General features: G+C 42.9%; 2 protein-coding genes across 2 annotated transcripts; one reads left to right on the top strand and one right to left on the bottom strand.

Moving 5' to 3' along the window:
- The first annotated feature begins 725 nt into the window (after window positions 1-725).
- On the top strand, window positions 726-4,824 carry gjd4 (gap junction protein delta 4). The gene is given in 2 exon segments (NM_203753.1): window positions 726-972; window positions 3,628-4,824. Coding segments are annotated over 2 exon segments (1,110 nt in total). The 5' UTR covers window positions 726-908; the 3' UTR covers window positions 4,674-4,824.
- Window positions 4,825-20,996: 16,172 nt separating this feature from the next.
- fzd8 (frizzled class receptor 8) lies at window positions 20,997-24,118 on the bottom strand. Its single transcript, NM_001097391.3, is given in 1 exon segment — window positions 20,997-24,118. A coding segment is annotated over 1 exon segment (1,743 nt). The 5' UTR covers window positions 23,757-24,118; the 3' UTR covers window positions 20,997-22,013.
- Window positions 24,119-60,948: the final 36,830 nt, after the last annotated feature.

Here is a 60,948-nt window from a genome sequence, read left to right as displayed (position 1 = left end):
TTTTTCTGCGTTTTTCTCAAATTTAAGTTAGGATTCAAAAATTCGAAATGTCTTGTATTTATTAAGTGAAAAAAACTGAAAACTCGCTTGTAAAAGCTTGTGAGTTTCTATAGAAGTCAATAGGCGATCCAGATTACTGAAAGATCCCTTATCACAAACACCCAAGGTCCAGGGTTGGACTGGGGGGTGGAGGGCCCACTGGGACTTCTGCCTCAGGGGCCCCTGCATCCCTAATGGCCCCCGCCGCCTTCAGCGCTCCCCCCGTAGGTGCCCCCAACACCTGTCCGACCCCCTCGAACCTGAAGTGCATTGGGGGAGGAAGACCGGCGGATCGGGGGAGTGCCCTGCGGGGATCGGGTCTGGGCTGCTGGGGCCCATCAGGTTTTTCCCTGGTGCCCCGTGGCCCAGTCCTACACTGCCAAGGTCTTAAGCATTCCGGATAACAGATCCTCAATCTGTTCAGGAATGGAACAGAAAGCATCAGTTTCCATACCTATTATAATATCTATTATAGATTTCCTATTCACTACATAGGAAATGTCGCTTCATCTTTGGTGGAATTTATAGATGTGTCACTCGCTTTTTCCAGCAAATATGCCAGCAATTTGGGGGCTGCTGGAATGCTCCTGGGTGGTAAGAATAGACCACAATGACTGGGATGAGACTTGTTGTCTTTTGTCTTGTAACAGTTGTCAGCCAGTAAAGTCAGAGAGGCGAGTGTAGGACGCAGCCAGAAGCCTCCGTGTATCTCCCCTGTCCCTTGCAGACATGTAATGTGTAGGGCAAATCTGTCCTGCCAGGAAACTGATGATTTACTCCATGGAACCTTCATTCATGGCTTGCGTTTCCTTTTATCTGTTGTAAAAAAAACCCCTCTTGTTATCGGGAGCGAGGCGACATTGGCCACCATGGAGTATTTAGACTCAGTGGGATATTTAATCATCACTTTTAACTACAATGTTACTGCAATTGGTAAGTGTCTAAAAGTCATTATTTGGCATGCCATTGTACAGTGCTGCTGGGCATCATGTAATAAAGATATAATCGGAGGGCTGTAAAGCAATGCGGGGTTTATATTCTTTACCTGATCAGTCATTTATTCTCTCATCTGAAATTTGTTTTTAGTAACTCTAAGAGGGCCATTTACTAACACTGGACTTTTTCATGATTTACTTTGTGTCTAAATGGCTAAAAATCTGACAATTCGCCAGCTAAAACTTGCCGAGATTGTGTAGAAATCAATGGCAGATGTCCCTTCCCTTTCCTGAAAGTTCCATCAATTTGAAAAATGTGAGTTTTTGGGCCGTTAATTCGTAAAAGTCGCAGTTTCTGAGACTTTTTCAGTTCAGATTTTTTTTATTAAATGTCAGACATTGGTGGAAATGAGTTTAGTTGAGTTTTTAAAAATACAAATATGAGAAGTTAGAGTTTTAGTAAAGCTGCCCCTAAGCATACGAATCCCGCATTATAGCACTGCTTCTATCCTCACATATATTTGTATGTATGGTTTCATTTATATAGTGCTGCTTGTGCAGGAATGTGCTACAGTAGAACAATCCACTAATAGAACAAACAGGGGTTAATACAATAATAAAATACAGGTATGGGACCTGTTATCCAGAATGCTTGGGACCTGAGGTTTTCCAATTAAGGTTTTTTTTCTGTCATTTTGATCTCTACACCTTAAAGGCGATTAGTAGCCACGACTTTTTAAAAAGTCACAGGGACTAATTCACACAGCGAAAATGCAGCACAAGTAGTCGCAGCAACTTTTATAACCTATGGCGGCAAAGTCGCTGCAATTTGTAAGCTCGACCAACTTTTTAAAGTCGTGCCGATTAATCACCGCGTGTGTCTTCGCCCTAAGTCTACTGAAAAATAATTTAAACAATTAATAAACCCAATGGGATTGTTCTGCCTCCAATAAGGATTAATTATATCTTAGTTGGGATCAAGTACAGGTACTGTTTTATTATTACAGAGAAAAGGGAATCATTTAACCATTAAATAAACCCAATAGGGCTGTTCTGCCCCCAATAAGGGGTAATTATATCTTAGTTGGGATCAAGTACAGGTACTGTTTTATTATTACAGAGAAAAGGGAATCATTTAACCATTAAATAAACCCAATAGGGCTGTTCTGCCCCCAATAAGGGGTAATTATATCTTAGTTGGGATCAAGTACAGGTACTGTTTTATTAAAAGAGAAAAGGGAATCATTTAACCATTAAATAAACCCAATAGGGCTGTTCTGCCCCAATAAGGGGTAATTATATCTTAGTTGGGATCAAGTACAGGTACTGTTTTATTATTACAGAGAAAAAGGGAATTCATCTTTAAAACCGCAAATTGTTTTGTTAAAATGAAGCCTTTCCATAATTATCTAGAATGCTCAGGACATGGGGTTTTCTGGAAAACTGATCTTTCTGTAATTTAGATCATCAGACCTTAAGTCTGCTCAAATTGATTTAAACATTAAATAAACCCAACAGGATTGTTTTGCATTTAATATGGATTCATGCAGCTTAGTTACCATCAAGTACAGGTACTGTTTTATTATTACAGAGAAAAGGGAATCATTTAACCATTAAATAAACCCAATAGGGCTGTTCTGCCCCCAATAAGGGGTAATTATATCTTAGTTGGGATCAAGTACAGGTACTGTTTTATTATTACAGAGAAAAAGGAAATCATTTTGAAAATAAGAATTATTTGATTAAAATTGAGTCTATGGGAGATGGGCTTCCTGTAGTGCGGAGGTTTCCAGATAATGACTTTCTAGATAACAGATCCTATGTCTATATATATATAATGTAGTCATGATACAGAGTGTAATACAGAACAGATAAGCAGAAAACAATGAAGTATTTATATAATCATGCCTATTTTTGTTAGGTACGTATTATTTTATTTTTCTTAAATAGAGAAATTTTGATTCAAAAAAAGACAACTAACGTTATTTAATATCATAGGAACATATACAAGTAGTAATAAAAACAACTAGGAAAACAGAAAATATGATACATTGGTTTTATAATTTTATCACTATTTTAACCAATTTTTAAATATGTTTTAGCACTTGTACGATTTAATAATATGATGATTGTAGCTATTTCTGCTCATGTCAGAAATTTAAATGCCAGAAATATCTGCTAGTCGGTAAGAGTCACAAGCTGGGAATCGCTGAATAACGAATTCCTGCCGGATTTCCTTACTGAATGCCACAGATTTGAGCTAGAACTTTTTGTTTACATTTTACAAAACACTTACTTTGGTTAATTCTACTATATTTATAATGTAATATATGTATAAAATATATTACATTCATCTTTCAATCAATTTTTTTACTCTTTAGAATTGTGCCACAAAAATTGTGCACAATTCATTTTTCGGTTGTATGCAGCCAGCAAAATAATATATTGGTTCTTAAGTGGAACACTTTGGCCTGTCCATAGAGCAGCAAGGTAGTGAGCTTGGTTACTACAATGCACTTTTTGGGTTTATAAGTTGGAGGAACGTTGCGGCGGCTGACCATACCATACCATAATGAAAATGGCCATAGAAGATATAAACTGGTTGATTCTGTAGGAATAAAATGAAAAAATAATTGCTTCTTCTGTGTTTCAGGGAAGGTCTGGCTCACATTAATGCTTTTGCTGAGGATGGCTATGGTGTTATTTGCCGGATACCCTCTTTATCAAGACGAGCAGGAGCGTTTTATCTGCAACACCTTACAGCCCGGCTGCTCCAATGTCTGCTACGACATCTTCTCCCCTGTGTCCCACATGAGATTTTGGCTTTTCCAGACCATGATAGTCTTTCTACCCTACGCTATGTTCGCTGTTCACATTTTGCACCGAGTGGTTGGCTACATGGCACCAACAAATGATCACTTCCGGAAAAGCAACACCCCGACTTATCATGGCGTGGGCTTACAGATGGAGATACCTGATTTTTCCTTGGCGTATATAGTCCAATTACTTCTGAGAACTCTTCTAGAGGCTGGTTTCTGCACGGGGCAGTATTTTCTCTTTGGGATATTAGTTCCAAAGAGATTCAGCTGTTCTCAGGCCCCCTGCACCAGCAGTGTTGATTGTTACATCTCTAGACCCACTGAAAAGTCTCTCATGATGATCTTTATCTGGGGGACAGGAGTGATATCTCTCATACTTGGGCTGGTGGACCTCATTTACGTAATCCATCGGCGAAGGCGCTCCGAGCGCCTAAAGAGAGAACTGCTTCTGCTGGAAAACGACTCCCTAAAAGGTGGCTGCTGTTCTGATTCACCTCCAAATTCAAACTTGCACGGCGCTCCGGAGCCAATGGCCTTGTACGCTGATTCTGCTTCCAATGATCTTGAAAAAATAGAGGAGAAAATTAAGGGCGACTCCCATTCTCTGCCATCGTATGAAGGGGAAACGGCTTCTTTTCAGACAGAAAGTTCTCACCATGATGTGGGAAAGTCCAACATGAACACCAACAGCAATAAATCATGTTCTTGGCAAGTCAGCCTGACTTCTGCCGACGGCAAACCCACCAAGAGTGATCACCACTTGGTCACCCCAAGGCAGCTCAAACCAAAGCAGGAGAATTGCAGCAGCTCTAATCTGGGAATACTCAGCCCCCCTGAAAAATCCCCAGTGTCCAAATCCAAGAAATCTGAGTGGGTTTAATGAGTGGGTAAATGTTGGCATTGTTTTGTGATTGATGTTTCAGAGTCTAAACGCTCAGTGTTTATAGTTAGAGTTTTGTCCTGTTTTAGCAATGTGTTTTGGTTATAGAACATTTTCATAAACATTATTAATATTATAACATTTAGAAAAATAAAGTCTAAAATCCTGTTTTTTTCCCAGATTTTAAACTATAATTTCTGAGTATAATCACTGTCACAGCTGTAGGCAAGTATTTGTGCCAAAAGGAGCACCACCACTACAGATAGCCCCGGCTAGACTGACTTGGCATTAGCCAACAATTCACTTCTTAGATTTAATGGCAAATGAAGACACTCACAAATTCTGCACAGTTTGTTTCAACTGTAATTTAATAGCCCATTAGAGGGTCTTAGGAGTAATGCTCTCTTCCTATAGATGAGGGCAAGCACCCCCCCCCCCCCCACACTTGGGTTTCTAGTGCTATGATAAAGCATAGTACCACCTGGTTCAGTGGCTGGGGTAGCTGTAGGGTCCCCTGGCATCAATTGGGGCAGCACCACCTGATTTGAAATAAAAGGCAGGAAGGATTTAGTGGTTTGACCACATTTAGACACAAATACCTTTACTATAAGTGGTTTCAGGCGCAAATCACATGTACTTTGGCTCTAGTTTGCCTACAAGGTACCAGGTTTTTAGGTACCAGCCCACAAATACAGTGATCTCTGCCCATTTTCAGGAATTCCATGGTATTTAATATGTTTTTGCATTCTTGCTGAAGAGGCATATAAGGTTTCGCTCACTTGGACTTCTAATAATATATATTGGTTTTGTTTAACAAGTGAAGCTCTGCAGGGCACAAAGCTGAACTCCCATCTCTCTGCACTTGAGAACAAGAGGTGCTGACGGGCCGGCATTCTGTGGTTTAACCTGTGCCGGCTCCCGTGCCAGCTGCCTCCCATAAATCTGTGTGAACAGACGATATCTGAACTGCATTAGCTGAGGATAAAACAAAACATGGAATTCCGTGACCTTTATAATAGCTTTCTGCCTGCAGCCTTGAGCTGTTATATGGTCTTGTAACCGCTTAGCGACTTCTGGTATCCTTATAAATTACAGTAGGGTGTATATTATCCTTTATATATTCATCATACACTTTCTGCTTTTAATACATGAAGAAAGCCAACAATAATGCCTTGCAATGTAATGTTTTTTAGCGGTTCCCAAGCTCCCTAGGGGCTTGAAGCAGTGGCAGGGAGGACTCAGCCTACAGGCCATATAGGGTGAAGTCTGTGGATAATCCTTATTTGCTCTTTTAGATGCACTGGAAAGCCCAGATATCCCAGAATTGTGTGAGATTTTGGGACAATTGTGTGAGATTTGGGGTGAAAACATAAAGTAGCCATACAAAAGCCAAAAGTATGGTGAGAGTGCAATGGAACTGCACTGAAATCCTAACAATTTATCTAATTTTACACTCAATTCTGTAGTGAAAAACCTAAAGTCCGCCCCAACCCCAGCTGATGACAGTTACACTTAAAATAATAGGGAGATGCTGTATTATTCAGCCACATTCAATATCATTATTTTGTTTGGCTTTGCTGCCCTCTGCTGGCCCTGACTGATACTGCATTGTGGATGAAAAATTATCCAATCTGCAGCTCTCCAGTTAAACTACATCTCCCAGCATCCCCTGACAGCCTTCAGCTCAGTGTCTGATATCACTATATCATCAGAGGGATGACCTGAAAGCCCAGATAGCCCAAAAGGATAACTGGGGTGAGATTTGGGGTAAAAACTTAAGGTAGCCATACATGGACCAATAAAAGCTGCAGTCACGGTCCAGAACTGCAGCTTATTGGCCCATGCATGGGGGCAGCTGACAGACCTGGCCAAGCATTGGGCACATATCGTTGGGGCATATTTGATATTCCCATTGATACACCAATGTGTTCCTATATATGAACCGTGTTATGGGCTAAGGGCACCCTGAGTTTGCTCTCCAACTGGGATTTGAACTGTGGGTGGTGCTGATTTACTAATATATGGGCCAATTGGACCTTTGCAGTTGCTTACAGCAGCCAATCAGAACTTTGATTTCATTTTATAACCCACTCCATTTAACTCACTCCCTTAATGTCGTTCCTTTATATGTGATAGGGGCAACATTGTGTATTAAATATTTTATTACATAGGTTCCCCTGCTAGGGGTAGGTAGTGCACATTTATGCTTCAGGCTTCCCAGTCTCTTCCCACTTCTACCAAGGAATGTTCCTGGGTTTGCAGGACTGCTAGCAGGTTAAATATGATTTTAAAGAATTGAAAGTATATTCCTGTATGAAACAACTGTGGCAGAGAAGCGCAACCTCTTTTGTGCTTTTGAAATACTTTGCTGCCCTCTGCTGGCCATTTAGGTAGTGACAGTAACAGACAATGATACGCAGCGCTAAGTTTGCGCATTTCTCTTCACTGAAACACATTCCGGGAGCTTACAAGTTAATATACAGACTATTTCAGCTGCGCCATAGAAATAAAACCTAAGGATAATATATATATATTACGTTACCATGTTCTTTTCACGTTTGGGGCTCTGCTTATAAAAGTGCATTATAAATCTCCCAGCAAACCCCACGCTATATTTTTAAAATGATTTCTGACGGCGCTGCCCATTCACCTTATTCAAGCAGAGGTTCTTCCACATGAGCTTAGAGCATTAGTAACTGCAGTACCGCATGTGATCAGCGTCTCCCATAGACTTGCATTGCAACAGCGCCACCATCGGAGATTCTACAGATACTGATATTCTACATTTGTGACTGATATGTGTGTGTGTGAGTTATATTTGCCCCTGTAGCACAACTGCCTCTAACTTAGGATATAAAATGCCAGCCATTTATTTATGTTTCATTTTTTATCCTATTTAGCAAATTTCTTTGTGATTTTTTTTACAGCAGCGACTGCAGCTGAACCAATTTTCACTAAGTTGCGGCCAAATACAGATTTTTTTTATGACTTGAGCGCAGCAGCAGCGCCCCCAGTAGGTGACAGTGAGAGTGCAATGAAACTGCACTGAAATCCCAACAATTTATGCCATTTTACACTCAGTTCTGTAGTGAAATTCCTAATAAAGAACATTAAGCCGATGCTGATCATTTAGCCGCGTTCAATGACATTATTTGCTTGACTTTGCTGCCATCTGCTGGCCGTAACGGATATTGCACTATAAATGAACATAGCGTGGAGCAATATCCAATCTGCAGCTCTCCAGTCAAACTACATCTCCCAGAATCCCCTGACAGCCTTCAGCTGATACCTCACCATGTTATCAGGTTGAATAATGACTCAATTTAGCATTTTTACAACCACATTCCTGCAGCTTTTTACAGTGAGAAACGAGTGGATCATTACTTTCTTTATGATTTTAAGTCAGTTGTCGTCTCCGGGGGTCCCTTCGTTCACTGGCAGTCCAAAGATGGTGGGAGAAATGCATTTACCTGACCAGCACTCATTCCTTTTTTAAAAAATGTATTAAAAGGAAAGTCCACAATAAAAACTTGTGGTAAGTTGTTACACAGTAGCATTGTAATACAATTTCCAGCCTACATTTTTTTGGGGAATCCTTGAATTATTTAGTGTTGTGCTCAGCAGTTTGGTATCTGGTCGCCCTTTCCCTAGCAACCAGGCAGTGATTAGAAACACAGGCTGTAAGATAGGAGTAGGAGTCTTTCATTGCTTCTATTCTATCCTGATGATAACAGTGCCAACAGATTTCATTTTGCCTGAATATCCAGTGAATTATAGTTACACAATAAGAAAACTGATCCCTTGCCCTTCCATTTCTTCTGCGGGACTCTGCTGCCCCCTACTGGCCCTGAGCACTCAGTTCTACCAATAAGAAAGCTGTGGAATTAGTGGGACCTGTGGAAATACAGCAGGGGCCCCCAATCACCGGGGCTGGGGACCGGTGCCGGGCCGTGGGCTGTGCTGAACTGGGCCACCTCTGGTCCCAATTACCTGTGATCCCAACTCCATGACTCTGTGAAGCCCAGGGAGCTTTCTACTGATCGCGAAAAGGACCAAAGTACTAAAGCTCCAAACTAAGCATCAGAGGATGTCACCACTTAGGTGGGAGTAAGAAGAGCAGAGGGGGCTGGGTGCATCTAGTTGCAGGGAAACAAGCTCAGGTCTCCCACTGATTTTGTATTATGATGAGCTGTATTATACCCACCACCCCTGGTCCTCGGAAAAATTGTCTTACTTGAAACCGGTCCGTGGTGCAAAAAAGTTTGGAGAACATTGATATACAGGGTATAACTGGGAGGCTCCTATTCATGTAATTAGGGTTGCTTTGTAGTCAGGGCACATCCCAGGGACTCCCCGGCCTTTCAGCCGCTGCTAATGAGCGCTGCCGCTCTTATTAATTGCCCCGATGATCGCTCGTTTGATGTTCTAATTTGCTCCCCGGTCACAAGGCTGCCTTGTGTGCCCCTCTGCCCTGGATACATGGGGGGACTCGGCTCTATAAAAGCCCTAAATACAACATATACATCTGTTTGTGGGATGAAAGCCACTGGGGTTTGATTGACATGTCTCGGAGTTTAAAGACCCCCCCTAACTCTCAGCGCCCCTAATTAAGGCAATGTATAGCCACTTCCCTTCATCTGCTGCGCCACAATAGCGCCCAAAGCTCCGGCTCAGAAACTCCAACCCCAGGAGCTGCTGCTTTTCTTTGCTTGCTGTTGCCCCTATTAAAGGCCCTTCTATCCAAGTTATAATTATTCTGTTACTGTGGGTTCTGGAATGTCCCTCCCTGTTGCCAGTTCTCCCTGCATGACTACATTTCCCAGCATTCTCACCGCACCACTGGCTTAGACACTGCACCTGAATCATTTGCTGTGCATAACACAAGGGGGCAGTGACATAATTAGAATTTACTGGACCTCAAAATCATTTTACTGACCCCCCAAAATTCCAGTTTCACAAAAGTATATTGAAATTATACCTTATATCTTAAAGGTCCCTTTGGACCCTCTAAATTCCTTGCCCCTCCCCTGGCAGTCACATGGTCTGCACCCTCTATTGTACCTCCTATTATAAAGAACAAATCCCAGCATGCTTAGCTGGCCAATATGGTCAAGTAACTGGCCACCATTATATGTAATATAATCTGTATTCTGAAAGAGTTAAAAGAGTCATGTTTATACTACTTGTTGCTTTCAATAGTAATTACATTTTCAAATAACTTTACAACCATTGACCAATTTTAATGAATGTATATAATGTAATAGAATGTATAAAGTCGCTTAGAATGGTATTTTCTTTTATTATGCCAAAGCAAGTGTTTGGGTGGAGTGGGAGTGGGTCACATATACTCCTAGTCGCTAGATGAAATGTGTATGTAGGGTTCTGGGATACTAGGGCCCATTTACTGCTCCAGAAGGCAAGTGCTGGTCCCACGGTGCATAAAAGGAAGGGGGTAAATTACAATCTGCCCTTGGAGGACTTTTATTTAGAGCCTGGGGCAGAATGTCTCATGTATTGGGCCCATAGGAACCGGTGGGACAAGTGATACATTCCCTGACCAACAGGGTTTCCAAACATGCTGATAAATATTTTTTTGGGTTTTAATCAGATTCAGTTGGGCAGGCAGTCAGGAGCCCCCCATACCCGCAATGATAAGCTGCCAACTTGGACTGGAAGGGTGAGTTGCCAACATTTATTGCCCGAGTATGGCCGGCTGGCCAGCAGCTAAAGGCTCATTGTGTATGGCCGCTTTCCTAAACCAATTGCTCTGAATCCCCAGTGTCGGACTGAGGGAATTTGGGGCCAAAAACAAATCTTGATCAAAGGGCCTTACCCCGCCCCCCCCCAGCTAAGGGCCCACCATTCCCCATAAATACTGGCACCAGTGGTCGCACAATTCCAGCCCCCTAGCGCTCCCCCATACAGGCCTGCCGGTGTGCTCAGCCCAACAGGACCAGGGCCCCCTGGGTTTTCTCCCTGTGAATCCCTATAATAAAATACTGAAACCCTGCTTGCATACCTAAGTTATTTCTTATTGGCTGCCTTTGGCAAGTGCTATTATCCACTTATAGCATTTAACCCAGTGGGGCAGTAATTATAAAAGATAATAATGGGGAATATCAAAGCTTACCTGACTGTTGGGGGAATAAATGTATCTGAGCTGGAGAACATGCCAATTTGGCTAAATGTGCCCTGAGCAGGTTGATTGAATATGGAAACTTGTGTCTATAATATATTGTTACACAAGAAGGGTTATCGGCCCCCCAGAGCTGATGGTCTAATGACCTTTTCTGCGAAAAGAAACCAGGCCAGCAACCTTGCCCAACCCCAGCTCCCCCCCCAGCTCCCCCCAGCTCCCCCCCCAGCTCCCCCCAGCTCCCCCCCAGCTCCCCCTCAGCTCACACACACATGTACCTATTGCCCAGCACTGGAATCATATTGCACAGCCCCAAGCATCCGCCATCACCCACAGAATCCATCCCTTTTCCCTTTCTAGACATATTATGGTTTTGCCTTAGCCAGGGTATTTAATCAGGTACCCCACCTAAAAAATCTTATTTATTATACAGACAAATAGAATTGCAGATGTTTCATTCATTCTCTGCACTCCTGTTTCCCTCCAGCTCTGTGAATGTTTGTTGCAGGAGTCGGAGACAGCAGTGCAGAGGGTGCAATCACACAGGCGCTGCAGAATTTATATTTACAGAAATTACATTTACAAATATATCCCAAAAAGCTGAAATTATTAAACAAACAGATTGAAAAATTGCTTGGAACAACATTTTCTTTTATTAAGTGAAAAATAGAAATAATATTAGAAAACAAACTTATTTTTGGAGCTCAATGTAAGGCAGCAGCTGCAAAGCCTCTGATGGAAGGGATTTTCTGTGTGTAGAACCACTGGTTGCACAATATACTGAGCGTTGGGTACAGTGCTGAGTACCAGCTACAATGATTTTATTATATATATATATACTGTATAAAAGAGGACACTGCTGATGACAAATCATGGATTGAGACTGGAGAAAAGGAGATTTCACCATCAGCAAGAGAAGGGCAAGAGCTTGTTAACCCTTCCAAGAGAGATCCACAAGCCAATTGGAGTTTTTCAATACGAGTCAATGTGCAACTATAAATGACATAAGAAACAGTACTTGACATCCTACCTGAGCTGCGGAGGGAATGGGGGTCCCTTTTTGTAGGGTGCACAGGATTTCCTGAAACAAAAGTAATTGGGAAGTGGGAAAACACCATGGACATTTTTGGGTGTTTTTTTGTTCCTCTGGGGGCTGCAATTTGGCCCAACCAAGTAACAGGTGTTTATGAGCTCCAAGCACTCAGTATGAAATCCAGATAAAAGCCTATAGTATCTTTACTGGGTACTTGCAGGGCAATTGGAGCATTTTGGCCCACATGGCAATGCAATGCTCCTGAGCACCCCGTCTTATGCTGACACTGATCCCCAGTAACCCCATTGTCACCTTGCCCAACTGGGTAGATACTCAGTACTTTCATACCACACCCACTGAGGCACTAAGCCACACCCCTGACAAATCCTTTTAATGGGACTATAGGGGGGCTATGGAAAGCAACCCCCTCTGATTAAGTACATTCACCCTATTGGTTTTTCCACTGTAAATAACTTCCATGTGCTCCTGAGAGCAATTGACATAAAGGGGTCATGTGATCAAGCTATTTCCCTAATTGCAGCTACAACATTTGTAGCCATTGCCAGTGACTGGAGGAGACAAATAAACAGGTGTAAATCAGAGAAAGCCTCTCTGGGCTACAGGCTGGACTCCCTTTGGCCCCTACAGGCTCTTTCTCCCCATGATTTACTACTTGGTACATTCCCAGGAGACCACGCCCTGCTGCCCAGGTGTCCGGCCTATCGGTAGCCCAGCCTTCTGAATCCCCTGAGGGTTAATCTCCCACCCTAAAACCCTGACCCTTTTAAGGAGTTCAAGGAAACTCAACACTGGGAGGCTTAGTTATAAATCTTGTGCTGAGAACCTAATCTGTCCTGAGAGATAACTCATTAGCTTGCACAACCTGTTATTTTAGCCTTTTTTATTAGAAGAAGCTACAATTTCCCCCTTAAACCTGCTGGCAATGGAATGGGAATGGCCCTATGGAAATGTATGAAGCTTTGGAAACAAATGAATCATGTTCTTCATATAATTAGTGGTTTCCATAGGGTACATTGGTAGGTAAAAGTATTCCCATATCTAAATGAGGCATTGCTCTAATTTATATAGGCAATCTTGATTGGCTGAGAGGTTAAGGGGAGAAGAGATTTTATTATATGAAGTTGGACTATTTGACCAATGTACAGGCCGTCAGTACTACAGGTCCCACCAATCCTGGGTTGTCGGTTGTACTTCAAAAACAATGGAGGGGATGCAGCTTTGCTGACACTGAAACTGGTGTTACTGACACCCACAGGGGGGTAAATTAGGGCAGAACAGTCTCTCCAAAAGAGATAACAAAGGTTCAGCTGAGTAGGATTGTGGCTGAGCTGGGGCAGGAGGGACTGAGTAGGATTGTGGCTGAGCCGGGGCAGGAGGGACTGAGTAGGATTGTGGCTGAGCTGGGGCAGGAGGGACTGAGTAGGATTGTGGCTGAGCCGGGGCAGGAGGGACTGAGTAGGATTGTGGCTGAGCTGGGGCAGGAGGGACTGAGTAGGATTGTGGCTGAGCCGGGGCAGGAGGGACTGAGTAGGATTGTGGCTGAGCTGGGGCAGGAGGGACTGAGTAGGATTGTGGCTGAGCCGGGGCAGGAGGGACTGAGTAGGATTGTGGCTGAGCTGGGGCAGGAGGGACTGAGTAGGATTGTGGCTGAGCCGGGGCAGGAGGGACTGAGTAGGATTGTGGCTGAGTTGGGGCAGGAGGGACTGAGTAGGATTGTGGCTGAGTTGGGGCAGGAGGGACTGAGTAGGATTGTGGCTGAGCCGGGGCAGGAGGGACTGAGTAGGATTGTGGCTGAGCCGGGGCAGGAGGGACTGAGTAGGATTGTGGCTGAGCCGGGGCAGGAGGGACTGAGTAGGATTGTGGCTGAGCCGGGGCAGGAGGGACTGAGTAGGATTGTGGCTGAGCCGGGGCAGGAGGGACTGAGTAGGATTGTGGCTGAGCCGGGGCAGGAACAGAGTGATCAGGATTGATGAGAAGCCAATAGTCCAGCACAAGATAAAACTCTGCCTCTTTCTCTGGGCTTCCAAAACTTGTCTCCAAGCCAGAAATACAAAAATGGCACCTACTTTGAGGCCACTGGGAGCAACATCCCAGGGGTTGGTGAGCAACATGTTGCTCACAAACCACTTGTTGGGGATCACTGATATAATGGAATGGCATATGTACCTCTGTTTAGAAACATTCCCATGAGCATATAATAATTTAATTTACAGTGAAATAAAACCTTTCTTTCTTTCTTTCTTTCTCCCTTTTTCATTTTTCTATACGGCGCAGTTTTGGAATTGCCACTAGGTGGCAGTACAGTTTCAACTCTGTCAAATGATTGCAACTTTAAATTCTCTTCCAGAGCCCTGTAATTAACCTTTCCCATTAGAAATAGCAACACATACTGTAGGGCGGTACAACAGGCACTGTGTGTGTGTTCTCTGATACTATTGCCCATTTGAATGTTTGCTCTCAGGCTGGAATGATAGAATTAAATTTTGGCTAAAGAGATGAATGCTAATACAGCCACCCCCTGGCACAGCGGTTGGAGGGGACACGCAGGAGATAACCTTTCCCAGTATAAAGCTGATCAGCCTGTTGCACAACAGAGACCTTTCTGTATTGATTCCCATTGTGGAAAGCACATTTCTTCATTCTTCAGTCAAGGCAAAATTATTGATAAGTTACTCTTTTTTTTGCATTTTCTGCTCTAATCTGATTTATTTTTGCTTCCATTCCTACAAATCAGCAGTAAAGCCACAAAGAAATGTCAGGTTTGGCGACAGAGTCTGCTCCTCTCTAACATTTCCCAATCCACCTTGACCTTTGCAAATTGTGTTTGGAAAGGTGCCGAGCTTTACACAATCCTTTACTTACCCTTGAAATAGCAGACAATGTTTCACTGAATGATTTTCCTATAATACCCTATGGCTGCTGGGGTGGCATGGGGGGCAGTGTTGGACTGGCCCACCAAGATACCAGGAAAACTCCCGGTGGGCCCAGGTGTCAGTGGGCCCTCCTGCTCCTGACTATTTGGTCTGTTTCATGGTCATTGCCTATTTCTGATTGGGAAGGAAGAGTATAAATAGATGGAAGAATAGATGCTAGCATGTAAATACAAGAGACTAGGAGAATAAAGAGGTTGGGCGAGGAAAGGAGAAAAAATAGTTTGGAGAGTGGGCTTAGGGTCTAAGGTTTTCTGGTGGGGCCCTGGGGTCCCAGTCCGACACTGATAGGGGGCCCAGGGAGTGGCCCTTAGAGTGGCCCTAAAATGATCTTGCTGTGGGGCCAAATACCTTCTAGCTGTGCCAGGGAAATACTTCTCTTCAGTGAATCCGGCCTGTGCCTTTATTTGGACGCGGCGTATCCAGCCCTGTGAATATGTAGAAGCCATGGAATATCTCAAAGCACTGAGGAAACCTCTCCAGCTCTGCTAATATTGGTTTAATACAATGTGCCCCTGAATGGGCTGACATTCCTCAATCACAATTAGGTGAATATAAAGAGAAAAAGAAACCCCCAGTGTTGTGTTGTAAGAATTCCGCAGAGACTAATTCTCCCTGAGCCCATTCATTACCAAGATAACGGCGCCCAGATAAACTCACTATACAAGTCGCCTTATCAGCAGTTTAAACATTTACTCTGTGAGGACAGTTTAATATTTACTAAAAGTCTATCCTTCTTTCTTGGGCAAGTGCTGGGGCTGCAGATAGGAACGGCTGCCTGTGTGCGACTTTCCAGGCTCAGCTCATTCTCACTATGGTTCTCTATGGCAGGTGCTACACTGATACAGACTTACTGCTGCCCCACATTGTGCCCCTGTATTAAGATACTTACCTTCCCAGTGTGTAATGCACAGGCCATTTTGTAGGATTGAAGAAATGTTTTTAGCTCAGCTTAACTTCAGCTATTCACAATGGGGTTGCTCAGTAACCACTAGGCAAACACTAAGTCTAAAAGGAACAGTGTGTCTGGGATTATCTAAAACTATGAAAAAAAAACTGTGTTGCAATGGACCTGACCCCCACAGCCGACTCTTATCCATCTCTCCCTACTATACCTGCTATCCCTCAGCCCCAGTCCCTTCCCAGAGGCTATTATCCCCCCACTGCTACTATAGGCACCATCTCTCCCTACTATACCTGCTATCCCACAGCCCCAGTCCCTTCCCAGAGGCTATTATCCCCCCACTGCTACTATAGGCACCATCTCTCCCTACTATACCTGCTATCCCACAGCCCCAGTCCCTTCACAGAGGCTATTATCCCCCCACTGCTACTATAGGCACCATCTCTCCCTACTATACCTGCTATCCCACAGCCACAGTCCCTTCCCAGAGGCTATTATCCCCCCACTGCTACTATAGGCACCATCTCTCCCTACTATACCTGCTATCCCTCAGCCCCAGTCCCTTCCCAGAGGCTATTATCCCCCCACTGCTACTATAGGCACCATCTCTCTCTACTATACCTGCTATCCCACAGCCCCAGTCCCGTCCCAGAGGCTATTATCCCCCCACTGCTACTATAGGCACCATCTCTCCCTACTATACCTGCTATCCCACAGCCACAGTCCCTTCCCAGAGGCTATTATCCCACTGCTACTATAGGCACCATCTCTCCCTACTATACCTACTATCCCACAGCCACAGTCCCTTCCCAGAGGCTATTATCCCCCCACTGCTACTATAGGCACCATCTCTCCCTACTATACCTGCTATCCCTCAGCCCCAGTCCCTTCCCAGAGGCTATTATCCCCCCACTGCTACTATAGGCACCATCTCTCCCTACTATACCTGCTATCCCACAGCCACAGTCCCTTCCCAGAGGCTATTATCCCACTGCTACTATAGGCACCATCTCTCCCTACTATACCTGCTATCCCACAGCCCCAGTCCCTTCCCAGAGGCTATTATCCCACTGCTACTATAGGCACCATCTCTCCCTACTATACCTGCTATCCCACAGCCACAGTCCCTTCCCAGAGGCTATTATCCCCCCACTGCTACTATAGGCACCATCTCTCCCTACTATACCTGCTATCCCACAGCCCCAGTCCCTTCCCAGAGGCTATTATCCCCCCACTGCTACTATAGGCACCATCTCTCCCTACTATACCTGCTATCCCACAGCCACAGTCCCTTCCCAGAGGCTATTATCCCCCCACTGCTACTATAGGCGCCATCTCTCCCTACTATACCTGCTATCCCACAGCCCCAGTCCCTTCCCAGAGACTATTATCCCCCCACTGCTACTATAGGCGCCATCTCTCCCTACTATACCTGCTATCCCACAGCCCCAGTCCCTTCCCAGAGACTATTATCCCCCCACTGCTACTATAGGCACCATCTCTCCCTACTATACCTGCTATCCCACAGCCCCAGTCCCTTCCCAGAGGCTATTATCCCACTGCTACTATAGGCACCATCTCTCCCTACTATACCTGCTATCCCACAGCCACAGTCCCTTCCCAGAGGCTATTATCCCCCCACTGCTACTATAGGCACCATCTCTCCCTACTATACCTGCTATCCCACAGCCACAGTCCCTTCCCAGAGGCTATTATCCCCCCACTGCTACTATAGGCACCATCTCTCCCTACTATACCTGCTATCCCACAGCCCCAGTCCCTTCCCAGAGGCTATTATCCCACTGCTACTATAGGCACCATCTCTCCCTACTATACCTGCTATCCCACAGCCCCAGTCCCTTCCCAGAGGCTATTATCCCACTGCTACTATAGGCACCATCTCTCCCTACTATACCTGCTATCCCACAGCCCCAGTCCCTTCCCAGAGGCTATTATCCCACTGCTACTATAGGCACCATCTCTCCCTACTATACCTGCTATCCCACAACCACAGTCCCTTCCCAGAGGCTATTATCCCCCCACTGCTACTATAGGCACCATCTCTCCCTACTATACCTGCTATCCCACAGCCCCAGTCCCTTCCCAGAGGCTATTATCCCCCCACTGCTACTATAGGCACCATCTCTCCCTACTATACCTGCTATCCCACAGCCCCAGTCCCTTCCCAGAGGCTATTATTGCCAAATATCTTAACTTCGCCCCATGACTCTATGTAGATACTGCTCAATGGTATAAAATGATTTCTTGCCACACTCCATTGCCAACTACAACTCCCTGCCTCCCGCCCAAAGCAAAATGTACGGTGCAAGCTGGGAACTTGGATTCACAACAAGGTACAAAACATAGTGGGAGATGTTGAGCACAGCTGGAATCCCACAGGCTTGACAACCCCCCATATGGTATATAAACAATAAATATTCAGTGCAATTCAAGTGGCTTTTAAGGAGGCGCGCTGATGTCTCTTAACCATAACAACCATCAACACATATGGTTTTAAAAGCAATTATTTTTTCAGCGCGCAGGTAATTAATGATTGCACTCCTCACTTCCTGCTTAGGGGGTCACAGGAAAACAAAAGCAGAAAATGAAGAGTGCAACGGACAAATGCCCCCCCGCCCCCCAGCTTTAAATGGAACACCGATCTCTTTATTAGAAGAACAACTTGCAGTTCATTATTGAGTCCCCCTTAATGAATAATAAAACAGCAGAGTCCCTTTGGCACAATGTGGCGGTGTCACAACCTTTGGGCCTGGGTGTCATGGCGGCTCTGGGGTCTGGAGGGGACACGACTAAACTAAACAAATAGCAATCCCAGCAGTGAGAGAGAGTGCAAACCCTGCCAGCCCCGATGATGGATGTCATTAGGCGAGGAGCTGCCATTCCTGATGCAGACTGACAGGCTAATAAGAGTCCTAAGGGCATATATGCACTCAAGGCGCACATCCTCCTATCCATTATTCCTAATTCTTCACAAAAAAAAACACTAGCGATAAGTATCAGGAATGGGAAACATGCTGGATCCCCCCCCCCGAACAGAAACCTTCTTAACAAAATCTGCTCCAATAATAGCCAGGGAATTGCTTCAATTAGGGAGAAAAAGCAGGAGAGAGGAGAATTTTTGTAATGATATTGTCTGGCCAAAAAAAAAGAAAAAGGGGGAAAACTTCAAATTGGGGGATTATGTGAGCAGACCACCTGTAGTGCATTCTTGCTGCCTTTTCTTCCCTCCCAGCTTATGTCCTGCTGCCTGCCGTCTGCCTAACAATGTGGAAGAAGCTTTCTTTTATACGACCGTCCTCCATCCCTTCCCTGCCGGCCCTCACTAACTGTTACAATTCTCCTCCGGATGCCAAAAAAAACATAAAGTGCCCCAATGTCTTTCATTGAAAGATTCGAGGCTCTGCGGTGGCCCAATTGCTCCTCGGCACAAAGGGGAGGGACCCGGGGACACAAAAACTCCATGTTTTGGAGATCAAAGTTTGTAGGACTCAAAGGACGGGAGTTCCCTACAGATTAACCCCATTCATTTGGTGCCTCACTTATTGGAGGGGCCACGTCCTCAACCACTAGGGACAGGTATAGGGTTCATCTTCTTTTACTAATCAGCAGCCCCCCCACTCCAATAAATGAGCCTACACTTTATAGGGGCCCCAGGTATTCTTTCCCCTGCATGCCTCATAGGGAATGATACGTTACCACTCTTAAAGGAACAGTGAACACAAAAATAGATAGATAAATAGATAGATAACTAAAATATAAGTTGCTTGTAGATAGATAGATGAGATAGATGGTAGATAAAATGAGAGGTTACAACTGTTAAAGGCACATTGAAAATATAAGTTTCTTATTGGTAGATAGATAGACAGATGATATGAGAGATAAATAGATAATAGAGGGACATTGAACACTAAAATATAAGCTACTATCTATTCATAGATAAATGATAGACAGAGGATAGATAATATGAGAGTTTACCACTTTTAAAGGGACATTGAACAGTAAAATATAAGTTGCTCATTCATACATAGATAGCTAGATAGATGATAGATAGATGATAGATAGCTAGATAGATGATAGAAGTAGATATAAGATAGACAGATAGATAGATAGAAGATAGATAGATGATAGATAGATGATAGATATATATATATATAGATGATAGAGGTAGATATAAGATAGACAGATAGATAGATAATAGATAGATGATAGATAGATAGATAGATAGATATATATATAGATAGATATATATATAGATAGATGATAGATAGATGATAGATAGATGATAGATATATATATATATAGATGATAGAGGTAGATATAAGATAGACAGATAGATAGATAATAGATAGATGATAGATAGATAGATAGATAGATAGATAGATAGATAGATATATATATAGATAGATGATAGATAGATGATAGATAGATGATAGATAGGGAAGCAGTGGGAAACATATTTTCATGTTAACATTTTCAAAATATAATGGACCTTTTCATAGGTGAAACTACAAGGAAAAAACAAGACTTTTGCTCTCCCCACTTCCTGTTGTTTCCTGTCAGGGATAATGAGAAGTGCAAGAGACAATATCTTCCCCCAGCCTGATGAAATTAAAGGAACAGTAACACCAAAATATGAAAGCTTTTAAAGTCATTCAAATATAATGTTCTATTGCCCTGCGACAGGTTTGCTTTAGGAACTCAACTATAGTTTATATAAATGTATAAACAGGTTCCATAGCATATAACACCATTGTATTCTACAGAGCTTATGCGTTATCTGCTATGTAACCTGTATCTTTTCTACTTTTTTCAGCTGGAATAGCTGCCTCTGTGTCTATACATCAGGGTATTTATATAAACTATAGTAGGGTTACATTAACAAGCATGCAACTTTTAAGGCTAGTGTTGCCTACCCTGTATTCTCAGGGGACCCTGGCAGGGGAAGCTTTGAGACCTGAAACACTGGTTTTGAATTAATTCTGCACCTTATTGTAATTGCCCTAATGCTGCAGGGCGTTTCACCATAAACAGCAAGACCCAAGTTTAGGTGCCGACCCACAGGCTACAAATGAATATGGAGCCAGCTCCGTGCATATACAGCTAATGCTACCCCAACCCATGCCATTCCCTAGCTTGTAAACACTTAAGATATTGGGCCCTGGGAAGGGGAGGGTTAAAACAAAAGTGTCCCCAAAGTCCTAGTGACAATAACACTGAATACAAACCATATTTATATGAACGATAGGAAACAGTTAAGCAGAAAAAAGCAGCGGAAATGTCATTTATATAAAAAATGGTCATTTTTATTGACAAAATAGAATACTCCAATATTTGCTCTTATTGAGAAGCCTCTATCCTTTATACAAAAGAAATGTACAGAGCATCATAGCTTTGTGCCTATGTACAGTATATTACACATTTTACAAGACAAATAATTATATAAATACATCCTATTATGGAAGAAACCCGTATTTAATTGGGGTACTGCTTCTTAATTAAGACATTTTATTCCATTTTTAAGGCAATAGTTTAGTTTTAGGAAGAAAAAAAAAAAAAAGCCAGGGCTGTCCAACCAGGGATGCTGGGAGTTGTAGTTAAAACAGGCTTGGTGGTTAATTCATAGAACCCCGTACCCTGCTGTTAAGACTCCCGCTATGCCAAGAAGAAATAAACATTATTCAGGCACAGTTGGCGGCACAAGTAGGGCTCACCCATGGGACTGGGGGGGGGGGGGGGGAAATGGCTGAGGACACAGCTAAATGTGATACGGAACCAGAATGACCCACAGCAGCAGCAGCAGCACAGATAGTTATTGCCTCTTTCCTTGTAGCCAAGGGGGCAATCCCGGCCCCTGCTTAGCTATAATTATCGCCTTCACAAATGCTCCTTGCATATAAATGGGAGAAATCAGGGAGGCTTCAATACCAGGTACATTGTCCGGACCAGTCATTCAAGTCCCTGCTAATGGATACCATTAAGAGTTCATTATCATGCTAATAGCAAGAATCTAAAGGGGGGGGGGGGCAAGTTGGGCGACGTTGGTCAGTCTTAATAAGTCTCAGGTCTGTCCCTCCCCCGCACCCCCCAGTATCTAGGTGTAAGGTCCATCCTGCAACCTTCCAGCTGTTGTGGAACTTCAACTCCCAGCAGCACTAAGTGGACACTGCTGGAAGTTGTCGCTCAGCAAGAGCTGAATGGGCCACAGGTTGGGCGCTGCCCAGGTAAGGGGACAAGAGTGTTAAGTTAAAACAGAACAATTTGCAAACCTCGCCTTAAGTCCACGTTAAACCTCCGTCTAGACCTGAGATAAGGGCATTTGTTTTGGGTAGGACACTGAGCTGCCAGTCCCAGATCTCCATGTCAGCCCGGTGCTAACGTCACTGTACATAGAGCCTCCAGTCGCTTTGCTGCCCCAACAGCAGCGGGTACAGAACGCCCTCCACGACTCCAAAGTCTTGCCCGACCAGATCCACACACCAGAGGTGATGCCAACCACTAGGCACATAAAGTACTTGAGCATGAAAACGGCATAGTCTGGTCGGCGGGGCTGTGCCACCTCTGGCTGGCACGAGTTACAGTTATGTGCCACCTCCCAACCCTGCCGGTTGTGCTGTTCATAGAAAAAACATGCCACCACGATGGTGGCCGGCACCGTGTACAAAACGCTGAATATCCCTATCCGGATCATGAGTTTCTCCAGTTTGTCAGTCTTGGTGCCCCCTTGTTTAATGACACTCCGGATCCTAAATAGGGAGACAAAGCCGGCCAGGAGGAACATGCTGCCAATGAACAGGTAGATGACCAACGGTGCCAACACAAATCCCCGCAAGTTGTCCAGGTTCTGATTGCCCACAAAGCAAATGCCAGCCACCGGGTCCCCATCCACTGAGCTGAGGGCCAGCACAGCAATAGATTTGATGCTGGGCACCAACCAGGCGGCCAGGTGGAAATACTGTGAGTAGCCAGCTATGGCTTCGTTGCCCCATTTCATGCCAGCGGCCAGGAACCAGGTGAGAGATAGAATGACCCACCAGATGGAGCTGGCCATGCCAAAGAAGTAAATCAGCAGGAAGACCAGGGTGCACAGCGCTGGCCCAGTGGTTTCATAGTGGATAATATGTTCCAGGTCCAACTCGCCACGGCTACAAGCCACCTTCTCATGGCCAGCAATCAGCCGGACCAGGTAGCCAGCCGAGACCAGGAGGTAGCAGGCAGAGAGGAAGATGATGGGGCGCTCTGGGTACTTGAATCGCTCCATGTCGATAAGGAAAGTAGATACAGTGGCAAATGTGGAGGCGAAACAAAGCACCGACCAGAGGCCGATCCAGAACTCGGTGAAGGTTCTCTCCTCCGGGCTGAAGTAGGGGTTGTGGCACGGCATGGCACAGTTCGGGATCTGCCCGGTCCGGACCCGGTTGTACAGGGGGTGCCTCTCGTTGGTTACCGGCACCATAGGGGCCCGACACTGGCAGCCCGGTTCGCACCCTGGTGCCCGGGGCCGGGGCCTTGGGGGCTCCACACGGGTCCTGCCCTTAGGTGCCGACCTGGCCGGGGGCTTGGGGGGCTCTGGGTGGCTGGGCGCCGCCGTGGTCTGCTCCGTTCGGTTGTAGTAGTCCATACACAGGGTGTCGGGGTTGCCCTGCTCGGGCAGACGATCACATCGCATGCGATCCGGCCAGGCGAACCCATACTGACGCATGAGGGGGGCACAGCCGGCCCGGGCCCGCTCACACACGCTCCGGCAGGGGGGCAGCGGCTTCTTGTAGTCCTCCAGGCAGATGGGGGTGTACATGCTGCACAGGAAGAACTTCAGGTCCGGGGAGCAGTGAATGACCACCAGCGGCCAGAACTGGTGCACCTCCATGCCCGCCTCGTCCTGCGTGTCGTGGTTGAACTGGTTGGGCATGTAGGTGTAGTTGTAGCCGATATCCTTGCACAGGGGCACGGTGATCTCTTGGCAGGACAGCTCCTTAGCGGCGGCGCATTGCGATCCCTGCAGCCAGGACACGGCCAGCAGCAGCAGGTACAGGCACTCCATGCTGCACGGCTCCACTCACAGCTGCGGGGGTCACTGCCGGGGGCTCATCCCCTCAACTCGCCGGCAAGTTCAGCGGGAAGGAACCAGTCCCAGTCGGAAGGGTTGTAAATCCACAGTGACAGCTTCCCTCGGCTTCTCACTGATGGGGCTACTAGCCCGGAGTGGCAATAAATCTATATTCCGGCACCTGGATGAATGTGCGCTTGTGAGCTGAGCGCTTGTGGCTGAGCGCTTGTGAGCTGTGCGCTACTGGCTGAGCGCTTGTGGGCTGTGCGCTACTGGCTGAGCGCTTGTGGGCTGTGCGCTACTGGCTGAGCGTTTGTGGGCTGTGCGCTTCTCTACAGGCGCCGCTCCCTTCCTTCCCTCTCTCTGCGCTCACTGGCGGCTCCCAATGAATATTTATACCGGGAGCGGTCAGATCCCACCCCCCCATCCCAATCCACTAATCCCCCCCGGAGAGAGGTGGGGCTGCTGCCTGAAGCAATCAACCTTACTAAAGGTGGTCTCAGCGTGTTTATTAGCGGCCCATTGTTATGCAGAGCCAAGGGATGTACCTTATTATAGAGAGCACACATCATTAGCCTGATGTATTTACTGAATGTGCAGCAGCCTAATAATCAGCAGCCTGAGAGACTGTCCCCATTCAGCCTGTGCCCCCCACTAGCTCCCTGGGAAATTCAATCAGGTGTCTGGGGGCCTCTCTTATACTGAATATAGTACTAAATATAGGGTATCATGTAAAATTAGCAGTCAGAACAATCATATCAATAAGTGCTGGTTTAATATTATTACAATAAATATGAATTATTAATTATTACAATTCCCCCTCATTAATATATATAATACATATATTGTATAGAATCCGAGAACTGCCTTTTGGGGGGAAAACTGGGGAGACTTGCCCTTGCTCTGCTTGCCTTGTTGCTTAGTGATGTCATCCATTATAGTCACTGGTTAGTGATGTCACATGGCTCCTGGGTTGGACTGGGCTCCCCATCACTAATTGTCTGTGGGTGCAAGTCCCCCCCTCCATCCCTGATCATGTCCATAAAGAGTGGGGTGGGGAGTCCCTGAGGTGGCAGCCCTGGGGGTCCCTGCACACTCCATGGCTCATTGCAAAGTTGGTTGGAACTAGGGGTAGGCAGAAGAGGCGCCATTAAGGTGGGGTGCGTGGTAGGGATTAATGGGTGAGAGCAAAGGGGAGCAAGAGGACCTGAAAGGTGAAAATGATGTGTGGAGTAAAGGGGGGACACATGAAACGGGGGGGGGGGGGGTGTACGTGCGCCAATAAAACTTCACCTGCTTCAGGTTTGTGTTATAAGGCTAATGTCACACTTAGGGGCAGATTTATCCAAATGTGAGCGTAATACATAAACCCACGTTCTATTCATTTCTATGGGATTTTTAGAAGCATAATTATCACTGGGTGAAAGTTAGAACTCCCCATTTGTTAAATTTGCTTCTAAAAATCCCATAAGAATAAACAGAACATGGGTGAGTTTTTATGTATTAAGCTCTAAACTCACATTTTGCTAAATCTGCCCCCAAGTGTGACATTAGCCCTAATGATGGGAATACAAGCAGAATGTTTACAAACCATACCTATATTTATATACATGGGAGCCATAATGCTCTAGGCAAGATTTGGCTTGAAATCAGACTGAATTGGGTACAATTTGGTTGTTATATGTTCTCTGCTCTGCTGGTTCTGACTCCTGAAACGATGTGGTAGAAGACAGTGACTATTGCTGTTTCAAGATTCAGAACCAGGAGTGAGTGCAGAGAACATATGCTGGGGGTGCTGGGATGTGTAGTTCAGCAGCAGCGCCACACTCACATTTATGAACTAAATACTTGCTCCTCCTTTAAGAACACCCATGCGTTTTTCCACCCAAGGGACGTATGCCACAATATGTGTTTATTTATGGCAAATGAGATGACGGCGCTGTAGACAGATAGTCTGGGAGCTCAGGAAATTGATACGCTATAGAGCATGCAAACAAGCAGCGCAGCCCACGAGTGAGTGAAATCCAAAGGAAAAATAGGAGGCTCGGCTATTGTGTCGGAACGTAACATGTTAAAACAGTTACTGAGTATCTTAGTTACTGAGAAAAACCCAGAGCTTAAGGAGGCTTCCCCCTTGCTACACAGTGGAGGGATGTTTAGCTGTTCTAACCGTGAGCTTACAATCTAATTGTATATATATATACCCACTAAGGATAAAGGAATGGTATCCTGGTCCTCCAAGCAGCCAATGTATTATTTTCTGTACATAAAAACCATGAAAATCCTTTATACACTGTTCCAAGTGTTCTAACTGCTAGGGTGAAGACACACAGAGATACTAGAAGCAGCTCTTTTCCGTGGCTAATAAAATAGACAATGCTGATCATTTACTGATAATCTATGTGTTTTCGCAGAGGCAATTCTCAGTATTGTCTATGGCAGAGTATTTTCTAGAGTCTAGTAGCTGTGAAGAAGTAGCTGCTACTAGTAGCTTAGTGTGTCTTCATCCTTAATGGTGAAGACACATGGAGCTACTTAGTAACAGCTACTTGTCACAGCTACTAAACGCCAGAAAATCCCCTGCCATAGACAATACTGAGAATTGCCTCTGCTAAACCACACATAGGGACAGTTATCAGTATTGTCTTTTTTAGTATCCGTGACAAGTAGCTGCTACTAGAAGCTCTGTGTGTCTTCACCCTAAAGTGCAACAGCAACTCAAGGGCTACGGGTTGAACATCAGTGCAATAACAGTTGTTATACAATATAACATATTTTCTAGGTTTTCTCATGAGTGACCCCTGTGGTGCTGAGGGCCTAGAGCCAATGTAATTCCCTAAAACCTGCCCTGGGTCGGTACCAGTAAACAACTGTGGCCAATTCACCCTCGCAGTGCCGTGCAGGGGTAAAACCTCGGAGTGCACCACACAATATGTATATGTTTATTCCTACAGTCCTGTTTGTATACACAACATTGTGACTACACGAAGGAACCCGCTTGCATGCACCCATTTACACATTTTCTTTGATAAATAATCCCTCATTTATTAATAAATACACCCATCTTTGTCTCCCTTTATGTGACTCCGTGCCCATGGCCCTGTATGGGCACATCTGAGAATATTCACTCCCCAGAATAAACAGTTCCACCCCTCACCTGAATCCCCCGGGATTGTCACCAACTCACATGAGCCCCAAACATATGCTAATGGAGTGAAAACAAGGCTGCAATGTACGCAATGTGTATTAGCCCACATTATAACATCACAATATATATTGCTCTCAATACACCACTTCCACCTATTCTATTGTGAGATAAAACATCCAAACATCTAGACGTTCCCCTTTACCAATCATATTGCTCTCAGATAGTACATGCGTACATAGTACATACCATTTACAGTGTGATACATTAGCTGGGGGCACCTGCTGGTGAGAAATGCCAGCGACTACTCCATAATATTGTAACAAGAGAGTTGTGGAACAGACATACTGAGCTGCTCCTGGGGAAGGGCACTTGGGTTTAATTAATTGAAAATATGTGAAAAAATGAATAACTGTGGTCTATTTTTGAAAGCAATACATTTTCATGAAGAGGAGGTGGCTCTATAAAAATAAACTTGGTATAAAGGCCTATATGAAGCACATATACTGTATATATATATAAAGTCATTAATATAGAGCAGGTTTATAAAGGAGTAAATCACAGGAAAAAACCCAATGCCTGTGGTTTCTGGAAACAGCTGGAATTGTAACCTAAGCCCTTAGTTAGTGAAAGTGCACGGCCAGAGAGGCATCTGAAATACACCCTGGCAGGAAGTATACAATAAAAAGAGGGAATAAAAAATAGTCCTTTCCGTGCAATGAAAAAAAAGCACTAAAATATATTCTGCTCATAAAATATTTTTTAATCCAATATGCTGCCTTCGTGGTGTTGCCGAACTGCAACCCATAGTAACAAAAGTGTGTGTGCATCTCAGTGTATATACAGTGTCGGCCTGGGGGGACCAGGGCCCACCAGTGCTGCCACCTCAGGGGCCCCCCTGTCCCAGTTGTGAGGTCCTTCACATGTAATACCTGACGTAGCAACCCCTTCCCTCCCCCACTCATGAGTGGAGGGGCGGGTTGGGGGGACACCCATAGTTTCAGTTGGGAAGAGTCTGTGGGGCCCATGGTGTTTTTTCCAGGTGTCTGGCCAGCCCAGTCCAATCCTGCCTACAAATTTCAAATATGTTGATTTTATTAAGTTACAGGCTAGCGATCCCCAAATCGTGGGGCTGTCCTAGTGTGGGGGGCCCAGAATAGATATTCATGGAAGCAGATAACAGCAACCCTTGGATATATCAGTCATCAGTCATGGGGTGCTCAAAGGTGGGGCTCGACCTCAGTCTGACAAACACTGAGCTAAGGTCTTCACATTTTTTGGGGGTGCAGATAAACCAGGGTGATGTTATGGTTACTTTATGTTTGTTACTGGTACTACTCATTGCAGCAGAGGTGTCTAATGCTATCACTGAGATTATCCCCCGTGTAATCATTAAACTAATCAATCAGCCGCCAGCAGATAAGCTTAGGGGCAGTGGTAAATAAATCTCTCACACCAAGGTCAGCCCGAAATCCCTGCAGCTGCTAATAGGTTATGATGACAAGTTACTGCACCCCACAACAAAATGTTTCTATGGTGCCAAGGCCGTGTATAGGAAAAAAAATATATATACACATTGCAGGGGCCCATGAGCCTTTGATACTAGTGGGCCCCAGAAGCCACTATGAATGCTGCTCCTCTTGGCTCTCTCTGGTATCCCCCTCTGATACAAAACTGCGGGCAAAGCACCCTAAGAAAAATTTCCTAATCCCCTGTTGTGCTCATTCACTAAGCACTATGCACCTTGCACCCTTAAAATCTGCTACCCAAGACAGTCCTTCAATTACCACCTGGCATAGGGCAGTAAGAACAAACCTCCTTTGCACCCACCAGCACCCTGCATATTATTATTATTAACAATTATTTATAAAACGCCAATATATTCCGCAGCCTTGTACAATAAGTGGGTTTCATACATTGGACATACAGAGTAACATATAAAGCAATCAATAACCGATACAAGAGGTGAAGGGGGCCCTGCCCAAAAGAGCTTACAATCTACAAATATGCTGGCAGAGCCCACCCCTTGTTAATAGAGTGTTGACGAACACAGGCAGTGCTGTAATCATCTTGAAAAAACTGTCCCGGCGGGTGATGAAGGTGAGACACGGTGCAAAGTGTCATAAAAACACAGCTTGCACTTGGGTCAGACTGGTGCTGCTACTGCAGGGCCCCCCCACACAAACTTTTTTTTTGCCACAATCCGGGAAGGGAGGGCAGTGGGGGAGTGACAGGGAAGACAGATATCGATTTTGGGTAAGTGGGGCCCACTAGATTTTTTTACTGGTGTCCCTCTGGCCCAGTCCAACACAGGCATGCACCTGTTTATTGCACTTTGCCCCCTAGCCTGCCGTTCCATGAACCCCTCTGTTTTTTTGCACTTTGCACCTTGCCCAGTGGGTCGTGCCAGAATGTTCAGCTCTTTGCCCTTCCTAGAATGGAACCCAAAGAGGTGCACCTTACTCAAAAACACAGAGGCATAAGTGGTATATTGTGTGAGATTGCATGGCATTCAGACGCACCAGCTAGGGAATGCCAGGGGCTGCAAGGTGCAGGATAGCCACACACTTAATGCTAGCCAGTACCAAGCTGCACAGACTGTGGCCCCAGTGCAGCCGCAGACCCCCCCACATTTACCACTCTCTATAGTTAAGGAATTGATTGCTTATAGAAACACATCAACAGTTAGCACTTCATCCTGCAGGCAAGCTTGTAGTTCTGCCGTGTCAGAAATTCCATTAACACACAAGTGTCCAATTAGTCTTAGCACCTAAAAACAAAGAAAGCAAACGAATGACATGATTATGTATTTCTGCCAATCAGCCCTTTCCATCTATCCTGCTGATGGCCCCCTTTGCATATAATGAAGCAATTAGGCTTTGTTTATACAAGCGATTTGGCCGGTCAGAATTTTCTGGACTGAAAAGCTCATGTCAAAAAAAAAAAAATCTGGTTTGGATGAATACAGAGGCATAGCTGGAGGTTTAGCGCAGCTACTGGTATCGCCTGCCTTGGGGATGTGCCACCTGCGCTCCGCCAGATGTTGCTCCGATACAGAAATGGGCTTCATTGGCTGCGTTCAGGCTGCTGCTGAGCCTCAATTCCCAGGATTCCCAGCCAGACAAGCTGCTGCTCAGAGAATCACATTTACTATTGATTTGGACAATATTATAAGGAAGCCTCAAAACTAGCTAAAATGTCTGTATATAAGCATGTTTGTAATTTATAAATCCACCAGTAATTATGTCATAGTCAGCGTATCAATGCCAAGTGCATGCTCTCGGTAATTAGGGAGACTTCTCTTTGTCTGGACTTATAATGGGGCTCAGTAACAGCAGCTGGAGTGAGAAATAGGGAACCCCATAAGCACCTTGTGACTGTGAGAATTGTAGGGTTTTTAGTGATGTCTAAACACTAAAAATTCATTTGTTTAACTGCATATCCCACTGCCCTGTGTCCTCTGAAGGCCAAGCAGACCGGTAGTGCTGGGGTCCAGTAAAATGCCAGTGCCCATGGATTGGCTACATGAGGTTGCAATGTGCAATGTGTCATTGTAGACGCACTTCGCCATGCCTTTTACCCACAATGCAGCATTTACCCGTAACCCATATGGCACTTATGCCCTGTGTATTTATACATATTTATTATAACACTTGTCCTGCCTGTGTGTAATTTTGTATATGTAAGATTGTACAGCGCTGCATATCCTTGTATCGCTTTATAAATAAAGTGTGCATTGTGCATTGTTATTGTGTTTGACGCAATTGCAGACCATTGCATCAAACCGAATGCAACTGTGGGTGCACATTTGGACAAATTCTAGTATAAAGTAGACAGAATTGCATCATATATGGTTTTCATAGTGCTATACCTAGCAGCTACCTACCTGCCGTGGCTTAACTATAGAGGATGCAGACCCTGCAGTTGTGTGGGGGCCCAGACCGTGGGGTCTGCTTTCTCTATAGCAGGGATCCCCAACCTTTCTTACTCGTGAGCCACAGTCAAATGTCAAAAGACTTGGAGAGCAACACAAGCACCATAAAAGTTCATGGAGGAGCCAAATAAGGGCTAAGATTGGCTATTAGGCAGCCTCTATGCACACTATCAGCTTACAGGGGCTTTATTTGGTAGGAAATCTTGTTTTTATTCAACCAAAACTTGCCTCCAAGTCAGGAATTCAAAAATAACTACCCAGATTGGGGACACTGAGAGCAACTGAGAGCTATTGCTGATACAACCAATAATAATCAATAGGTATTACTTATATATCCATTTATGGATAACGTGCGTTATTGAATGAGAACACAAACTGTGATTCTGGCTCAGAATACAAAGCCATTATACACAATTGGGGCTGCTGGACAGGATTTCAGTTCCGCAGCCTGCGGACTGTACAGTATAAAGCCCACCCAGATTGTTTTAGCATTCATTCTTGTCTTGTTTAAAGGGGAGGTTAAAAAAAAAAAACCCAATACATCCTCGATGGTTTTATAAGTGTAATTGCTCACCCCACCTTAAATGAGTGCAGCGCGGGGCGAGAGGCAGGGAGGTTGGCAGGTTCATTTGCGCTTGTTAGGACATCCCAGGGGGGCTGCCTTATAGTCAGAATGGACTGTTTGCTTTCTAATTGATGTGCTGATGTTTCATTTAGCGCCTGTGTGGGACGCATGCTGGGGAGGTAATTACTGTAATCTTAACAACATGTATTTTAGATACTGCCAGCCCTGATGCTAGCACTTACCTCCCCCTTGTAACCTAGTGTATGAGATTTACCAGGTTGCAGCGCTGCTGGGAACAAGGGACCCCCCTTCATTCTTTAACCCCCCCCCCACCACCACACACATATAAGGAGAACATGTCAGCTAGGGGACCCTATTGTATTTGTTTGCCTACTTGGTGGCTAGTTTGCTTAAAAGCCATTGTGAGTCCCCCTGACATAATTGGTGGGGAAACAATCATTAGCAGTGCTAATTATGTGCGACAAGTAATCATTTTATAAGTGAAACACACAATCATGGTTTATTTGCCTTCTCTGATTTATAGACAAGGAGGGGTTTCTTCCCTAAATCTCCCAATATAGTATGGGGGTCTAGAAAAAAAATGGCATTTTTAGAGTCTGTCAGCTGTCAAAATAAATAGCTCACATGAGCAGAAAATGAAACCATAAGGAAGAGCCCTGCCTTGCGGTGGAAACGGCATTTCTGCTTCTCCTTTCCTTCCTCTCTCATTTGCCAGGTTTATTTTCCTTGGAATAAATAGTGCAGTCTGGTTTCTGCGTCTGACTGCGCCAATCTTTATCCCGGACGTTATTTATTTAAACAGGGGGGCATAAACATGCATTTAATGAACATGAACCTGACTTCCTATGGCCATACATTAGTTTTAGTGTGTGGCGCGGATGTGCTTTCTGCGGCTGAAATACAATTCCCAGCATCCTTCAACAGCCAAGGGGAAAGGGGGTATTTTGCCAGTAGGCGGGGAGTTACATGTTTGACATGGCTGCTCTGCAGGGATATTGTTATTGTAATTGTTGATACTGAACTACAGTTCCCAGCAGTGAATCTATCCCGTATCCCTTTGTGGAAAAATTTGTGAAACTTTGAAAAGATTCACGAAACAGCAGAAAATTCACTAAACATGGAAAATGACGTGCATCAAAAAAAAATTGTTGCACATCATATTTTTTGGCGCACTCAACTTTTTTTTTCACATGGTGCATTTATTTGTGATTAAGTTTTAAGCCCCTGTTTCGCGAAACAATCCGACAAGGTGAAACGCATAAAATTCGCTGCGAATCCATGCCTGCCGAAAAATTTCGCTCTTCACTAGCCATGTATTCTCTACCGGCACAGTTAGAAAATAATTCACATAGGAATGGAACCAAGCACCTGTTAGGTGGAGAATAACGGAGGATCACTTGATGGTTTTAGGGATGCAGTTATTATGGTGCCCAATAACCATGCCACTGTTAAAGATCCTTTCCATATACCCTTTGCATGAAGGGCTTATTCACACAATGAAATAGTTATTGACTGTCTCTTCTACCCTTAACAGCAGCACAGAGCTCCTCACAGGTGTTTGTGCCTAAGTATGCACCTATTAGCACTGACCTGCTGTATTTATTTGCATGTACAGAAGCCCTATGCACTAAATGAAAAAGGCAGCAAAACAGTTGGGAATGCCCAGCTTGGCATTTCCAAACATGTATGAAACATTGCAACTTAAATGGGTTTTACAGCATATATTATCTGTGGAGCTGCCACCCTAGGTTCCTAGGTCAGTTGCTGGGTGTCTCACCCTAAAAGTCCAAAGGCTATGGACTTGATGAAATTAAGCCCAAGAATTCAGGTGTGTGTGTTATGAATGGTGCATGGTGTGACAGGGTCTTGTACACAGAGAAAACCCCAATTGGGTGAATAGGTGGTGGCTAAAAGGGGAAAATGCACAGTATGCATAAGTCCTTATGTGTAAATGACCTATAGAACATCTGAATTCACTGCAACTTGGCTACAGAATTCCTATCTGGGATGTTCTTGATGACGAGTCTTCTTATAAAATGGGTTGGTACTTTCCAACGTTGGCCATGTAGTGAGATACCTATCTGATATATGACACATTTGGGGACTAAATTATAAGGTGTCATGTAATACAATGCAGTCTGTACCTTGCATAGCGCAGACACCACAGTTAAGGAATGTGTACCATAAGGCGGCCATACATGCACCGATATTATCGTATGAAACAAAGTTTCGTACAATAATCAGTGTATGGTGGGAGAGGGGGGCGACCAATATCAGTAACAGCCATGGATATTGGCCGTCTCGTCGATCGGGCAGGACTGAAAATTTTAATCAGGTGCCTTTTAAGATGTTCTATGCCTTGCCCTATTGATAACCCATCTGCAGTATTATGGCTTAACATAGTTACCTACAATTGATTTAGTACAGGTATCAGTATGTATTATTTATATATATATAAGAGTTTACTTGGAAGGGTTGAACTTGATGGACTCTTTTTGATGGTCTTTTTTCTACCCATTGTAACTATGTAACTATGTAAGAGGGTATAAACAGGTCTGTATATGTCTGCACCACTATTAAACCCTTCCAAACTATAGTTTGGCCAGTATTAATGACAGAAGCTAGATGGGAAGAGTCTAGTGGTATTCAAAGTGGTCATGTTATATGTATTAAAGCAAAAATATACCTCCAGAATGAATACTTAATGATATATCATATTAAGTGGCCTATTAAAAAATCTTACCAAGCTGGAATATATAAATCAGTAAATATTGCCCTTCTACATCTTTTCGCTTGAGCCGCCATTTAGTGATGGGCTGTGTGCTCCCTCAGAGATCAGCTGACAGGAAATAATGCAGCTCTGACTGTAACAGGAAGTAGTGTGGGAGCAAAAGGCAGAACTTTGTCCATTAATTGGCTGATGTGACCTAACATAATATGATCCCAGGGGGTGGCCCTTAGTACTTAAAATTGCAATTTTTTATTAAGCACTACTACAAAAAGTGTATTTTTATGAAAATGGTTTATTTAGATGAAGAAGGGTTTTACATATGAGCTGCTTTCTGCAATATATTATTATAGAGACCTACATTGTTTGGGGGGTATAGTTTTCCTTTAATCAGGATACTGGTTCATTATCCAGGTCCGGACGTCAACAGGTAAATGTGACGTTTCAAAGACAATGGAGTCCAATGGAGATGCTAATATGGCAGTGCATACCTTTGGTGGCATGAAGAAACTGTAGCTAGCCATGATGTATATCCAACATAGAAGCAGATGTTAACTCTGGGGGCCCGTGTCTCTGGCCCGTGGCTCTGGCTAATACCAGGTGATCCTGCTTTCCTTTACCTGCTGTGAGTTTCAGGCTCAGCGCCTTCCCATGCAAGTCTGTTGTAGGCTAAGCACTATACCTTCAAGGCGAATATGTAGATGAGCAGTTCTGTTACTCCAATTCTCATTAGAAAGACTAATTGCTAAGGTTGATCCTGGGACAGGAGGCTCACACACATGAGCCGTCAACGATACTGTTCACTAAGAGACTGCCAAACTGGCCAAACTGGTTGGCCAGATCCTTGGATTGGCTCCCTCTGGAATACAATGGCATTGGACTTCAGGTTTTACATTATTCATTCTCTCCAAAAGCTGAATCAGCTGACCAGTATTTGGAACACAGGTTGGTTGACAGCTACAGAGTTCATACTCAGGTGTGACTGTCATCATTCACTGAATCTGTCAGTCCCGTCTGAGCCCCAGCGCTGGTTATGACTCATTGTGATTCTTGGCAGTGCAGTTGCTGCAATATCCGGCCCGGTCTCCAATCAGCTGATCAGTCTTATATTCCTAGTGTTGGAGATACGAAGACACATGTTTACTGCCAAACAGAGGCTGCTGCCGGCTGGCAGTCCACAAGGGACTAAAACAGCCAATCATGGCCCTTATTTTGCAACCCTAGGAATATTATAAAATGTTGGATTCTGCCACCAGGAATCCATTAAAAATGCAAAAATGCTTGGAAAACAGCTGCTGCAAAGTCTGCAAACATCACCAAAATCATTTTACTGTGATGGTTCACCTTTAAATGAAGTTTTAGTATGATGTAAACATTCAGATTCTAAAGGGCATATTTATTATGCTGTGTAAAAAACGGTGAGAAAATTCACCACCAATTGCCAGGCTTTGCTGTGTAAAAAATGGTGTAAAATCGGTGTCATTTTTTACACGTTTTTTCTTCCGTCAGAACTTAGGTAAAATAACGGCGTAAAATCTGGTGTTCAGATGGCGATCTTCTCCATTTATTTTACACAGCTTTTTACAGTGTTTATTCAGCGAATTCATTTAACACAGCTTAATAAATATCGCCACATTTGCAAATCACTTTAATTTTTTTTCATATTTTAATGCTTTTTGAGCTATTTTGTTTTTTTTGTTCAGCAGCTGTCTGGTTGCTAGGATATAGTTTACCCTAGCGACCAGGCAGTAGTTTGAAGGAGAGACTGGAATATACATAGAAGAGGGCCTGAATACAAAGAGAAGTATTAAAAAGTAGCAATAACAAACCTGTAGCCTCAAAGAGCAATCATTCTTTCTGGCTTCTGAGGTCAGCGACTGCCATTTTGCAGCTGGAAAGAGGCAGAAGAAAAAGCTAAATTCAAAAACACTAAAAAATAAAAAATAAAGACCAGTCAGGGTCCAGCCGCCAGTGTCCTCCCCTGATGTGTTTCACTTATGTGCGCTCCAGGGAGGACATCGGGAGGGGGCCCCTGCGGAGGGTTAGGTCGGGAGCTTTGGGGAAGGCGGCCAACGGGGGCACCTTGGGGGGCGGGGCTCCCGGGGCGGTAGCCCTGGTGGGCCCTGCACCTCCCAGGTTGACCCTGAGACCAGTTGAATAGTTGCTAAGAATAACACATTCTATAACATACTGAAAGTTAACTTAAGGGTGAACCCCTTTAAAAATCAACCATGAAAACAAGGGAAAGCTATAACCCTAGAATGAATACTTAACCAATAGATAGTTTAGTTTCTGTTAAATTACCTATTAAAGAATCCTACCAAACTGGAATATATATATATATATATCAGTAAATATTGCCCTTTTACATTCTTTCCCTTGAGCCACCATTTAAGCTGGCCATACACGGGCAGATCCGCTCGCTTGGCGATGTCGCCAAGCGAGCGGATCTTCACCCGATATCCCCACCTACAGGTGGCGATATCAGGGAGGCATGTAGGTGAATTCTGCATGCGGCAATGGGGCAGTTGGTTCGGGGACCGCATCAATGAGCCGATGCGGTCCCCAATCCGACTGGATTTTCTAACCTGGCCGATCGATATCTGGCCAATTTCAGGCCACATATCAGTCGGCCAGTCTGCTCGTTTCTGCCCCTACACGGGCCGATAAGCTGCCGAGTCGGTCCAAGGGACCGATATCGGCAGCTTCTATCGGCCCGTGTATGGGGACCTTTAGTGATGGGCTGTGTGTTCCCTCAGAGATCAGCTGACAGGAAATAATGCAGCTCTAACTGTAACAGGAAGTAGTGTGGGAGTAAAATACTCTGCCCATTAATTGGCTAATGGGGCCTAGCATGTATGTGTGCCTTGGCTTGTTTGTGTACAACTTGAATCTTATGATCCCAGGGGGCGACCGTTAATTCTGAAAATGGCAATTTTCTGATTAGGATTACCCAATGGAACTTGGTTTATTTTGATGAAGCAGAGTTTTACATTTGTAATATATTTTTATAGAGACCTATATTGTTTGGGGGTACATTTTGGGAGTACAAGAAGGTGCTAGTGTCAATATAATAACACTGTATGCTGGTGTGTTTTGGTTAGGGAAGAACTGACTTCTACCAGAGTTCCTACATACCAAAAGAACCACGCTCCCTAACTCTAAATATCATTTGTTATAATGAAATGAGTTCTCAGCTCGACTCCTGCTAAAGCAATCACGTCTGGGCCATTTGTGCAGATAGGATGAGAGCACAGAAAATGATTTCACTGGGAACCCGAGGAATGAATCATGTGTAACGTTGCAGAAATCTTGTCATTCATTAAGTAATAAAACCAGAGCAAAATTAAAGAGAAAAAGCAAATTGTTCTCAAACCACCAATTAATAATGATCTTTTTTTTTGGTTTGGAAATTGACCAATGATATGTATGTATTTCATATGTGCCGGAGGAAAACATCTGTTCCCATTAAATAATAAGCATTTTAACAGCTTTTGTACTAGAGGGAATTAGGCAACTATAATAAGAAAATACTGAACAGTTTAGACCAATTATTGTACATATTTATCATGGAATGTTGATCTTTCCCAGCCCCTTGCAACTTGGATGTGTTGCCTATTCGCCAAAATCCAACGTTAGATTGCAAGCTGTATGAGCCAAGGTCAGGTCCGGACTGGGATTCAAAATAGTCCCTGGCATTTTAAGTAAACAGAGGCCTGAACAGCCCCCAGCAGCCCAATAGTTTATGGCACCTTACAGCTGCATTTGCCACAACCCACAGATTGCCAGTCCGGGTCTGGGCAGGGTCTTCTGTGCCTGAAAAATTCAATGCATCTAGTGCTATGTTAGTAGATATAAAGCAATGGCTAAAGGCCCCCATACACGGGCCTATAGAAGCTGCCGATATCGGTCCCTTGGAAATTGGCCAGATATCGATCAGCCAGGTTAAAAGATTCAGTCGGATGGGGGGCCGCATCGGCTTGTTGATGCTGTCCCCGAACCGACTGCCCCATTGTCGCCTATATAATCCGGTCGTTTGGCCCCACGGATTATTTTTTTTTTAACTTCAAGCTCCCCGATATCGCCCACCCGTAAGTGGGGATATCGGGGGAAGATCCGCTCACTTGGCGATCTCGCCAAGCAAGCGGATCTTACCGTGTATGGGGACCTTAAGTCTCCCAGGCAGCCGCATTGGTGAGAGCAATCAGAGCAAAGTTGTATTTTAACCCTGCTGCTCCCTTCACTTATCTGCTTTTCCTGCTTCTATTTTTTGTTTATTTATATGAACGCATTGGGCAGGATATGGCAGCAGAGCCCACGTTTCCTCCACTTTTCTCATTTCCTGAAAGCTGATCATTTTTTTTTTCTTGATGGAGAGCAGAAATTCTAAACTTGTGAAACTATGAACTTCAGCTGGCAGCATCCAAAGGGCACCATTATTTGTCTCGAAAGCTGCTGTTGGACTACAACTCTGTGTCACTTGTTTGATAGGATTCTGGGAGCTGTAGTTCAACAGCAGGGGAAGGTGGATAGTTAGGATACCCCTATGATACATTAAAACTTTAGATGTTCCTGCAGAAATAATTGTCATATCCTTTTTACATTGTCATATTTCTACCCACAATGCAGTTTGATGGCGCAACAAGGTTTTGGGTCCATCATGATGCAAGCGGAGTGTCAAACAGATGGCAATTTTTTCCCGCTGAAGTCCAATTGCTCTTATTTCTGTCATTTAGCCCTATTCTTTAGTTGCGACTGTGCTGCACCAATTGACACAGGCTGCTGTGGAAGCCCTGGAGCTACTCCTTGGTTTAGGGGTGCTGGTAGCTCCAGGGTTCCCCTTCAGCTATAAAGATTTTTGTATGCATTTAGGCAGTGTCAGACTGACCCACTGGGACACTGGAAAAAATCCCGGAGGGTCCTGGTTCTGTTGGGTTCCACTTACTGCAAATAACTTGTTGGCCCCACCACCACTACACTCCCTATCACCTTGCTGGGCCCCTTACTGCCCATGGCGCTGTTGCTTTGCTGGGCCCCCTACCACCACTCCACTGGGCCATCACTGCCTACATACTATTGGAAAGGTGGGCATTAGGCCCATGATACATGTGCCATACTCTCAACTGTTAACTACCCGTAGTGCAGTGGAGCATTTATGTACTGTATCTTTAATATCCTGAAACTTGCAGGATGCAGAGCACTGGAGGTCACTTTCCTCAAAAGTCACAGAGTTTTAGATAAAGTCATGTTTTTCCTGTGGTGCCGGCATGAAATGTGCTTCCAAATCCCAGTGCGTCAACCAAGGGCCCTTTTTCTTTGCTGCTGGTTATGCTGGGGAGTACTCATTTCAGATGCAGCTCGGCATCGCTGCGTACAATTTGTTGTCCCTCCAGATCGGCAGCGGGGGCTACGAAACTGGGGAAATAGCAAATAACAATTTCTGATAAACCTAATGATATTCCCAGAAAGCATGTAAAAAAAAATATATGTTTTGATCATTTATTTAATATCGCTGTGCCCCAGACACCAAAAAAACATAGATTGCCATCTCTCCGGGAGCACGAGAGAATATGTCTGGCGCTCCTAATCTGAGCAGAGAAATTGTTACCTCTGTTTCATAAGCAAACATGCTGTATTCCCTCAGCAAGCTCTCGTATTGGGCTATTTCTAATAAGGAAACTAAAACATCACATTCAACTTAGTTATGTGTCAAGCCCCAACAAGCCTCATATCTGAGCAATGCAATTGTGTGCACAGGGGTGGGTAATAATATCCCAGACACATGGATTTACACACGTATCACTGTTGTGTCTGCCAGTATATATATATACAGTATATATATATATATACTGTATATATATATATTTATTAGCATGTTTGAGGATGTTGTATTCTAAAGTACCTATAACTGAGTCAGGTTTTTTTACTTGCAAACTAATTATCTGTACACCTGTATCTGTACACAGAAGTCTATGGACTTGGGAGGAATAAAAATCATTTAGAGGAAATCTATAGCCGCACTGAAATTTTGCTTGCATACAGAGCAATGGACAACCTCTCCCCACTGCTCCGTATGTAAGTTTAAATGAATGCGTGAATGTGGGGCGCATTGACGACAAATTCAGCGCTGTTTCTAAGGCAATCTATAAGTATGAGATCCGTTATCCAGAAACCCACTATTCAGAAAGCTCTGAATTATGGGAAGGCCATCTCCCATAGACTCCATTTTAGACAATAATTTTCATTTTTAAACTTACAAAGAAAAGGGAATCATTTAACCATTAAATAAACCCAATAGGGCTGTTCTGCCCCCAATAAGGATTAATTATATCTTAGTTGGGATCAAGTACAGGTACTGTTTTATTATTACAGAGAAAAGGGAATCATTTAACCATTAAATAAACCCAATAGGGCTGTTCTGCCCCCAATAAGGGGTAATTATATCTTAGTTGGGATCAAGTACAGGTACTGTTTTATTATTACAGAGAAAAGGGAATCATTTAACCATTAAATAAACCCAATAGGGCTGTTCTGCCCCCAATAAGGGGTAATTATATCTTAGTTGGGATCAAGTACAGGTACTGTTTTATTATTACAGAGAAAAGGGAATCATTTAACCATTAAATAAACCCAATAGGGCTGTTCTGCCCCCAATAAGGGGTAATTATATCTTAGTTGGGATCAAGTACAGGTACTGTTTTATTATTACAGAGAAAAGGGAATCATTTAACCATTAAATAAACCCAATAGGGCTGTTCTGCCCCCAATAAGGGGTAATTATATCTTAGTTGGGATCAAGTACAGGTACTGTTTTATTATTACAGAGAAAAGGGGAATCATTTAACCATTAAATAAACCCAAGAAAAACAATTTTTAAAATTCTGAATTATTTGATTAAAATGGGAGACGGGCTTTCCGTAATTAGGAGCTTTCTGGATAATGGGTTTCCAGATAACGGATCCCATACCTGTAATTATATTTTTTTTTAACAAAATGCTCGCTTTCTGATACATTTCAATTGCAACCATTCTGGTCACTTAAACTTATTATTAATTTTCTAATTCTAATATTTTAATTCTAATATTCTAATTTCCAAAAATTCCAAAGGTCGTGAAAACCATTATTTCCTATGGGAGGCAGAAGAATTGCATCGAAAACGATTTGAAATGGGCCAACATGATAAAAGTGCAACTAACACAGGCTAAGTGGCCTAACGCTAATGGGTTTTCTCTAACATTTGCTTTCAGGGTAATTTTCATTCCAGTGTCAACAGCTATTTTGCTTTCCATCACGTTTAACAGGAGGCTTTTTGATGCTATATAAACAGGCAGTTACATTTCCTCACAAAAACATTAAAATGCATTAATATAGGAAGGGCTGTTTATCTGGTTAGGCACTGGGCTCCAGCAGGGTCCCCGTGGGCCAGGGGGGGGGGGGGGGCAACATGTAAAAAAGGACATATAAAAGGTTTAACAATTTTAGGTAATTCCATCATATACAGTACACCAGAAATGTCTAGTCTGAAGTTCTCCTGTTGCTAAATGGTTACTCATAGCATTCAAGTGATAACTTGGCATCTTGGGAGTTGTAGTAAAAACCAGCTGGAGGTCGAAAGATAAGATTTTCCTGCTTAATGTAATGTCGCCTCCACCTCTCAGTTGGAGGCCCCAGCCTTCCTGCATTGCCAGGGGGCTCCCATTCTCTATCTTGGTCCCTGGAAACATAAACTAAACTATATATATATGTTACAATTTAAATACTGGGGGCAATAGCCCATATGTTTAGAGATACGAGGGTCACAAATTCTTTCTTGTTATTGTTGTGGGACAGTGAGCGTCAATGCAGTAGAATTTTAGTCCAAGCACATTCAAGAGTCATTGTCACACTAAAAGTGGCCATAAACGGGCCGATTGTAGCTGTTGATATCGGTCCCTTAAGTTGGCCATACACGCACCGATAATATCGTACGAAACCTTGTTTCGTACGATATTCGGTGCGTGTATGGTATGTCGGTGAGTCGACCGATATCGCAGGAAGCTGCTGATATCGGCCGACTCGCCGATCGGACCAGTTTGAAAATTTTGATCAGGCGCCATAGAAGGCGCCTGACCAAAATCTCCCTTCAGCGCTGAATCGGCAGAAGGAGGTAGAAATCCTATTGTTTCTACCTCCTTACCTGCCGATTCAGCCCTGAATGGTGTGCGGCGGATCTGACGATGTTTCGTGCGACCGATGGTCGCACGAAACATCGTCAGATCACCATGTGTATGGCCAGCTTTAGACTGATTTGGTAGCTTATTGGGCCGTGTAGGGGCACAAACGACAGGCCTGCCCGACCGAAATCTGGGCTGAATTCGGCCAGATATCGATTGGGCAGGTTAAAGAATTTAGTCGGATCGGGGACCTCACCGGTTTGTTGATGCGGCCCCCGAACCAATTGCTCCTATTACCAGCGTTCTAATTCGATCGTTTGGCCCCAGGGCCAAATGACCGAATTAATCTTAATTCACCCGATATCGCCCACTCGTAGATGGGGGATATCAGGAGAAGATCCGCTCGCTTGGTGACCTTGCCAGGTGAGCAGATCTAAATGTGTATGGGGACCTTAAGTTTTTAGATGTTTCCCAGCTCCACCGAGCAACCACAATGGTGCTGCCGTACTATTATTAATGATGCCCGAGGAGCTCATCTGTTGACCTGCCGTTGCCCCTCTGTCTATCTGCACACCCATCTAGCTCTGACTTTATGGTTCCTTAAGGGTGCTGAGATGTGAGTACTGAGTGTACCTGGGGCTTCAGTTAATATATAATCTTGTGAAACGAATGCACAGATTTAATTGGAGATAAGCGGCGTCCATGCATTTTAGGAGCCACAAACTTAATGATCCAGTTTCTTCCTTTGAACAGGTTAATATTTTCCTCGAAGAAGTTTGAGACTGAAAAAGGGTTACTTTTGTATACTTTATAAGCTGCTCTCCCTGCATGTAACGAAGGGGACTTGCTTAAAGGGGAACTCCGGCTTCTGAACCAAAGTTTGTTAAAGAGTCCCACTCAATACAGAAACCCCTAATATACCTATCACTGTAATATGTTCCTTTAAAAAGTATGAATAAATACCATTTTTATATGATGAACAGCAAAACAGTTCTCTTGCTGCATCATTTGAGATCCTGGCAGGGGAGGAGGGGCTAAAACATTGATGTTACAAATTTTAACATCTTCTCCACAGCTTACAGACAGCATGCAGGAACTACACAACCCACAATGCATTGCACTGTGATGTTCCTTTCCTTATTGACATTCCGTGTGCAGGGGATTGTGGGATTGGGAGGATGCAGGCTGAAGGCAGACTGAGGGCAGTTGACTACTGTTACATTTTATTTGAGTCGCAAAGTAGCCAGCCAGATCAGCAGGGGAACAGGGGGCGGGGCTTAGGGAACTGTTCCAAACCAGATTATTACATTAGAATCATGACAATGCTGCATATTTTTTAATTCATGCATATTGTTTTCTTTTCAAAAAGTTGTATATGGGTGGAGTTCCCCTTTAAAGCCACAGAATATTCTGATACTGAAACCATTCTAGATGTGTTTGGATCAGGTCTGCTAGACTAAAGGTGCCCAAAAATTGTATTGGCTTTGAAAAAGAAATATTTTTAAAAATATGGCAAATTCAATACTGCGGCAAATATAAAGAAATTCTGAGGATTCTGAATATTCTAAATCAATTATTCAATTTATAGATGCTAAGGCTTTGGCTAAAACTAAAGGCTGAATAGGTAGATAGCAACGGCACTCAGGAGCTTAATACGGGACTATGCTTGACAAAGGGGCAGTCCTTGCCTCGAAACGTTGCATTTTCCGCAATAAAGTATTTGAAGGGCATAGTCCCGTATTAAGCTCCTGAGTGCCGTTGCTATCTATCTATTGGGAGTCTGTGAGGAGGGTGCCGATCCTTCCAAGCACTGTGCACCGAGCGTTGAGTGATTACCGGAGAGTGGAGGGAGTGCGGGTGAAGGTTCATTTTGTATTCTCTAAAACTAAAGGCTGCCCTGAATTCCATGTATGCCCAGATACATTAACGTGTCAGTATCAAGTACTAAAACCTATTAATAAATGTTTGATGAAATTGTATCTGCTGTTTCTTAGGAACTATAATATATTAGGACTGTTACCTATTCAGAACAATAGGGCATATTTAAAGGCATGTTTTCATGTCCCTGATATTCTGACCCGTTCTTCTGTTTAGTGACCCTTGGCCCTTCTCCTGGATTATCTGCTTGCCGCTTGCCTCAGCCTCTGCCTTTTATTGATCTGCTTGAATTCGGCCTTCCATGACCTCTGCTCGTACAGGAGCAAGATGCACTTTGGCCATAGCTTTTCCCCAATACTACAGATGGTATTTGTTTTCATTAAAGCAACTTGGTAAATGAGAAAGTTTGAGGAGACTTCAGACAACAGATGTCCATAGCGAGCAAGTTGTGATCGAATATAAAGGGAACAGATGTAGCAAAGTTTATGTAGCCCCTCTCCACCTTCGCAGATATTAATTACATGGGAGGCAGGAATCTTTATCATCAGTGACTATTAGGTATGTTCATGGCATTGACTGGCTCCATATGGAGCACAATGTGCTGCTGTCAACACAAGGGCCTCTTCCAAGGAACTCTTTTATAACATCAATTGCACTGAAAGAACATTAGTTCATTAGTGGTGTTAAACATAGCATGATGAGTTGTCTCAAAATCCTCCTCTGTATAGTTAAATATGTTCAGTCTTATACCACTGCAGTCGTACAGCCAAAAACTGAACGAAACAATATTGACTATTAGTCTGTTGTGCCTACCCTAGAAGCAATGCCTATCAAACACCGGATAGTGTATACTAAAAACAAAAGTTTAAGGTTTACTTTGAGGCCATCATTGCATTACAGATACCTTATTGAACCAAAATGGCAGCATATTCATCTTCTCAGGTGTTACACACTTTAATATCACCGAAGCTGTAGGGCCCTATTACTGTTAGTACTAGAATTAGTTGCTCCCCAATGAGACAAAGGGGCAAGATATTCAAGTAGTAGTTGTCCTTTCCACTGGGTCAGCAGTTCTATCAAAGAGGTCCAAGCAATAAAACCAGAACTGGCCCTGGATTCTCCTCTTTGACTCAGTTTTGCTTTGTTACATTCTATCATCAGGCCCATTACCTTTTAACCATACAATTTCTACACATGACACATGGGTCACCACACTTTTCAGATCTCATAAGTGCTTGTGGGTTTTGCTGAGAGTCCTAGTCCAAGAACTTCTATAGAAAGTTGCAGGTACCCAACAGCTGCTATAAATGACAATTCAGTTTAACTAAAGAATTACACAGATATGGTTAATGGAACCCAGACCCTTCATTGTCTCTTTGTAGTTACTAATATGTGTGTGGACTGTTATATGGCATTTGCCCAGGGATTGTGTTCCTAGTTCATGTCTCTAGTTTATATGAGGGCAGGAAGCACTAGGACAATCTGAATGGTAACCCAGGACCTTAGAAAGGTCTGGACGGAGGGACCTCTGCGAATGAGGCACAGGTAGTGGTAGACAGCTCTGTCCCAGCACTCTGGAAAGGAACACTTTCTTTTTTACTGAAGTGTTCCTGAGAGGTGAGAGTATCCCTTCACAATTTCTCTATTATAGCAAATAAGCCTGATCCTTTGTAATACTGCTTGATCTTTCCATACCAATAAAGACTCAGTTGCCTCAATTATTGTTGTAAGTTGCTCTCTGCTAAATAAATTGCCTTACTGGTTAAGAACCGCTGGCACCTATTTTTTCCCATATATATATATATATTTTGAGAGTTTTACAGTTCTTTTGGACTATATGTTTTCTTTCCTTTGCTTTCCTTGTCCCTAGGGGAGCTTGAGAGTTAAAACTATGAGTTCCTCCTGTTCCCAGAGCCTTCTTTTTTCTTCTCTTGACAGCAAAAGCTGTGTGATTGAAAAGATCTTTGTCCCTTGCTTTAGAGAGCCAGGTTCACCTGGATTCTAGTGCACATCTAGGATTGCCACCTGGCATAACATTAAAGGCAGAGGGAGTTCTCCACTGGGAGAAAGGACTGAAAAGCACAAAATGGCTCAATTGGACATAATGAATGTCTCTGAATATTAAAATGTATACATTTATATTAAAAAAAAAAATAGATTTCCGGACCTTCTATTTATTTGCAGCTTTCTACAGTATTTATTACAGGGGAACTCCAGCTTCCGAACCAAAATTTGTTAGTGAGCCCCACACAATACAGTAGCCGCTATTATACCTATCACTGGAATCTGTTCCTTCAAAAAGTATGAATAAATACCATTTGTATATACTGAAATCCAGCTGCAAAACGGGTCTTCTTTTTCTGCACATTTGAAAGCCTAGCATGGGAGGAGGGACTAAAACATTGATGTTACAAATTGCAACAACTTCCCCACAGCTTACAGACAGCATGCAGAAACTACATAACCCACAATGCACTGGGATGTTGCTTTCCTAATTGACATCACGTGTGCAGGGGATTGTGGGAGTTGGGCGATGCAAGCTGAAGGCAGGCTGAGGACATTCGACTGCTGTTACACTTTATTTGAGTCTCAAAGTAGTCAGCCAGATCAGCAGGGGAACAGGGGGCGGGGCTTAGGGAACTGTTCCAAACCATGTAATTGCATTAAAAATCATGAAAAGGCTGCATATTTTGCAAGTTGCTTGAAATTATGTTTTATTTTCAAAATGTTTGAGTTGTGTTTAGGTGGAGTTCCCCTTTAAATGTAATATTTGTTTTCATTTCACTGTATAAGGGATTAACTAGCTGTTCTTGGTGCACATTGCTCTCATGGGTCATACTCAAATAGGCAGTGAGTGCATCTACAATTGGAACCCTCTTACCCGGCTGAAACCCTTTGTAGCAGAGATCCCCAACCTTTTATACCCGTGAGCCCCATTCATATGGAAAATGTGTTGGAGAGCAACACAAGCATGAAAAAGGTTCCTGGGGTGCCAATAAGAGCTATAATTGGCTACTTAATAGCCCCTATGTGGACTGGCAGCCTACAGGAGGCTCTGGTTGGCATTATACTGGGTTTTATGCCAAAACTTGCCTCCTTACCAGAAATTCAAAAATGAGTTCCTACTTTGAGGCCACTGGGAGCAACATCCAAGGGGTTGGGGAGCAACATGTTGCTCCTGGGCCACTGGTTGTGGATCACTGCTTTGTAGGATTGTGCTATTTGCATGGGTAGAGTGCATGGAGTACCAAGTATGTAGAGCCAGTTTCACACAATGGTGGTACAGTAAAATCACTTATCAGCAGGAGTGAAGAAGAAAGACAGAGTTTGAACACTAATGATCGCTAGGAGAGATAGAACCAAAGCTCAGGCTTTTTACCATAAAACCATCAGTGGTGTGTATGTGGTTAAAATGGCACTAGCATAACAATAATGGTAGTTAAATGTAGTTTTAGTTGGGTGCTTGCAACAGGACAGACATTTTCACTCACCCTGATTAGATAATAATTGGACTATATAATTGTACATGCAGTTTGTGGAAGATACCTCATTTTGGCTGAAGAGCACATGGGCTGTAGATGCAATTCGTGGATAAATATTCTGCACAGTTTTACCCAATATCATCTTGTTGTTGGCCCAGGGACCAAATTTTGGGATCAGACCACTTGTCCAGATCGCAACCTGGCCAGATACTACTATAAAACAGATCACACATAGGCCAGTTGTCTGATAAATCATTTGCGAACACATCTCAGATCTCCTACATATTCTCTGTTCTCCTTCTTGGCTCCCAGAACAAAAGTGTATGTAGTCATTATCATTTTCTCAGTCATAATACAGTATATTGCAGTGAAAGTTGGACCAACACAAAGTCTCGGCAGTAAAAAATGAGAGCATTTGTACTGTAGGGATGGAGGAAACTGTTGAAAGCATTTTGGATGACAACAAGAACAAATCAGTCAGTAGTTCATGAAATAAATTGAGACGGCTCACTGGTTGGGCGTCAGATCATTTGGCCATTTAATACCAAAGCCATGACTCATGTGTGGAGACCTTGGTGTGAACAGTGATGAAAAAAGAAAAGGGCAAAGGTAGATACTCACTATTAATTATGAGTAGAAATTTGCAGGAACTCATAAGTTCAGTGGCTGCTAAAGTAGATTTATGTCCAGGCATGGACTGGCAATTTTTGCATTCTGGTAAATGCCATAGGGGCTTCTGTAAGATGCCACAGACAGTCACTATTTAGTTCTGTCCCAGTGCTGTCCAACATGCAGTGGGCTGATGATTTCTTATACGAGCCGAATTATTTTAAAATGGCAATGTCATACAATAAGATCTGTGAAGGCCTTGAGCAGACTGAGGTCATCAAAACACTTTGAGGGCCGAATCCATGGGCCTTCGATTGAACAGCCATGTTCCAGCCTTTAATACCCCAGGAGACAGTTTAAGCAAGTTTACAAGACTGCCTGCACGAGGGTTGTTTCACTCTTTTTTACTGAATTCATCATCAGTTCATTGAAGTCTTAATACACCAGCACCAAATGCTGTCTCTCCCGCAGATCATTTGGCATGCTTATGGCCTTGGATATGTAATATACAGTATCTCCAGTTTTAAAGGAAAAAGTACCACGTAGAAAAGTGTGCTGAATCCACAAGATGTGGCGTTTGCTGAGAAAACAATGGCATAAAGGATGCAGAAAGAAGCAATGATTGTTTCCAAATTGCACAAACAAAACACGTTCTGTTAGTTACTAAACACTTGGAGTCCGCTTTGTTTGTTAATTGCAATTATAAGGAGCAATTAATGGGGAGGGCTAATCTTAGTTTGTAGTCTTCATATAGAGGCTAATTCTGTCAGCTCAGCAGATTAAACATTGAGCAAGGCCTGTGAATGGCAGCCGTAACTCTATCCTGTTGCCCTGTGTGTGTACCAGCCAGAAACCTTAAACCCTGGCAGCTTTTCAGCAAACAGGCTTCCCTATTCTTTGTGGACATAACTGAAAAAATCCTAACAAGCTGATACTTAGTGCAAATGAAGTGCAATAGCTTCCACTAAGTTGCAAATGGAATGTCAATTGACTGACACACATTTAAGTTGAGGAAGTGCTCCATTAACATAAGGCACACAAAGGGCCTCTTACATCCAGTGTGCCAGACTGGGTTACCTTGGGACAGGGCTAAAGGACATCTACACAATCACACATAAAATAAACCCGAACCTGTGCGGATGTGATAACAACAAAACCGAGCTATACGCGCATGTGTGTAAAAGTAGCAGTACCGTATAAAACATGGAAAAGTCAGTGTTGGTATGGAATGGAATATTCCAGTTCCAGTAATATAAGTATGCCATGCTCCCTATAATTAGGTTGCCACCTGACCCAGCCAATAAAAATGATACTTGATGCCAATGTTATTAATAGAGAAGAAGAAAGATTAAATGGAGATCGGAAGGCCGTTAATAGCCGTAAAAGTGTTTATTAGCACTAATCGTTCTCCGCTGTTGCTCAGCAGGAAATAACACGGAACAAACAGAGACTCTAAATATATAGATATACTTCAAATTATACTTCACTTCATGGTGTCTTGGTAACCCTGGAATCCAGAATAACTATACATTCTCTAAAAATCTTTATGATTCAGAGAACATATAAAAAATACAGTAAATGGTCAAAAGTGCACAGACGCTCTATATTATTATTGGGATTGGCTATTGAAGCCACAGCCATCATTACAGAGCCAAATGCCACTGCATCATACAATGACATTCTTGACAATTTGTGGCTACTGTTGACAGTAGCTCCTGGTTCTTCCCAACAATGCCTAACACTCAGAAATGTTAAAAAGGAAGGTCCTGCCCAGAGCCCTGACCGCAACCCAACTGAACACTTGTCAGATGAATCAGAACTTGGACTGTTAGCCTGGACTGAATACCCAACACCAGTGCCCATGCCCAACCTCACTAATGCTCTTGTGGTTGAATCGAAACAAATTCCACCAACAATGTTCCAAACTGTAGTGTAATGCCATCCTAGAAGAGTAGAGGTTGGTGAATTAGCGGCCAACTTCTTATAAATATGCTTGGTTTGGCAATGAGATGTTGGGTGGGCAAGGGTCCCCATGCTTGAGGTCATGCAGTGTATATGCATCAATGTGCAAAAGTTCCTTTCACCAAGGTTGTTACAAATAAAGATTATGGTGATGATTAAACTTGGCAAGTTCATGTAGAAAGTAATGAAGGGTGAATCCAAGCGCACCGGCATCCTGCCTATGATTAAGTGCATCTGTGCACGAAACGCGTTAGGCGTGGTTTTTTTTTAAATGAATGAATAAAGACTAAGTTTTAAGAGAATCTCCTGCTGTCCGGTGCGCTTGGATTCACCCTTCATTACTTTTGATATTTTGCCTTAGCTACGGGTTCGGGGCCCTGAGCACCCGAACCACCATGGGACTACGGTGAGCTTCTTTATATCGCTTCTCAGAACTTTTCTGCTATTTGAGTGATAGACCCGGGGTATGGACACCCAGGTCTCTACTTTATATTTGGTACGGATTTGTACTTTGATCGTTTGAGTCAGATGAATATCTGAACCATAAATAACATTAGTATCAACTTTATTTACCTTTACTTTAAGCGAGCACAAATTTTGTATTTGAAGTTCATGTAGAAGTCAATGGCAAAGGTCCCATCCCTTTCCTTGAAGTTCTTTCTTTTGTGTCGCAGCAACAATTCAACAAAGTCTGGATTTTCGTGGCAACAATTCAAAAAAGTTGTGTATTTTCTCGGAGCGACTTTTTCTTGCAACATTTTTTTTTATAGAAAATAGACATTCAGGGAAACAAAATAAATAAATTAGAAATTATGAAGTTTTAGTAAATCTTCCCCTTGGTATCTTCCCTATTCCCAGGCTGATATTTAAGAAATCTGGTTCTCTGTCAATAAGTGTATTAAAATATACAGAAATAAGGCAAAAATGTTGTCCCCTTCCATGTGGTGACCAGTTATACACCCAAAAGGCTGTGCATGTACAATTCCTGTTGTATTTTGATTCCTTTACAGGAGCTGATAATAACAGACGATGATCGATAAAAAAATAATTCCAAATTTTGCCAGAATTTTGCTAAGGTAACATTGCATTCTTTGTGCAATATTTTATTCTCTGTTTTCATTTGCATCTTCTACTGGAATAGCTTTGCCCATATGAAAGTGTTTTTAAGGGCCCATTCACAAGAACATCATTTATTCATCTATTTTTGATGTTCTACTGTATTCATTAAAGAGGATGAATATGTATCGTTTGCCATTTTATAGAGCAATGCTCTAGAGCTTTTGTTTTCCCTTTGTGTCTTGCTCTGGGTCCTTTTTATATTTTGAAATCATTGCATTTGAGGGTTTGGTCTATAAATAGCGCATGTTTAATTTTTGTCTAGAGAATGGGAAAAAACTATATGTACCCACCCATGATACGTAAGCATAATGGGATGTGTTTTTCTATCTACTATATAAGTAATATCACCTCTATCACAGCATTTAGTAATTTAATCCCTATCAAAAACGAAAGACAAAAATTTTGTAAACTTTTCATACATAATTTTAGTTTTTTAAAAAGGTAATTTGTACAGCGGGAAGTGATTTCTTGTACCTTTTTACAAACTTAATAGGACAAGATGGGCCTTTCCTATAGTGGGAAAGAGATCCTACAAAAGGAAAGGTTGGACACATATGGATCAAAATAACTGTCCATTGACTTCTATACATTTGGTGAGAGAAAGAACTTGGGGGAAAACACCCATTGGCACCAATGCATTTAGGGGCATATTTATTATAGTGTGTAAGCCAACCTCACCAGTGATATTGGTCATAGCAACCAATCAGATCACTGCTTTTGTTCTCCTAAGGTGGCCATACATGGGCAGATTTTAGCTGCTGATTGGGGTTGATTTTCAGTCGGATCAGAGACCGCATTGGATGGTTAATGCAGTCCTTGTTCCGACAGCAGCTATGCCCACCGGTTTAATTCAACCTTTTTGCACTAGGGCCAGTTGACAGAATTAACCCTATATCGCTCACCTTAGGTGGGCTTATCAGGAGAAAATCTGCTCGTTTGACCTTGCCAAATGAGTGGATGTTACAGTGTATGGCCACCTTATCTTGCAGGGGATGGCAAATTCAATTGCCTATTGGTAGCTATAGGCAACATTACTGATGATATTGGCTTACACACTATAATAAATATGTGAGAAAAAAAGTGGTGCAAAAAAGGCCATTGACTTTCAACAAAATTTCACCTGTTCAGAAAGTTTTCCACAAATTTTGTAGTAATGGGTTAATAAACTAATTATGCAACCGCAATTATTGTTGGTGTGTACAGCTCCTATATCTACCATACAGTGACACTAAGGTGTTGCCAGGAGTCCAGGGAGTAGCACCACCTAACATTTACACACAAGCTAGTATCGGAAGTGCTGCCAGTTGGGTAAATGTATCCACCACTTGAGATGCCAGTTTTGACCCTGGTCCCCTAGCAGGTCTGCACTTTGAGTCAAAATAGGCCCCGGCATTTCAAGTACACAGAGGCCCAAACAGCCCCCACCAACCCAATAAATAGTGACTGTCTATGGCATCTTACAGCAGCCCCTCTGGCATTTGTTAGAACGCACACATTTCCAGTTCTGACCTGGCCCCTAGAACCAGTGGGAAACCCATAATTTTGCAAACATTATGAGCTATATACCCTTTAATAACTGTAAGATGCTTTATGTATATACCCTAACAACCTTTAGCCTGCAGCCTTTTGTTGAGTGCTAGACAAACAGTTCAGTCACAGCTGGGGGGTTGCACATCCTTGATTTATATTTGTTTTTCCTCTCAGATTGGGGCCTTTCTGTGTCACTGGTGTCCCCTTCTTCTCTCTAACTTGAGTCCAGTTGTTGCCATGTTCTAGTTTATTCTGAACATAAAGGGCTTATTATGAAGCCTCACACTATCAGTTCTTCTTACACATCTCTATGATGGTCTTATGTTGTCATCCAATACACACAGCCCTGAAACAACATGACCTTTTGCTCTGCTTAATTGGTCGATATTTACAAACTGTCACGTGAAGGGTTTCGGCGAGGCAACACCTCTCTTTAGCCTGTCACATCGCCTAACTTTTTTTTTTGGTTGACTAATTTCTAACTTTGTGCTAGAGCATCAGTCAAGCGAACCGGACTGGGATTCCTGGAGAGCGCTTTACGCTTCCCACTCTGCAAGCATGAATATGTATTATGTTCGTTGGCTGGAAAATTGAGTAATGAAAGTGCTCTGCCCTCCGCAGATTACTAATTGTAAAAGGATGCCCTCTCTCATTAGAGTCAATTTGTAGGGCAACCATATGCACTGGCCTGGAAGGATGCCAGCGTTGTTTTGTTTGTTTTCTTTTGCCAGAAGGCTAAACGGACTTTAGTTTTTCCCCCTGATGAGTAAGTTAATAATTAGGAAAACATTTTCATAAAATGATTCTAACCTGTTTTTCTACCTCGGGCATGGTACTGATTAGCAAGTGCTGCTAATTTCATCTTGCTTCTACTTATTCTTCTTATGCTTTTCATTTTCCAGTGGCCAGGTCCTAAACAAACTGGCTCGCCACACAGGCAACAGATTGTGTAATAAAGAGGATGGCATTAAGAGTAGGTGACAGATAACTAAATGAATAATTTAGGGACTGATCTATCAAAAAGTTAACTGGGGAATCCAAAAAAATTCCCAGCAGTTGCGGTTGATCAAAGCTTTGCTAGACTTTATCTAGATACTCTGGATAGGTTTTAATGAATTGACACATTTATCAATCAAGAAGCCCACGTCAGTCGGTTGTGTACATTGATGTAGAGCATTTCCCTGATGGGAAGCAAGGTTGGTGGGGGTTGGTATAAATAGGAAGCGCTGTATAAAGACAGTGTGACAAGGGCAGATGGATCATGGTGTCTAACAAACAACCAAGTGCAGGGAAACAAGATGGATGGAGTGAGAATTCCAGTTACAGAACAATGCAATGCTGAAACCGAAAAGATAGCCTTTTCTTTTGTTTGTCATATAAAATGTTTATTATTAGGGAACATTCCCTAGACCAGTGATACCCAACCAGTGGCTCAGGGGAAACATGTTGCTCCCCAACCCCTTGGATATTGCTCCCAGTGGCCTCAAAGCAGGTGCTCATTTTTAAATTCCTGGCTTGGAGGCAAGTGTTGATTGCATAAAACCCAGTGTAAAGCCAAACAGGGCCTTCTGTAGGCTGCCAGTCCCCATAGGGGCTACCAAATAGCAAATTATAGCTCCTATTTGTACCCCCGGGAACATTTTCCATGCTTGTGTTGCTCCCTAACACTTTTTCCATTAAACTTTGGTTCACGGGTATAAAAGGTTGGGGATCCCTTTCCTAGAGGGTTCATTTATGAAACTAATGCTAAAATCGAAGCAAATGTTGCTCAGCAAAGAGAGACATTACATTTTATTTTGTTTGTCATGTATAATATTTATTAAAAGAACTGCTGCTACTGACTAGCAATGGAAAGTAGAGGGGTCATTAATGAACACAGCTAAAATGACTTATTGATGCCATTCATTAAAGGTCCTTGGTTGTACCAAGCACATTTGTGTCTGCCCTGCTTCTGAATTGTGTGCAAGTGCACCTATCGATGCTATGGAATTCTGAAGCCATCGCCGCTCTAACATTCCAGGGTTCCCCCAGTGGGTGTGCAGAACAAACAGCAGAAATTTCAGTGGAATAAAAACAACATTTATTGGCTCAAATTAACAAATCAACAAAAAACAAACATATAAAACATACTATACCAAACAATGGATAGGTGTGTCCCAGTGCCTCATGGTACCCACTCTCCTAACGCGTTTCGCACCGTGTGGTGCTTCATCATCCTCTGAAATTTGTTCCAATAGGCGCAGGGAGCTTGTACCTAAAGAATCGCATGCAAATGTAATTGTAACTCCAAACACTGGAAGTAATGCAATGTGGTTACCAAATGCATGGACAGTTGCATTTGCTTTGATGCATCAGGTGCAGCTGAGCGAGCACAACTTTAATTATGAGAAAAAGAAACCATTTAAAAAATATTTAATTATTTGCTTAAAATGGAGTCTATGGGAGATGGCCTTTCCGTAATTTAGAACTTTCTGGATAATGCGTTTCTGGATAAGGGATCCCAAGCCTGTACTAGAAAAAAAATGGCCAATTGATTTCAATGCATTAGGCACGAGAAAAAAAATGCAATAAAAAATCACCAGTTGACTTTAATGCATTTGGCAGGAGAAAACACTCAAAAAAAAAGGCAGATTTACTCCAATGTAATTGGTGCAAGAAAAAAGCGCGAAAAAGTGTGCATTAACCTTAATGCATTTGCCCATTTTTTTCTGTACAAGCTGAATGGGACAGTTTTACTCACCAATAGTATATACAGATTTTTGTCACTTCTGAAGCCTTTCTGTGAAACCTAAAGGTGGCCATACACGGGCAGATCTGCTCGCTTGGCGATGTCACCAAGCGAGCGGATCTTCACCCGATATCCCCACCTATGGGTGGCGATATCGGGGAAGCATGTAGGCCAAACGATCGAATTCTGCACGCAGCAATGGGGCAGTCGGTTCGGGGACCGCATCAACGAGCCGATGCGGTCCCCGATCCGACGGGATTTTCTAACCTGGCCGATCGATATCTGGCCAATTTCAGGCCAGATGTCGGTCAGCCAGTTCGCTCGTTTCTGCCCCTACACGGGCCGATAAGCTGCCGAGTCGGTCAGTGTATGGGGACCTTAAGTATCAGCTCCCAGGTACATATTGTCTGATTTTTATCATTTTAATATAAATATATTTGAAATCAAGACTTACAACAAAAAAAGCTGGACTTTATTTGCAGTTGATATGGATTCCAAAAAGAAAGAAAAAAAAATATACTTGGTGAAAGCATCAATCTATTTAGCATTTAGCATATTTTGATAACATTTAACATTTCACTGGTCCTATCCTGTAGTATAAAATAGTTTGTTGACTTTTAAATGCTACATATTAACAAATATAAACATGACAATTAAGGAAATATTATTTACATTTTGCAAAAACAGATGCTGCTATGGCTGCTGCTAAGGCCAGAGGTCAGCGAGACCCTCAGGCAGACTCCCAGCAGAACAGGAGCATAAATACTTCATTTATTTCTTTGTTTGCAATGGGGGAAAAGGCTCATTTCTGTCCTAGAAAAAACAATGCTCACAGGGATGTGGACAGAAGGAAATATGGGGCAGATTTGTTAAAATCATAAGTGCAAATTTTATAATATTTCTTATAATTTCCAGCAAAAATTTACTGACAATCAGGAACCAGTTTTAGCAAACTGGCACATTGAAAAAAAGCATTTACTACTTGGTGCCAATTTGTCAGAATGTTTGCAAGTGCTAGGAGCAGTCAAACTATATTATCTTCTATGGGGTGTTAAAGCTGAGTGGAAGTGCTGAGCGCTAAAACAACAGCCATAGAGCATTGTGTTAAGATAAACAAAACAAGTTAATAGGGGGCCAAGAGATTCAGAAAAGCTAGTTTATTGGGCTGGAATGAAGAAAAGAGTTTAATAGATTTTAATGGAACTGTATTGTTATTTAGCAGGTTCTAAAATATATATACAGGTATGGGGTCCCTTATCCGGAAACCCGTTATCCAGAAAGTTCCGAATTATGGAAAGGCCATCTCCCATAGACTCCATTATAAGCAAATAATTCTAATTTTTTAAAATGATTTCCCTTTTCTCTGTAATAATAAAACAGAACCTTGTACTTGATCCCAACTAAGATATAATTACCCCTTCTTGGGGGCAGAACAGCCCTATTGGGTTTATTTAATGGTTAAATGATTCCCTTTTCTCTGTAATAATAAAACAGTACATGTACTTGATCCCAACTAAGATATAATTACCCCTTATTGGGGGCAAAACAGCCCTATTAGGTTTATTTAATGGTTAAATGATTCCCTTTTCTCTGTAATAATAAAACAGTACCTGTACTTGATCCCAACTAAGATATAATTACCCCTTATTGGGGGCAGAACAGCCCTATTGGGTTTATTTAATGGTTAAATGATTCCCTTTTCTCTGTAATAATAAAACAGTACCTGTACTTGATCCCAACTAAGATATAATTAATCCTTATTGGAGGAAAAACAAACCTATTGGGTTTAAATGATGTTTAAATGATTTTTTAGTAGACTTAAGTTATGGAGATCCAAATTACGGAAAGATCCCTGAGCATTCTGGATAACAGGTCCCATACCTATATATATGTTTATATTTATATCCCTAGTTTGGTCTTTAATTAAAAAGGATGAATTTATGTATAGACTTTGTGGCAAAGTACCGAACATTGCGTAGAGACCTTCACATATAAAATTTTTTGGGAACATTCGGACCTTTCTATTTATTTGCAGAATCTCATAATGAATACATACCATACTGGAAACGTACGTATTATCTTTAAAATGACCATCCATCTAGTCGGGCTGCTTAATGCAGAATATTCTCTGAAAATCCTTTCTAAGTCGACAAAACCTCATTACCAGGAGCGACTCCTTTGGAAAGGTTAATTTTCTCATTTTCTTCCAAATATTCTGCAGCCCGCTCCAAAGAAGGAATTCCTTTCACGTAAAAAAATCAATAACTATGGAAATGACTATTTCTCATCTCTCGCATTATTTTTCCCTGACAGTGCATTTTGCTGTCTTCGTTCGGCTAATTGCGGTTACTGTCTCATTTAGAAAGTCAAATGTATGCAAATCTCGAGGAAGAGATATGTGTGAATGGCGTATGAGATATACGTGGTTACATTAGCCACAGATTCTGTTTGGGAATTTATTCTTTGTATATTGTTCCAAGTCAATATGTCTACAGAGCAAACCACCCACTGAGCAGGAATACACAGTCAGCTACTTGAAAAGGTGAAAAGTTTAATTACTAAAGTTTATATTTGTGCTAAAAAAAAAAAAAAAAAAGTAAGAAAAAGCAGACTACCCTCTCATTTGTATCCTCCAGCCAAGGGAAATTCAATATTACATTGTTTAATTTTTGAGGAACTTTCCTAACAGAGAAACTTCTAACATCTGCCCCTTTTGCTATGCTGTGTGCAGTTGTTTGTTATTCATAAAAATACCAGAAAAATTAGAAAATTCATCATCTGCCTCTTCATTCCAGTCTGCAATATAAAGGGTGGCTTAGGCGTGTTTTTGTTTCTTAAGAGTAAAGGTCCCCATACACGGGCCGATAGAAGCTGCCGATATCGGTCCCTTGGACCGATTCGGCAGCTTATCGGCCCGTGTAGGGGCAGAAACGAGCGGGCTGGCCAACCGATATCTGGCCTGAAATTGGGCAGATATCGATCGGGCAGGTTAGAAAATCCAGTCGGATCGGGGACCGCATCGGCTCGTTGATGCGGTCCCCGAACCGACTGCCCCATTGCCGCCTACATAATCCAGTCGTTTGGCCCCAGGGCCAAACGATCAGATTATTTTTTTTTTAACTTCAAGCTCCCTGATATCGCCCACCCGTAGGTGGTGATATCGGGGGAAGATCCGCTCACTTGTCAAGCAAGCGGATCTTACCGTGTATGGGGACCTTAACTGACCTGAGACTGATGGACAGTGGGCAGGGGCCCCATTAAAGGTTAGGAATAAAACCTTTTCATAAATATGTATTGAGGTTACTTGTCATTCAGTGTTCCAATGGGCACCCCAATACCTACTGCCCCCCTCACCCAGAAGCCACGAGATCTGCTTCCTCTATATTTATGGCTTTGTTGATGAAAAGGAGTGGCGCTAAAGGCAAAGAGAATGAATATTGATATTATTGAGTGAATGATTATTGAGTATACTAATGGTGCAACTTAAGAATTAATTCAGATTTAGATTTTTTTTTTAAATTAAACTGTTTGGATCATCTTTAACTTTATCAATTTATGATCATCTTAATCCTATAACCAAAGCATGTCATAGTAACAAATAGGGAGATGCATGACTGAACATTAGAGGGTGGAACATAAGGAGGTATCAATGATGTTTATCAGTGGGTTTGGAAAGCAATTGGTTTTGGCCCTCAAGTATTGACTGACAATATCCACTCAAGTAAAACATAAGCGGAACACTTCTATGTAACTATGGGAAGTAATTAATGTATAAACTCGAGTATAAGCCTAGTTTTTCAGCACCCAAAATGTGCTGAAAAAAGTCAGCACTTATTTCCCCTTACATCCCTCCGGGACTGGGTCTGCTGCCAGTTTGCCAATGTGCAATGAGCGTGGGGTAGTACTCATATTGTTTTTTTTTAACCTCTTCTCCGCTTACAGAGCTAGTTTATTGTTTTTCTTTGAAATAAATATTGAAAAACATATACCCCACTGATGCCTCAATTAATGTAATTTTATTGGTATTTATTTTGATTATTAAAACTTAGCAGTAGCGGCTGCATTTCCCACCCTAGGCTTATACTCGAGTCAATAAGTTTTTCCAGTTTTCTTAGGTAAAATTAGGTACCTTCGGCTTATATTCGGATCGGCTTATACTCGAGTATATATGGTATCTAAAAAAAGTTATTTTTTTGGGAGGTAAACACTGCCAAGCAAATAAGAAGCCTTTCATCAAGCTCAATCATTGTTTCTTATTTGGCCCTAAAGGAGACCATGGTGATTTTTAAAGCCTCAGTTGCAAAAAAACTAGTTTTTTTGGTTTAGTTACTTAAATCAGCACTGTTTACATGTTGAAAAAATGGAATTTCAAACCAAATTGTTTAGCAAAACAAATCACAAACAATTTAGATCTAATATCTCATACATCATGTGTAGATGACATTTCAAGGTGCATATTCCATTTCAGGGTTGTTTGCCAAAGGCACAAATCACCCATTTAATTAAATCATTGTCTCGGGTTGTTCATATATATTTAATAAACAGGCTCTGACTGAATTAGTAAAGCCAAGCACATATATATTTGAGCATATCCCACTCTATTGTTTTCAAACTGTCAATAATCAGTTTGGAGCACCTGAGACTATACAAGGAGCTGGAAACTATAGAATGCTAAAAAAACAGGACAAGCCAAGACATACTTCCCAATCTATAGAAGAGATCATAGAAGCTTCACAAGTGGATAAGGTAATTTTAATGTTGTGCCCATTTATTCACAAAGCAATAGTCTTACACTTCAAAAGCTCTCTAGTAGTGGGGGTAGGTGTAATATTCTTCCAGCCAATCCAATATGCATACATTCTAGGACGTGAAAGGACATGTCTCGCTAATGTGCTAATAATGATTGGTTACTAGTGTTGTCTGTATGTTACATGGTTGGACAATTTGTCAGAATGGCAGACCATCATGAAAACCCACCCCAAGGGCCAAATGATTGGGTCTACCAAATTTAGCATAGGTGGGATAAGACTGGCCACAGATCCACTTGTTCAGGGATCTGATCCAGTGAGGCATTGCCCAAATAGAGAGAACCCATATCTGCTCATCCCAATGTCTTGGACATCCAGTCAATAATACAGATGTCACTGATTTACATCTGTTCACGTTGTCCAAAACAACAACAAGAAAAGGTCTCCCACTGAGACAACGCATAAGAGCAGACAAAAGCAAAGCTACAGGAAAACAATGGTGGCAACTATGTCTTCTTCAAAAACTCATCCACAACCAAGAAAATCTGAAAAATCACATGAGGTTAAAAATATGAAATTACAGT

This window comes from Xenopus tropicalis, chromosome 6 (assembly GCF_000004195.4).
Source record: "Xenopus tropicalis strain Nigerian chromosome 6, UCB_Xtro_10.0, whole genome shotgun sequence".
In the NCBI taxonomy this organism is placed as follows: Eukaryota; Metazoa; Chordata; class Amphibia; order Anura; family Pipidae; genus Xenopus; species Xenopus tropicalis.
This window is presented reverse-complemented; position numbering and strand designations above follow the sequence as displayed.